General features: G+C 51.7%; 3 protein-coding genes across 4 annotated transcripts; 2 read left to right on the top strand and 1 right to left on the bottom strand.

Annotated features, from left to right (window-relative positions):
• Positions 1 to 8,521: 8,521 nt before the first annotated feature.
• Positions 8,522 to 43,978, top strand: PPP2R5A (protein phosphatase 2 regulatory subunit B'alpha). Its single transcript, XM_056110787.1, has 13 exons — positions 8,522 to 8,766; positions 25,669 to 25,865; positions 28,547 to 28,648; positions 30,957 to 31,049; positions 35,851 to 35,981; positions 36,807 to 36,866; positions 39,407 to 39,515; positions 39,940 to 39,993; positions 40,763 to 40,813; positions 40,939 to 41,058; positions 41,142 to 41,269; positions 41,906 to 42,007; positions 43,051 to 43,978. Exons 1-13 carry the CDS (start codon positions 8,595 to 8,597, stop codon positions 43,205 to 43,207), a joined length of 1,476 nt encoding a protein of 491 aa, XP_055966762.1. The 5' UTR covers positions 8,522 to 8,594; the 3' UTR covers positions 43,208 to 43,978.
• Positions 43,979 to 44,329: 351 nt separating this feature from the next.
• Positions 44,330 to 50,049, bottom strand: PACC1 (proton activated chloride channel 1). Of its 2 annotated transcripts, none has more exons than XM_056110790.1 (8): positions 49,884 to 50,049; positions 48,591 to 48,678; positions 47,851 to 48,060; positions 47,296 to 47,447; positions 46,511 to 46,653; positions 46,297 to 46,441; positions 45,341 to 45,448; positions 44,330 to 44,967 (listed from the first exon to the last, which is right to left on the bottom strand). In XM_056110790.1, the coding sequence occupies exons 1-8, from the start codon at positions 49,917 to 49,919 to the stop codon at positions 44,671 to 44,673; spliced, it is 1,179 nt and encodes a 392-aa protein (XP_055966765.1). In that variant the 5' UTR covers positions 49,920 to 50,049; the 3' UTR covers positions 44,330 to 44,670. The 2 variants fall into 2 exon arrangements, with proteins under 2 accessions (XP_055966765.1, XP_055966766.1); XM_056110791.1 differs by lacking the exon at positions 49,884 to 50,049 and adding an exon at positions 48,967 to 49,080 and having other exon boundaries at positions 44,332 to 44,967.
• A 2,188-nt stretch (positions 50,050 to 52,237) lies between these two features.
• Positions 52,238 to 56,321, top strand: NENF (neudesin neurotrophic factor). The gene is made up of 4 exons (XM_056110802.1): positions 52,238 to 52,412; positions 54,593 to 54,653; positions 55,677 to 55,780; positions 56,108 to 56,321. Exons 1-4 carry the CDS (start codon positions 52,245 to 52,247, stop codon positions 56,282 to 56,284), a joined length of 510 nt encoding a protein of 169 aa, XP_055966777.1. The 5' UTR covers positions 52,238 to 52,244; the 3' UTR covers positions 56,285 to 56,321.
• The last annotated feature ends 12,710 nt before the right edge of the window (positions 56,322 to 69,031 follow it).

Here is a 69,031-nt window from a genome sequence, read left to right as displayed (position 1 = left end):
CTGGAGGAAGCCCTGGAGGCCTAGGAAGCGAAAGCTCGAGCCTCTTGAGGTACCCAAAGGGCCTGCTGTGGTCAGGGCCTCTGACCGGCGGCACTGGGAAGTGGCCCCGACATCCCCAGGCTGGGCTTGGGGCCTCTGCAGTTCTTTGACTGGAGCATGGAAGATGGGGTCACTTCCCAGCAAGCAAACACAGAGCACGCACCTGTGGGGTACCGGCAACCGTCAAGAGGCTGACACAAGGGAAGGCACCGAGAGGCATTTCCAGCTGCCCGTCCCCAGGAGAGAGCCAAGGGCTGCACCTGGACAGGGAGGAGTCTGGGGGCGGCACAGAGCAGGGATGGGACGTCTCGCACACGGGGCAGGCACAGAGTCTCTGTTGCCATGGCAGCTGGCGCATGACTAGCCCAGAGCCGCATGGTGCAGGGCTCAGAGACTCCAGGAAGGCTGCGGCATAGTCTGAGCTCCGAGGACTTTGGCTCAGGGCAGTCACACAGGAAGCAAAGGGACGACTCGAGGTGCCTGCTGTGGACAGTGGTTCAAAAGGGGAAGCAAGGACGTGAGGGCCAGCACCCTGGGGTGAGAGAATGACAACAGAAAGTTGATGGTGGGGCCCTGAGGGGTCAGGAGTCACGGGCCTCGGGTGAGAAGGTGGACCCACTATCTGGAGACTCTAGGGCCCGCACCTCCTTGCTCTGAGGCCCACAGCACTCCCCTCCCATCCCCACAGACCACTTAGTACAGGTCTGCTTCCGATCTGGCCTGAACTTCTACAGTTCATTCCAGAATGTTCTCCAGACTGAGGAGCGAACTGCTAGGAAGATCTTTCTAGAACCTTATCCCATGGAAACAGCAGGACTCAGCAGTCAGAATATATGTCATTTCTGTATTAGCCCAGAATGACCTAAAAGTTGGTTGGGGAGATAGAAAGGTAGATAATAGGAATATAGGCAACAGATTGGCGGGTGATAGATGCCAGTAATAGAAATATAGGCGACAGGGGCCGGAGCAATTGTACAGCGGGGAGGGCTTTTTCCTTGCATGCAGTCAACCCAGGTTTGATACCAGGCATCCCAGGTGGTCCCCTGAGCACTGCCAGGACTAATTCCTGAGTGCAAGAACTGTGAGTAACCTCCAAGCATCGCCAGGTGTGACTTAAAAAAAAAAAGGAGGACAGATTGATAGATAATAGATGATGGCTGATAGGAGGATGGATGGGTGGATAGAGGTTGGGCAGATGAATGGATAGATGTGTGGGTGGAGGGTAGATAGATGGGTGGGTTGGGTGGATGGATGGACGGTCAAGACAGATGACCGTCTGGTAGAGATAATAGGAAGGTCATTACAGACGGACAGGTGGATGGATGAAGAGGAAGGCATATCAATAGAGATATGCCCAGTTTCTCCTTTTTTACCTCTATTTTCTCATGAGAGCCATTGCTTAGTTATGTCTCATTATTTTGCCACTAAAACTACTAAAGTGCCCATTTGATTTCAAAGATGCTGAAAGTAGGGGCTGGAGAGATAGCACAGTGGGTAGGGCGTTTGCCTTGCACGCGGCCAACCCAGTTTCGATTCCCAGCACCCCATATGGTCCCCTGAGCACCGCCAGGGGTCATTCTTGAGTGCAGAGCCAGGAATAACCCCTGTGCATCGCTGGGTGTGACCCCCCCCCCAAAAAAAACCAAAGATGCTGAAAGTAGAGGGGCATTGACTGGGACCCTTTCAGAACAGGAAGCAGCATTGGCCAACTTCCCCAAGTCAGTCCTGGAGAGCACTTGCCAAGCGTCCTGCGTGGCCTCCTCACAGACCCAGGACTCAGGCTAGCCTGGGTGAGAGGTGGGCGAGGTATGGTGGAGGGGGAGGACGGGCAGGCAGCCAAGTCTGGCCGCATGGAGACCAGTCCTCAGCAGCCCAGTGGTCAGCCCCTCTTCCTGGGGCGGGACAGGCTCTTCCATGCTCATTAGCATCTGCACCTCGTATCTAAAAGCAACTGTCCAACTCAGAGCAGTAGCCGGTGCGGCCAATCCAAATGAGTGTGCCCCATCTGTACCCACACCCATGCTGCACGGGGGCAGCTGGCATCCACAGCATCACCTTGCTTTCTCTGCCGGCTCGGCAGCACGGTGGAGTCACACAGGGAGGGGAGGCAGAGCAAATCTGAGCCTGGCACGGGAGCCATGGAGAAGCACAGCTTCTTTCTCTCCAAGTAACCCAAGTCTTTTCCTCCTCTGGGGCCCCAACAGGAATCAACAGCGGAGATGGAGAACCTGTTACAGCACAGGTGCCAGGTTTGAATTCTGCCGCCAGCCAGAGGGCAGTGCCAACTCTACCGAGCACACCAGCAGGAGGGTCACTGGACCCCGCTACCAGGCAGTTAGCCAGAACTGCAGCGTTCAGTGTTTTGGGCTCTGCGGCGTGGACGGGCTCCAGGGCAGAGCTCAGAACTCTGGAGGGAGCCACCAGGGCCTGGCCAGAGGGAGGCTGGGATGAGGCCTGTCTCACTTTCTAAAAGCGGATGAGCTATAAATAGCTGGTGGAGGCTGTTTTGGGGAGAGGGAGCTTGGCCTTGAACTCTAGCACCTTCGTGCCTGCTGGCTGTCCACTTGGTTCAGTGACCTCTGCTCTGGCTGGCTGCCTTATCCACAGAACGACTGTTTTCTCTTTTCTCAAATTTAGCAGTTTATTTATTGTTTACAATACCATTAATAATGGTTTTTCACATACATAATTTCTACACCACACCCATCACCTGTGTCCCTCTCTCCCTCCTTGAAGGACCACCCCCGACCCAGCAGCTCAGTTGCGTGAGGCAGTCTCCCGTTTTGCTGCCTTTGATCCTGTCTGCTCCCACACCATGCTGCTATCTCTTGATGGCCCCATACAGTCGTTTCAGGCGCGGCCTTTTCGGTTCTCCTTATCCTGCTTCTTTCTTCCCAGACCAAACTCAGCCTTCCCGGCACCCTGCGTGCGCAGCCCTGAGTGGCACCTGTGACTGTCCTTCCTTTCTGTACCCCTTACTGAGTGCTAAGGTCGGGCTCCACTGAACCTTTCACCTGGGCTCTGGCATGCCGCCAGGCATGCAGCAAACATCTGGGAAACTCCGTCAAGGCCAAGGCCGTGCTCGAGTGCCGTGAGTTCGCCAACAGTTCCCAGGAGCGGGGGCACGATCTTGCTCTCACCTCGACCTCATCTCAGCAGTGAAAGGGTTGGGCCCCCTTAGATGGAGCAGAGGACTTCAGGGCCCCAGACGGGCTCCGTGACCATCCTAAAGCAAGGCCAGCCAGCCTGTGTGAGGGCCCAGAGCCACACCCATCACTGTGAACCACACTCTGAGCCCTGTTCCACTCGGTCTGTCTCTGCCTATGCCCGAGAGCTCCGAACAGTTGCCCCCTCAAGATTTTGGACGAGCCCAGTGCAGACTGAAGCTTGGCAAACGTTACTAAAAGCAAATTGTTGTTTAAGAAGGCAAGTTCCTTCCCATAGGGGCCCCAGGGGTTTCTGAGGCAGCTCACATTGCCTTGTGTGTTGGAAGGGTCTGAACTGTCCCTGCGGCACTGCCAGTGGAGGCTCTCAACTCCCAAAATAAAATTAAATAAAAATGAAAGATTTGTGGAGTTGGAGTAATAGTGCAGCGGACAGGGCGTTTGCTTTGCATACTGCTGACCTGGGTTTGGTCCCCAGCATTCCATATGGTCCCCCTAGCACCTCTAGGAGTAATTCCTGAGTCAGGAGTAACTCCTGAGCATCATTTGGTGTGATCCAAAAGCAAAAAATGAACTTAGATTTTAAAAAAAAAGGTAACAATTAAGAACCATATCATGGGCTTGAAGAACTGGTATGGGTTGAAGATGCTGGTCCTGCATGTGGCGGACCTGGATTTGATACTCAGCACTGCAGATGGCCACCAAGCACTACCAGGAGTGATCCCTGAGCACAGAGCCAAAAGTAAGCCCTGAGCACTGCCAGATGTGGCTCCAAACCAACCAAGCTAACACTGCATTTTCAGCAGGTATGAGGGATGGTGGGACTGGTCTCGAAATATCAAAGGTAAATAGAGAAAGAGTATTGTGCAAATTGTCTGCCACACAGGCAGGGGGAGGTGTGGAGGGGGGGATACTTGGGATTTTGGTGGTGGAAAACGGGCACTGGTGAAGGGATGGGTGTTTGATGACTGTATGATCAAAGCTCAAGCATGAAATTTTTGTTACTTGTACCTCACGGTGAATCAATAAATAAAAGAAAAAATTTCATAGTTCTGAAAAACAACAACAAAAAAAACCAAGCTAACAAACAAACCCCCCTAACCCCTCACACTAGGGATAGGTCTGAGAGACGCTCATTGCTCAGGAGACCATATAGGGGGCCAGAAATCGAATCGAGTCAGACATGCAAGGGTAATGCCCTACCCCACTGCCCCACACACCTATCTCTCTGGTCCTGAAAACCAACTTTTTCTTTTTTTTGCTTTTTTGGGTCACACCTGGCGATGCTCAAGGGTTACTCCTGGCTTTGCACTCAGGAATCACTCCATATGGGATGCTGGGAATCGAACTCGGGTTGGCCGCGTGCAAGGCAAACACCCTACCCGCTGTCCTATCACTCCAGTCCCTGAAAACCAACTTTTATTCAAACTCAACACCCAGCATGGTAAATTATTATAGAGAAGAGCTCCCTATACACAGAAGCAAAAGGTGTGTCAGCTATGATAAATCAAGAACTTTCCAACAGCAAACAGCTTGAGGCCCATGAGAAGAAACATCTTACAACTCAGTCTCCAGGGATCAGACATCAACCTGGCCACAGCTGTCCCTACCTGCTACCTGCTAAGTTTCCCTCTGCGTTCAAAAGCCCTTGCTGTGATATGTGCGGCTGCGAACATCAGCTGCATGAGGGGATGAATGAGCGAGCAGGAATGAGAGTTCTGAATGCTTACGGGAGAGATATCCAAACTCTGTCTTCCAGAGATGAAACAAGCAGAAAGAACAGTTTCTGGGAGTGCTTCCAAGTGCTTTCATTTGAAAGTTCATAAAGCTCCTATTCCGTTGGAATTTGCTACATGTTCCATTTCTGGAAGTACTGGGGAGGGGACTTAGGTGTTAGGAGTCTGGGCTGGGTGTGAGTCTTTTACTTCCTTTGAACTGTACATGCTGTCTTCCAATAATAAGGCCTGAGGTATTTCACATAATAATTCTTGTTTGTTTTTTGGGCCACACCTGGAGGTGCTTAGGGGTTATTCTTAGCTCTGACCCCAGAAAGTCCTTGAGGATTCAGGGGACCATAGGAAATACCGATGGCCTACCTGCTGGACTATTTCCCTGGTCTCTGCATAAGCATTTTGTTTTAAATTACAAATCCAATTCTCTGCCTTGATTTAGATGCTAGTACAGTAAGGTGGGAGAACACATCCAATTTTTAAGATAGAAATGGAAAGCAGTTATCTTACTGGAAAGCACCACTTGTGTTTGATTCTGAAGATAAAGTGTGTTTGTCTATTGGTGCAGACTGGGGATCAGGGCTCTTAGGGAAAGAGACCGTCAACACTGCAACTTGTTTGGATAAGCCTGAGGGCAGCCGTTTCCTACAGCCAGTCTGCCCATTGCTGCCAGCCTGAAGTGCAAAGGTGGAAATCCAGTCTCAGAGACTTTCACGGTGGTTTGGAAAGCACCATTTCTGGGGCGCTCTCTCAAACCATGAAATGGTTCCTTTTTCCCTTTTCCTGCAGTCCAGCCATCACACGGGAAGGAAAGTGATCAGGAATGGACATCTGTTCTGTGAGGACTAAGAAAATCATGTTCTGTGAGGAAAACCAATCCAAAGAATGGACCAGAAATGCCAACTTTGGCTCTAGACTGTTTACACGGGCCATCAGGCCATCAGCTTCACTTAAGCAGAAGAGCTGGGCTCCCTGCCAGTCCAGGCCCTCCAGCCCCTCCAACGGGCACCAGCAGCTTCCTCTTGGAAGATTCTTGCAACTGAGCTAGCTTTAGACCCAGATACATATCTCACCAAGGCCAGTTCTGCAGAAGGAATGCACTTGAAACACACCGGCATATAAGATTAGCCTGTACAGTTCTGTTTTCTTAAAAACTTTTTCAGTCTTACTTTCTCACTTTTAGAACGCATGTCAACCCTCTAGAAACTGTTGACTGTTTTTGACGGATTCTTTTTCTGATGTACAAACCTAAGGCTCTATATCATGGGTGGGGAATGCCCAGTGTGTGAGATGCAGAAGGCCTGAGAAATGCCTGGTGCGCAAGGGGACAGATACAGAAGCTCCTCACTGCTGTCCCTATGGTGTGACTTGCAAATAATGTTAAAGACATCCACATGGTCCTGAGTGGAACGAAGGGTCCTCACCCCTGCTCTGGGTGTGATACGAGCATAGGACTGAGATGTCAGCATCAGCTTCGCTGGCTTGGTGCTTCCCATGGCCCCAAAAGATCCAGCCTAGGCCCCCCTGAACACCACCTGGTATAGCCCCCAAACCAAGGGGGGAAAAAAGGAGAGGTGAATTACGGTTTGAAGAAAAGACAGTAAGGTGTCAGTAAGATGAATGGAGGGTGTGGGGGAAAGTGAACGGTTATAATAATCAAGACTGGGGTTCAAGGGGCTGGAGATATAGCATGGAAGGTAGTCTTGCTTTACACGTGGCCAAGGAGGGTTCGATACCTGGCACCCCGTATCGTCCTGTACAGTGCCAAGAGTAACTCTTGAGTGCAGTCAGGAGTAACACCTGAGCATCACCGTGTGTGCACCCCCCACCTAAATTGGGGTTCAAGGAAGCACCACCATTGATTTTAGGGGATCAATACGCTGAACAATGTATCTGAAATGAGTATGTGTTGGTAAGCTGGCCAAAGGCAGCTGGTTCAGGCAGAGGACAGCAGGACAGCCTTGAATCCGGATTGTTGTGTAGATACTGTTTTTTGTTGTTGTTGTTTTTCCAAGCCAACTAGATGCGAACGGGATTTAAAAGAGACCGAAAACCAAGGACCATGGTGACGTTTGCCAAGCGTGTGGAAGACCGGGTCGCCTGAGGCCGGAAGCACCTAAAGGTGCTGCGCAGGGCAGGATATCTACTGGCCGCGTCCGAGGAAAGTCGGACTCTCCTCGGTCGGAATCACCGGGGAGCCACGATCAGCTCTGCCCAAAACCTCAGCGACCATTTCTTCCCTGTCGGAAAGAAAGGGGCCCGGAAGAGAAGGCAGATTTGGGCTCAACGCCGCAAACCCGTCCGGCCCCAGCGGCGCTGCGCTGTCGGCTCGCGGGCGCAGTGAGCAGCACCGAGAGGAGCGTCTAGGAAGCGCGGGCGTCGAGGCGGAAGGTCCCGGGCGCCGACGAGCAACTTTCGTCGCGTTCCGTCAGCGCGGCTGAAGGCCTCGGCAAGAAGACGCGGCGGCAGAAAGCCCCGCCGAGGAGACGCGCCGCGGCCACTGGGCGCGGGAGCCGCCCGCGGCCGCAGGCTGCCTCGGACGCGGCCGCCCCCGAGCTCGGCACCGCGCTCGGGTTGGACGCGCTCACTCCCTCGCGCCCGTCAATCACGTCGCCCGCTCCCGCCCCGCCCCCTCTGTGACGCCACACCTGGCGCTCCCCGTGAGCCCCGGGGCTTGCGCGCCTCGTCGGCCGGCAGGAAGGCGGGGTGGGGCGCCCCCGTTTTGCCACCGAAACGTTCCCCCTCAGTTCCCCGGTCCGCTCGCAGGCTCAGGAAAGCCACCGCAGGCTGGAGCTGCGTACGCCCCGCCCGCGCCCCCCGGCCCCGCCCGCGCCCCCCGGCCCCGCCGGGCGAACTCCTGCGAGCTGCTGACGCGAGCGGCGCGCCTCTCGTCGCCCTCACTTCCCATTCGCCGGGAGCTCAGTCCGTCACGCGGCCGCGCTCCACTCCCCGGCCTCGCAGCCGCGCGGGATCCGCCGTCGGGGAGGCCACGCCTCCCGCCCCACCCGCGGCCGCCGCTTCGCCCGCCGATTGGCTGAGGGCGCGGCACGCCCTCCCGCCCCCACGCCCTTCGGCACCTCCGAGAAGCCGGAGAGAAGCCGCGGGCGTTGTCAATCAACCCCGGCCCCCTCCCCGCGAGGCCCCGCCCCCGGCGGTGCGCCCCGCCGCGCGCCCGCGCCCGCGCCCGCGCGCGCCCGTAGCCCCCTCCCGGCGCGCGCCCGGCCCCGCGCGGCGGCTGCGGCGGCGGCGGCTTCTCCGCGCCTTCCGCCAAGTTGTAGCGCTCGCTCGGCCGCGGCGGCCCGCGCGCGGGCCGGAGTGTGCGCGCCTCGGCCCCGGCGCCCGGGGCCCCGCCATGGCCGCGCCCGAGGGGGCGGCTCCGGGCCGGGCGGGCGGCCCCGCCGGCGTCCCCTGAGGGGCGGGTCGCGGGCCGGGCTGACGGAGGCTCCGCTCGCGCCGGCGTCGGCACTTGTCGCCGTCGCCGCCCCGTCGCCGCCGTCGTCGGCGGCCGCGCTCGCGCCCCCCTCCGCGCTCGCGCCGCCGCGGGGCCCGGCCCCGGGCGCCGGGATGCGGCCGTGAGGAGGCGGCGGCGGCGCGGCGCTGTCCCCGCCTCCCGCCCGCTCCCGCCCGCCCCCGCCGCTGCCCGCCGAGCCGCCCGCGCGCGATGTCGGCGCCGCCGCCGCCCGCGGGCGCCGCCGTGTCCGCGGCCGAGAAGGTGGACGGCTTCACGCGCCGCTCGGTGCGCCGCGCGCAGCGGCAGAAGCGCTCGCAGAGCTCGTCGCAGTTCCGCGGCCAGGGCGGCGCGGCCGAGCTGCAGCCGCTGCCGCCGCTCAAAGGTGAGCGCCCGCCGGCCCGGGGAGCTCCGCGGGGCGGGGGCCGCGGCCTCCGGGCGCGGTTGCAGGCCCCGCCGCGCCGAAGGACGCCCGCGGCCGCCGCCGCCGCCCGGCCGGCCCCGAGGCCCGGACCCCCCCCACCCCCGCCCGCCCCGGCGCGGGCTGCGCGCGGCGGCGCCCCGCGAGGGCCTCGGCGTGAGCCCGGGCGGGTCGCGCTGCCCTGCCCGCTCGCCGCGGGGCGCCGCGGCGGCGCAGTCGGAAAGTTCGGCGCTAGTTTCCGATTCGCGGCCGGCGGCGCGGGGCCCGCCGCGTGGCCCGCGGGGTCCGGTCGCGGGTCGCGCGTCGCGGGTCGCGGTCGCCGGCCGAGAGCCGCGGCCGCCGGAGTCTCCGCGCGCTGCTCCGGGGCTCGGCGCTCTCGCCAGGGGGGTCCGTGCCGGGGAGGAGCCGGCGCGGAGGTAGCGGAGTCGGTGAGACCCTGCGCTTGCCTGCCGGCAGGAAGAGCCGCTTAGGTGCCGAAATGCGGAAAAGTTGTGTTTTCAGTTTTTAATGAAGGAGGTCCCTTCTGGTCCTTAGTGTTCGGGCAGCGTGCGCGATACCGCCCCGCCGCCGTGTGCGCTCTTAAACGCCGGCGCAAAGCCCTGAACTGTAGGGAAGGGTTTTTCTTCCTCCTGCTCCGAAATTCAATCGCACCGTGCAGTGATTCGGGTATCTCTGGGCATCCAGGACCTGTCAAGTGTCTGACGGGAAGCTTCCCCGGCTTGGCTCTCTGCGTCCACGTAGGAAGGAATTTGACCCACAACAGTCTTCCTTTCCGTGTGTCGTTTCTGCAGGATCACTTCCTTAGCGGGCAGCAGGGTTGTGAGGGTAAAAATGTGCAGAGTGGAATGTTTGGATCCGTAGAACTTAGTAAACAAGTCTTGTTAAAACATTGAAAAAAAAAAAACAAACCCACTGTTCTTTGTCTTAGAAATGAAATCGCCTGATACCCCATAGCATTGAACTTTTTCTCCCCCCAAAATTTTCCTCAGTTTTTGGGTTCATGCTACTGGTAGGAAAGAATTCCTCTTCTTGCTCTGAAATTCAATCGTACTGCACAGTGATTCAGATATCTCTGGGCATCCAAGACCTGTCAAGTGTTCGTGCCAACCTTTTTAAGCTCTTCTGAGAACTAGATCTTAGGACATCAAAGTTGAAGTTTACCAGTTATATTTCCTGTATCTAAATTTATGTTAATAAAGAACTTCATTTTTTTCTACTGTGAACTTTTCCTTCAGTAACCAACAGTAAGACACTTAAAAAGTAAAAATCTAGTAGGCACAGTGGAAGGCTTTTCTGCCTTTCCCCTATTCTGTGTCTGGAAAGGTCGGTTTGGTCAAATGTACTATATGTCTTACAAGTAATTTTGCATTTCCTTTTTGGTTATAAAATGCCATTTTGTGTTACCAGTGGGACGTGGAGTCCTCAGCCCTCATTTTTCTGCCTGGGTCCAGCCAGGGAACCTCTGCCTCCAGTTGGCTTTACGCCAACAGGCTTGTGCCTCATTGAGCAGCTTGGTCTCCTAATAAACAGAATATTTCACGGGCCACCCTGCCAACTCCATGCAAGAGCCATGTTTTTTTCCCATCTTTTTGAGTCCCACATACTGTTGGGGCGGCCACAGCCGGGTTTCAGGTCTGTGATGATGTTGTAACTGGTCCCAAGTCAGATGACTTCAGCTTTGTGTGTTGTGCGCTTACTTTACAAAACCTGAAGCAGTACGGCCGAAAAGAGTTGGACCATTGTGATTAATTCCCTGTTTTTTGGTGGGAGGGTTGGGGGTTGGGTCACACCTTGCTGTGCACAGGACTGACTTCTGCCTCAGGTCAGGAATGACTCCTGACAGTGCTCAGGGGGCCATATGGAGCGCCAGGGATGGGACTGGGTCAGCCACAGGCAAGGCAAACACCCTCAGCTCTCATTGTGGTTAATTCTGAGGGAAAGGTAACATTTTCATCTGTGAGTTGTCCTTATCTATAAAATGGGGATACAGCCTATAGCCTTCTCTCTCCCCAAGGTTGTAGAGATTGAGATAATGTAATGAAAATTTTTAATGTCTAAAAATGGAAAAATGGGCTACTGGAGAGATGGTACAGTGGGTAGGGAGCTTGCCTTGTATGTGGTCGACCTGGGCTTGATCCCCAGCACCCCATTTGGTTCCCTGAGCACCACCAGGAGTGATCCATGAGCCACAAGTAAACCCTGAGCATTGATGGGTATGCCCCACAAACCACAGAAGAAAATATTAGTTCTCAATCTCTTGATAAAATCCAAATTTAAAGTTTATTTAAAATGGAGAAATTACATTAAATAAAGTTTCCTAGTACTTAAAGTATCAACCATTTTTCAGATGATTTATTTACATGAGATAGGGTGAGCTGTAAGATTTTCTTCATAAGTGTGGAAATGGAAAGAGGGTAAGTCAGACTCAAAAATATAGGGGCCGGAGTGATATTATAGCTGGTAGCGTGTTTTCCTTGCACACAGCTGACCCAGGTTTAATCCATGGCATCCCATATGGTCCCCTAAGCACTGTCAGGAGTATTTCATGAGTAATTCAGCACCCTACCCACTGTATTATTGGTGCAACTGTTTTTTTTTTTCTCCCAGCAAATAAATTACTTTGAGTATTTCCGAACCAGAAGTAACTCCTGAGCATTGTTGGGTGTGACCCCCAAAACAAACAAAAAATTATAAACTGTTGTCAGATTCCCCCTCCCCTTACCCATTCCCACCCCCCAAGTGCTCAGGGTTTACTCCTGGTGCTCTGTAATCAGAGGCTTTGAGGTCCCTTCACAAACTGTATGGGACCATATGGTACTCAAGCACCAAACCTGGGTTGGCAGGTACAACCCAGCACCCTACCCACTGTATTATTGGTGCAACCATTTTTTTTTTCTCCCAGCAAATAAATTACTTTGCCAGAGAATTGCGTAGATTTCTTGTAAAAATAATAGCAAAGAGCAGAATGAAGCCGGATTTGCCGGTTAAGGCGCCTTCAGAAAAGCTGAAGAACTTCCAAGTAGTCTCAGGTTGTGTCTTGACGTCTTCCTCATGATCCCCACGGAGGGATCCATGCTGGAGCACAGGTGCTGATGTGAAGTGCTTTGCTCACCTTTAGGGATTCCCCTCACCCTCCCCTGCTTCTCCACCATGTGGTATTTTGGGAGCACTGACATCTGAAAGATGCCATCTCAGCAGCGTCAGTCAGAGGATTTCATCCAGCTCTCGGGGCTACAGAGTTTTATCTGACTCAGCCTATAGTCCCCTTTGTAATCAGGTGGCTCTTAACGACATGAATATGTGAAAGAAAATTTAGTTTACAAAGAATAACTAGTTACATTAGACTGTGTTCTGGAAGCAGCGTTGTATTCTGCTGCTTTATTTTTGAAAACCCTTTTTGGGGGCCATACCTCGTGATGCTCAGTGGTTATTCCTGGTTCTGCACTTAGAAGTCAATTCTGGCAGTGTCAGAGGACCATATGGGATGCTGGGGATTGAACCTCTGTCAGTTGCATGCAAGGCCAGTGCCCCTTTGATTGTTTTTTTTTTCTCTGGCCCAGACATGGCTGGAAGGGCCCCCAGACAGAAACGAAGCGTTCCAGTGCAATGCTTTTCGTGTCTTAAATGCTCAATCATTTCAATAAAATGGAATCTGTCCTTCCCCGTCACTCTTCCACCCTGGAACGCCAGATGCCTGCCTAGGGCAGTCTGGGCAGCCTCCCGCCCTTCACCCTCGCTTCTGATTCTTAACTCAGTGTTGGGTTGTTCTCTGAAGTATCTAAGAGTACAGTAAAATGGATTAGTATATGAGTCTGACCACCAGGATTAGAGTTTGCAGTTAGTAGGGTGAGGTGTTCCTGCATCTGCAATGACTCAGAGTTGTTTAGCCTTTGAATTTCAGTTTAATTTCTTTTTACTTGTAAAAATAAAATTTTCAAATCATAGTATCATAAAGATCTAATTCTTTTTTTTTCCCCAAAGATCTAGTTCTTAATGAGTCATTATACCTCTTTGGATTACAGAGACAGGCAATAAAATAATACCTCTAAGAATACATGTTTGGTTAATTTTTATTACCTATACATTATAAAAAATCTGGAGATGAAGACTAGCTTATTTTTATTTGCATGTGTTTAGCATTCTGGTTTTCAGCCTAAACTGTACATTTCTCAGTTCAGCTGAGAACTTGAAAAGTTCTCAGTGCTTGGGGCCCCACCCCAGAAAATTACCAATTAATGTCTCTATGGTTGGACCCAGGCGTTTGTGTTTCTAAACACCCCCGCCCCTCCAGTGAGTCTAACATGTAGCTAGGTGGAGAATTATTGGGTGAGCATTTTCTGTCTGTTGATTTAATTCGTTAATTGAGCCATTGTCCTTTTCTTTCTGCTCTCATGGCTCATTACCTAGTCTGTTAACGTGTCCTGCCCTCGCTTAACCTCCTGCCACTTATTTTCTTTCTCTGGCTTCACTTTGCTGCCCCCTGTGGCTGATCTGCTGCTTTCCAGAAGGCGGTGGTGCTGGGAGGATAGGGAAGTTTGGGTCTGAGGAAATGATGCTTTATGTTGGATTCGGCTCTGGTCATCATCAATAAAGTGACCAGTTTTTTCTCTGTAACTCGGAGCTGTGGCTGAGCTCTCAGGGAAGATGGAACGAGGGCTAGAGGTTTGCTTAGTTTTCAGGGAAACAGAACAGTCCCAGCTGCCTGGAATGTAAAATGTGCTTACAGCATGGTCATGCTTTCTGAGGCTGTGGAACTGGTATTACTACTGTCAGCTGCTGAACAGCGAACTCTCCTTGAACTTAACTGTTTTGATACCTGTATTTATGTAGGATCTAGAAATACTCTTGGGGCTGGAGCGATAGCACAGCAGGCAGGACATTTGCTTTGCACGCGGCCAACCCGGGTTCGATTCCCAGCATCCACATGGTCCCCTGAGCACTACCAGGAGTAACTCCTGAGTGCAGAGCCAGGAGTAACCCCTGTGCATCGTCAGGTGTGAGCCAAAAATATAAAAAAAAAACCCTTTTTGCTCATTTTGTCAACATCCACATTGAAATGGGAGCAAACAGATCCGCGTGGCCCACAGAGGGCCACGTTTCCTTCAGTGTTCTCACGTCATTTGTATCTTGAGCACAGCCTTAACTGAAGGTTTTTAGTGGAACAGAGGCCACCAGGGCCTCTGGGACCTCTTACACTATATGCCTATTTATCTTTGGCCTTTTTGCGTACCAGTGTGAACAGTCTTGGATTTGTTGATTTGTTTTGAGTTGCTGTTCAGTTGCTATGGCAGTGATATGTTTTCTGCATAAGGCAAGGGTAAAATTTGGATGAAAGCATGGGTCATCTGTTTTCCTATCTTTGGGTAGTACCATCCGTATACAGACTTCTGTGCCAGAGCCGGGATTGCTGGTTTTGTTTGTTTTTAGCTATTCCTAGCTCTGCTTGTGGGGTGCGCTCCCAGTGGTGCTGGGCATTCGACTGGGACTTCCTGCGTGCCAGGCATGCACTTGACCCTTTGAGTGCTCTATCCAGCCCAGAGTCACTGTTTGGACGAAGCAGTTCTCCTTCCCTTCACTCGCATACGCCACTTACTGATGCTGCTATCCATGAGATGGTCCACCAGCAAATCATTCTCTTCTGTTTTTAAAATCTGGTTTGAGGTTATAGTAAACAAAATCTGAGTGTTTAATACAGTGATGGCAAATGGCAAATACAGGTTTAAATCACTGGATCTTTTGGTCTTGTAGTTTGTGCTTTGTGGTGACTGGTATGACATGTCATATTCTGAATGATACATTACTAGGAAAGGGGTTATGAGGTCAGTTTGAAGAAGATGGCTAAGTCAGACCAGGACAGGTATAAATAAACATTGAATCCACTGAAGTAATTATCAGTAACTTTAAATTTGAGATGCAAAAGATGATAAGAACAGATGTTATTTTCCTAATACTTTAAGAGTACTCTGTGGCAGGGGACCAAAATGTTTTCCCGAAGTTTTACATAAAGGGTAGGTTTATGCAAAATATAATGCTGCTTATTTGAGCAGGATATTGACTAATAAACAGTTGCAAACCTGCTTTTCTGTTTTTGTTCTGGGCCAGAATTCCTGGTGGTTCTCAGGGGTTGCTTTTGGCTCTGCGCTCAGGAATCACTCTTGGCTGGACTTGGGACCATTCATGGTGCTGGGGATCAAACTTGGGTCAGCCATGTGCAAGAAAAATGCCCTCGCCACTGTACTGTGTACTGTCACTCCAAACCCACAAACCTACCTTCTGTGTTATCTTTTTTTTTGCTTTTTGGGTCACACCCAGCGATGCTCAGGGGTTATTCCTGGCTCTGCACTCAGGAATTACTCCTGGCGGTGCTTGGGGGGCCATATGGGATGCCGGGAATCGAACCCAGGTCGGCCGTGTGCAAGGCAAACGCCCTACCCGCTGTGCTATCGCTCCAGCCCGTGTTATCTTTTAACATCTTTTCTGAAGGAATTACTAGTAAACTTTATCTTATTTTATTTTATTTTGCTTTATGAGACACACCGGCGATGCTCAGGGGTACTCCTGGCTCTGCATTCAGGAATTACTCCTGGTGGTACTCGAGGAAGCGGAGGATTGAGCCTGGGTTGGCCGCATGCAAGGCAAACACCCTACGCTGCTGTCCTATCTCTCCGTCCCAGTAAACTTTATTTTTAGTTTTTGTTTTTGTTTGCCTTTTGGACCATACCCATTGATACTCAGGGATTGCTCCTGGCTCTGCACTCAGGAATTACTCCTGGCAGCAGTTCGGGGTCTTTATGGGATGCCTAAGATTGAACCTGGGTTGGCTGTGTGAAAAATCTGTGCTAGAGAAAATAGTCTTAGATAAAAGGTGGCAATTGAAGGGATGCAAGTAGAAGGAAAAAGCCCACTGGAAATACAAGAGTGAGAAGCAGCTGTGGAATATATTAAGATGAGTGATTAAAAGAGGAGCAGTCACAAGATGAGACGCCTGAGTGGGGCCCTAGAAAGATAGAAGAGTCTGGGGGAGACATTGGGCTGAAGATAGAAAGTGGGCGCTGGCTTTGCCTGTGGCCAACCCAGGTTTTATCCCCCAGCACCACATATTGTCCCCTTGAGCACTGCCAGAAGTCATACCTGTGCACCACAGGGTGCTCCTTCCCCCTGCCCCCTCAAAGAAAAAAAAAAACTGGATCAAGGAGCTTGTCACAGTGAACGGAGATATTGGCACATCACATGAGTAAGAACTGGAAAGTTTCTGTGGGTTTGACAGTCTTCAGGCCATGCTGGTGATTTGAAAGGCATTTCAGGGTTTCTAGAAGGTTAAGAATCAATAGAAACTGAAAACCCAGTCGGTAATTGTAGACATCTTTTTCAGGAAGTTTGACAGTGTAAAAATACTTAAGTTGCTATTACAGTCTTTTGGGGTAAAAAAAAAAGGGGGTCAGCTGTGGCTGTATTAGCAGAGCACTTTTTTTTTACTTGGTGTCATACCCGGCGATGCTCAGTGGTTGCTCTGCCTCAGGAACTACTCCTGGCGGTGCTCAGGGTACCGTATGGGATGCTGGGATTCGAACTCGGGTTGGCCGCGTGCAAGGCAAATGCCTTACCCGCTGTGCTATCACTCCAGCCCCTAGCAGAGCACTTTTTAGGTCATTATTTCCCAGTTTAAGGCACAGTAGCACTGTCCTCCCATTGTTCATTGATTTGCTCGAGCGGGCCCAGTAACATCTCCATTGTGAGACTTGTTGCTGTGTTTGACATATCGAATACGTGGGCGAGATACTCTCGGTAGCTTGCCGGGCTCTCCGAGAGGGGCAGAGGAATCGAACCCGGGTCAGCTGGGTCGGCTGCGTGCAAGGCAAATGCCCTACTGGCTGTGCTATCGCTCCAGCCCAGTTTAAGGAAGGAAAGTTAATTTGCAGATTATTTTAGCTCTAGAAGTCATTCATGCTAATCCATCTATCAGTTCTATTCTAGTGAAAAACTTCCAGAATGATGCTTTATGTGTTGTTGTTTTGGGGCCACACGCAGCAGTGTTCAGGGCTTACTCTTGGCTCTTTGCTTAGGGATCATTCCTGGCACGGCTCAGGGGACCTATTATGTGATGTTAGGTCAAACCTGGGTCAGAGGGGTGCAAGGGGTACCTGGGGTGCCTTACTTGCTGTATTATCTCTTTCCCCTGGTATGATGCTTTTAAGGTGCATTTAATTTTCACAAATCTGTCACTCAGGTAGGAAGAGTAAATAATCCAACTTTTACCTGTCTACCAGAGAGGCACTGGTTTGGGTACTGTGAGCTTAGATTATGGTTTTAATTTGCATACCCAGGATGACCTTTCTTACGCACAGTGTATTTTGAGGACTGCTTTTTTAAAAAAGATCTAGAAAAGCAGCTTCTCCCGTGGACTAGGAATGACTATTTTTGGATATAATACTTGCCGTGAGTCATGAGTGGGTCTCAGTTTTCATGGTTTTCTAAAATAAACTATTTAAAGTTCATGCACTGAAAAATTTCATAGCCTTAACTATCCTCTTTCTTCTATAATGGCTTTATTAATTTTGTTTAAAAAGTATAGATTCAATTAAAAACAAGTCTGAGAGAACCTTCCAAAGTAGAAAATAAAGATCCCCAACCAGAGGAAACTTCTTATAAAAATGTGAGCATATCCCTAAATTCTTCCATTGTGGAAGCATACAAGTGCATGCTGTTCTGCAACCCATAGTTATATCTTTTTTGTTTTTTTCTTTTTGGGTCACACCCGGTGATGCTTAGGGGTTACTCCTGGTTCTGCTCTCAGGAATTACTCCTGGTCATGCTTGGGGGACCATATGGGATGCTGGGGATTCAACCCAGTTTGGCTGAGTGCAAAGCAAACACCCTACCCGCTGTACTATCGCTCCGGTCTCGGAAGTGATTTCTAAGTACAGGGTATATCGATCTCATAAAATCCAGTTAGGGAATATGTCATCTTCTCAGAATGACAGTATTTGATACATAATTTCTGGGTTCCCGGGTACTCCCCAGACCCACCTTTAAGCCACTGGTCAGATAGAGGAAGAGAAGGTGTGTTTGTGAGACTGGCTATGGACCCTGCTAGTGGCACTGCCTCTTGCAAGGCAGCAGGTGCAGCTGCACGAGTGGCTGCAGGATGGAGCTTAATCGTGGCCTTCAGAACTGGAAGCAGTTGTGATTCTCTGAACCATCTCTGTGGAACTCTTTAATATTTCATGCCCCTCAATTCCCAAGTGAGAGCCAACAAGGCTAAAAACCTGCTTTACTTAATGAATAGGTTTTCTGTTCCAATTGAATTAAGCAGATGACACAAGTATTCTTTTCCTTTGGGAGACTTTGTTTTCTCAGTATTCTGCTTCCCCCCCCCCCCTTCTTTTGGGTTACACCCAGCAAAGCTCAGGGATTACTCTTGGCTCTGCTTTCAGGAATTACTCCTGGCGGTGCTGGAGGGACCATCTGGGATGCCCAGGATTAAACCCAGGTCACCCGTGTGCCAGGCAAACTCCCTACCCACTGTACTGTCACTCTGGCCTCTCTTTTAAAGTACAGGGTTTTATGTTCCAAGGAACCCATGGCATGTGCCTCTGTAGCTTGACTGTGTCCTTGATTCGTTCCTTCTTCTCTCCTACTTGCTAGCATTGGGTTTAGAATAAAAAATATAACACCTAAAAAGTTAAAATTGAGGGCCAGAGAGAGAGTGCAAAAGGCTGACTGAGTGCATGATTTGCATGTGGCGGACACAGGTTTCATTTTCAGCAGCACGTGATTTCCTGAGCACCACCTGGAACAGCCCATCACACAGCTGCTAGTGGCCCCCAAATCCAAAAAATATCAATAAACAGTAAATAAAATTGGACTGTTAACCCTTCCATTGTAATAGTTCATCTTCAAGTAGTAATTGCATAGAACATAGAAGTATTCATGCTTTTGACAATTTTAGATCATATATTCAGGGTTTTTGTTAAAACAATGTCTATTAAGAGTTCATTATCAAACGGATATAGGTTTATGTTTTCTTATTTCCTAAACTGTGTTAGCTGTATTTCCCCCATCATTTCCCCATTTAAAATGAAATCAAGACTCTTAACAAAGTCATTTTTAGTTACAATGGTGTGAGTCATTTGTTAATAAATGTTTCCATTGTTACTTTATAATAGCTTGATCTTCCAAAACTTCAAATAAAAGCTGATTTTAGACTCTTGGTTATTAATGTTCTAGGGGTATTGCCAAAAAAAGCTACATGTCCTATATTCTGTGCCAGTTTCTTGAATTAGAATCTTGGCTTTCATCCTCAATGTGTCACTGAGTGGCATTGCTGGGTTGCTATGATACCGTGCTCATTCTAGAATTTGTAGCATGACTCCTATATAGCATACTGTGGATTCCAAGTATGTGGGCAGCAGTCATTGATTTATTTTCCTTTAAGGGAAATTTTACCTATAAATCTTATTTCTGGTAGAAATTATGGTACTTATTAAGTATTAACAAAGGATAACCTGAAATAATTTGGGTTATCCCTAAGAAAACGGGCGAGAAGAGAAAGGCAAACTGTAATGAATATGTTAACAATTAAGAGTTATTTTGAGTTCCTAAGAGAAATTAATGTAGAATAGGTTTTCTGAAAAGATACATGTAAGACAGTATCAGCAAAACTATGTTATGAAGGAAAACTTCAAGTTACTGTAGCAATTGATTTTTTAAATTCAACTAAATGTTCTTAAAAAGCAGTTTATATATAATTTTTGAAAAAATCCAATAACTCTAAACCCCAGCCTATAGAGCCATTGTTACTAAATATGTATTACTGTTTACTGTTTCACTTTATGGTTTTGTTGTTGTTACACCCAGCAGTGCTCAGGGGTTACTCCTGGCTCTGCACTCAGGGAATTGGTCCTGATGTGCTTGAGGGGTCATATGGATTGCTGGGGATTTAACCTGGGTCAGTTATATGCAAGGCAAACACCCCACCCGCTGTGCTATTGCTCTGGTCCCTGTGTTGTGGTAATTGAGTTCTCATTTGCATGTTTTTATCAGTATGATTCAGTATGGGCACTTCAAGGCAGAAAGGGTGCTCTGGGCAGATATGGTAGCCAATTTGTGGTGGGATAAAGTTGATAGGATTCCTGGTGGTTGATCTTTAAACCACAACTTGATCTTTACACTTACACTGTCTTTCAGTAATGTCTTAGGTATTTGATGGGAAAGATTTTGGACACCAAACTGCACTAAACTTGTTTCAACAACTTGATTTGTATATCAAAATAATGTCATCTTGCTAAAGAGTAGAATGCAGTGATTACTCCTGTAGTTGCACGTGGATGCAGCAGTGCCACTGTCAGTGTCTGAACACTTGTCTCAGAAGGAAACATTACTTACTCTTGCCCCTGTCCTTGTGTCTACCCACCTCTCTGCCCTAAGCAACAAAGATCTGCCTGATCTGGACATTTTGTGTGAAAGAAGCTGAGATGTCCATTCTTGTGTGGCATTATCATATGGTTGATGTGGAGCACCAGCCTGTCCCTTAGCTCCTGAACCACACCCCCACCTCAGGCACAGTGTTATCAGGCCCCTCCACTCAGTGCTGTGTCAGTACATCATTCCTGTGAGACTGAATGAAAATATACCGTGTGGCTAGCAGTTTTGTCTGGCCACCACGTGAGAGAGGATTGTCTATTTTGCTTGATTTGTGTGCAAGTTCTTGGATGCACATCTCTTTTCATTTCTCTCAGGTATGTGCCTAGCGAGTGGGGTTCCTGGATTGTTCTCGCCACTGTGGGGACTTGCTTGTAGAGCTGCCACTTTCTCCCTCACAGCCACACCATTTTACAGCCCTAGATTCGTTTTAGTCCACGGCTGTGTGAGGGTTCGCATCTTCACATCCTCACCTGTGCTTGTTAATCCAATTCTTAGTTAACTGTTCTAATGGCTGAGTGGGATCGCTTCATTTCTATAATGACTGGTGATGCCAGTGACTTCTAATGTATATAGTCCATCCTCACATTAAATGACTGTCCAGATTCTTTGCATACCTTTACATAATTAATTTTTGGCTACACCGAAGTGTACTCAGGGCTTACTCCAGGTTTTGTGCTCAGAAATTACTCTCTTTGGGTCACACCCAGTAATGCTCTCCTGGCTCATGCACTGAGGAATTAGTGGCGGTGCTGGGGTACCATATGGGATGTTGGGAATCGAACCCGGGTTGGCCATGTGTAAGGCAAATGCCTTACCTGCTGTGCTATTGCTCCAGCCCCTGAGGAATCACTCTTGGGAGTGCTCAGGGGACCATATGGAGCACTGGGGATCAAATGCTGGCTGGCCGCCTGCATGGCAAGTGGACTACCCACTGTGATATCTCTTCAGTCATTTTTCATCTTAAAATTGAGCCATGCGAGTTTACTTTCTTGGTGGTGTCCTTTAAAGCATTGATTTTTATTTTTGACAGTCTTTTTTATTGCTCATGCTTTTGGTGTCTTTTCTCGAATCTAAGGTCATGAAGCTCTACCCCTTTACAGATTTAACATTTTTAAGGTCTTCAACACATTTTATGCGAATGTAAAGTGGGTAAGGGTTCATGAAGTCATTGGGTTGGCCCATCTCTATTGAAAGGCCACTTTCCCTCTTGAACAGTCTTGGTGACCTCTGGGAACTAGATGGCACAGTGCTTTGACAGCTGAATATTTCCTCCATCGCCACCATGCTGCCTTCAGCACTTTTGTAGTACTGTCCTCCCGTTGTTCATCGAGTTGCTCGAATGGGCCCAGTAATGTCTCCATGGTGAGACTTGTTACTGTGTTTGGCATATCGAATACGTCACGGGGAGCTTGCCAGGCTTTGCCGTGCGGGCGTGATACTCTCAGTAGCATGCCGGGCTCTCTGAGAGGGGCGGAGGAATCGAACCCAGCTCCGCTGAGTGGGCTGCATGCAAGGCAGCCTACTGCTGTGCTATAGTAAATTTTGAAATGGACAGATATGAGTCTTCTACGTTGTTCTTTTGGTTTTATTTTGGCTATTGTTCTTTTGGTTCTTCTGATTGTTTTGGCTATTCTGGGTCACTCACAGTTTTAAGCGTTTTCTAAGAGTTAGATTATTGATTTGAGATCTCTATTCTTTATTTCATCTTATTTTGTTTTTTGGGGGGCACACCTGTTAGTGACTGCTTCCTGGATCTCAGCTCAGGGGACATGCCAGGTATCAAACTAAGGTCTCTTCCTAGCATGCGTTCAAGCCCCAAGATGTTTGTTTTTTTATTTTGGTTTGGGGCCGCACCCACCAGTGCTCAGGGGTTTCCACTGGCTCTGAGCTGAGAAGTCACTCCTGGTGGTGCTCAGGGGACCATATGTGGTGCTGGGAATCAACTCTGGTCACCTACGTGCAAGGCAAGCACCTTACCTTATCTGCTATCTCTCCGGCCCTTGAGTTGCTAATATATATCTGTGTCTAGCTTATCTTTTGGAGATAGCAGATACTTGGGTTAATTTTTAAATAGTTTCACATTCTTGCCTTTGGACAGAATTGCTTGATCCACTCATATTTAATGTTATTGTTGGTTAATCCATTCATATTTAATGTTATTGTTGGCTTAGTTTGTTACTTTATACTGTTTTCTGTGTCTTGTGTCTTGTTTTATTAAAATCTTACACTGTTTTAAATCTTACACTGTATTACATCGCACAGTGTTCTTTAAGGGATAAGTAGGCAAGTAGAGGACAGTGTAGAAATCTTCTCTAAGTGAGTGAAAAAGCTAAGATACTTCCCGATGTTTTTTTCAGTGCTTACTCTTATCTTTAATCTGAGACTCCAACCTCTACAGCTATCACAAACGCAGCAAGCCCTCATCTGAATTCTTTAAATGTTGAACTGACAAAGGCAAAGGCACCAATGAATTTGCGTTTTGTTTTGAGCCATGGATCCTTGTCAAGAGCTTCTCCTGAATGATTCCCAGGGATGCCCCTTCTTCCTGCCATTGCTTCGAGTCTGGAGAGCCCATTTTACCAGGACCCCGTCCATGGACTATATCTGAGAGCAGTCTGACCTTGGGACGCTGAGCAGTCAGCCCTTCAGCTGAGCCAGCCGCCTCGCAACTCCTGCTTCATTTCCTTCCTGTGCTGCTTTGATTTCTTCTCTTTCCAGCCTTCACATTCATTTCATGTTTTTTTCTTCAGTACATTTTTTGAGTGTATTTTTAGTGGTTGCTCTTGAGTTTACTGTATGGACTCATTAGGATCAATTGTAGATTTCTGTTAATTCTAGGAGCTAAGAAAATGTTACACCGATAGCCCATTTGTGGTGTTGTTGTTATAGGACTGTATTATTACAATCTATCACAATCTAAAAGTACATTATTTGTTGTTACTGTGTCTGGCATATCGAATACTCTCGGTAGCTTGCCGGGCTCTCCGAGAGGGGCGGAGGAATCGAACTCGGGTCGGCCATGTTGGCCGCTTGTAAGGCGAACACCCTACCACTGTGCTATCGCAAAAGTACATTATTAGAGTTCTTTTTTTTTTTTTGCTCTTTGTGTCACACACGGCAATGTTCAGGGGTTACTTCTGGCTTTGCACTCAGGAATTACTCCTGGCGGTGCTCCAGGGAACCATATGGAAAGCTGGGAATCGAACCTGGGTTGGCCGCATGCAAGGCAAAAGCCCTACCCGCTGTGCTATCACTCCAGCCCCCGACATTATTAGAGTTATTCTTACCAATAAGTTATCACTTGATTTTGTGGGGTGCATGTGAGCCACCGCAGTGGTGCTCAGAGCCTTGCTCTGTGCTTGGGGGTCAGGCCTGGTGGGTCTCGCAATAGAAGATGGAACGTAGGTGACTCTCTGCAAGGTAAGAGCCAGTTTGCAGTCACTTTTCTGTTCATTTCATTTTCTTCTTTGCTACAGGCTTTTGAGTTTCCTGGTGATACTTTATTTTCTCCTTATATTTTGCTTCCAGTGTGTGGTCAAAGAACTAGAATGTAATCTTCTTTAAGATATTAGTTTCTTTAGGGAAGGGTCTTTGTGTCCTTTTGCTTGACCTTGTCTGTGGTCTCCTCTGCAGTCTCCTCTGCTGTCTGGGACGAGGCTGCCTGTTCTGGCTTTCCCACCCAGCCTTCTTCCTGGACTTTGGGCTTTCCATAAATTTGAGGTCTGTTGGTAAAGTTCTTCCATTCTCTTCAGGCTTGTTTGTAGCTATTTTGGGGGTGTGGGAGTTTCTACTCTTGTTTTATTTTTCCATTTCCTCCCTTTCCTGCCCTTCACTGTTGATGAAGAAGTTGTTGCGATCACCAGGGCTTTGCTGCGCACACGCGCACACACACACCTCTGTCTGTATTGTTACACACTTTTCACTGAGGTTGGTACTTGCTTGGTGTGGAGCTTATGCTTCTCTCTGTTGCTGTAATGCTGGACCTTATCGCCCTCTTGTGGTGTTACATGCACACACATGTGACTGCTGTGCCCCAGAGAGGGGATGGGCTGGGGAATGTGTCGAGAATTGCTTGCTTGGGGGAGCTGAGTCCCAGGCAGAACACCTGGGCTAGAACTCAGATTCTCCACTTGAAAGGCCAGGCGCTCAGCCACGGGACCACCTCCCCAGCCTGAAGACTAGGAAGTGCATTTGGGTAAGGATTAAGAATCCAGCTATGGAAGGGAATGGATGACATTTTAATGACACTAGTCTTTTACTCTCCTAACATTCTAGGTTATTTGGGATGTTTTAGATACAAAATACAAGGAAAAATATTTCATAATTTTTTAATGATGAAAACTGTGACCGTCTTCTATTCTTACGTGGTAACCGTGATAAAGATAGTTTTGGTCTCCATAAACAGGACATCCTAAGCCCCACAGTACGCCGCCTTCCTCTCCTCTCACTCACGTGCTGCAGTCTCTTCTCATTTTGCACAGCTCTTTCCAGCTGCACAGAAATTCAGCACCAAGAAAGGGCTTGTTAATATAGCATTAAATAATGCAGAGCCTGTAACTTCCTGTTTGTAATGAATTCTGATTTCTGCTGGTTTATATTTACTTTGTAAGCACTCTCAAGTTCTTCTTTATTGTACGATCCCCCAAGCACCACTGCATTTTGGCCCAGGATTTAAAAACTGAAGTATTGAGTCTGATCTTAAGGATTCTCTCTTTTTTTATTGTTGTTTTGGGTGTTTGGGGGTTTGTCACAACTGGTGACACTGAGGGATTACTCCTGGCTCTGCACTTGGAAATTCCTCTTGGCAATGCTTGAGGTGCTGGGATTTGAACCTGAGTCAGATTCATGCAAGGCAAACGCCGTCCCTGCTGTACTATCTCTCTCACCCAGAATGATCTTCATTTAAAAAAAGAAGGTTTTTGCTTTTGAGGTTTTGAGAGGATAGGGAGTTGACATGATCCTGGGATCAGACAAGAGGAGCAATTAGGATATTGTTGCCTCAAACTGGTGTGAATGAATGTGGGGGACTGTGGAAAATGTGGGTAAAAGATTTTTGCGTATGATGGCCAAAGCTTAATTGAGAATTAAAAAAACAAACAGAAAAGCACCTCCAAAAACCTCTTGCTCCTGTTGGCTTCCTTGGACAAAAGAGGTTGTGAGTGGGGAAGTGTAATCTGCCCGGTCTCTGGTGGTGAGGGGCCATAAATGAAAGGGCAGGGACAGATCTGTTAAGGCCACAGAACCAGAAACTGAGGAGCTGGCTCGGGGTGGTGTGGGGAGGAGTATGTGAGAGAGGAGGGTTCACTTGGATCCCTCCATACTTCCGGCATGAGCCACGGGGCAGACTCAGAGAAGAGTCCTACTTTATGTCATCAGATTCTGACGTTCCGCTGGCCGCAGGAGGTTCTCTCGGACTGTTGCTAGTCTCCCTCTCCTTTGCAGATGCCACTTCAAATGAGCAGCAGGAGCTCTTCTGTCAGAAGCTGCAGCAGTGCTGTGTACTGTTTGATTTCATGGACTCTGTATCAGACTTGAAGAGTAAAGAAATTAAAAGAGCGACATTGAACGAGCTCGTCGAGTATGTCTCTACTAACCGTGGTGTGATCGTTGAGTCAGCATATGCTGACATAGTGAAAATGGTAAGCCTCTAGACTATCCTCAGAGCAATAGGAAATCAAGTAAGGTGGGATATTTTTTCTTTTTCTTTTTGAGTCACACCCGGAGCTGCACAGGGATTAATTACTCCTGGCTCTGGACTCAGGAATTACCCCTGGCAGTTCTCAGGGGACCATATGGGATGCTGGGAATTGAACCAGGGTCGGCTGCGTGCAAGGCAAACACCCTACCCGCTGTGTTATTGCTCCAGCCCTGAGGTGGGATTTTGAATCTGACTTTTAATATACTTTTACTATTCAACAGTGTGCTCTTTATTTTTTGCTTCTACGAATTTTTTGTTGTTGTTTTAGTTTCGCGGCCACACCTAGCAATGCTCAGGGGTTCCTCCTGGCTCCGCATTCAGAAATTACTCCTCGCAGTGCCTGGGGATGCTGGGGATCAAAGTTGGGTCTGCTCTGCACAAGGCAATCTCCCTCCCTACTGACTGTACTATCACTCCATCCCCTTGAATTTTAATCAAAAAACAAGAGTTTTAGGAGTTAAGTAATAACAGGTGTTTGAAGTAGCTGGTGGAAAAAATGAATTACTGCTTCATTTATTGAATAAGAGATGGTTTAGGGTAGCACTGTACCGCTGTCCTTCGATTTGCTTGAGCGGACACCACTAACGTCTCCATTGTGAGACTTGTTGTTACTGTTTTTGGCATATCGAATATGTCACAGGTAGCTAGCCAGGCTTTGCCGTGTGGGCGGAATACTCTGTAGCTTGCCGGGCTCTCCGAGATGGACGGAGGAATCGAACCCTGGTCGGCCGCGTGCAAGGCAAATGCTCTACCTGCTAGGCTATTCCTCCGGCCCATGGTTTAGGGTAACATTTGCTAATTCTTCTCTACCAAACAGAAATTTGTTTGGAATTTGTCAGTTTTATATTTTGTTGTCTTGTAACAAATGATTTTTTTAAATGACAGTACAGCAGCAAGGGCGTTTGCCTTGCTCGTGGCTGACCTGGGTTTGATTCCCAGCGTCCCATATGGTCCCCCGAGCCCCGCCAGAAGTAATTCCTGAGTGCAGTCAGGAGTAACCCCTGAGCATCGCCGGGTGTGACCCAAAAAGCAAAAAAAAGACTGACAGTAATTAGTTAACTAAGTACACAATTTATTGTATTTATTGTATATGCCACCAGAGTACAGGGGTATAGCAAGGCTAACTAAACTGTTAAGTCTTCATTTTCTCCGCTGCCTAATATATTTGCCCCGGAGGGAGAGGGAATGTATAGGGAGAACTCAGCTTGACCACAACATTCTGATTGAGGTTTCTTTCATCACACTGTACTAGAAGAACTAGTTAAGGGACTTGAGAGATTATTTGTAAACTAATAATAAATTTGAGGTCCCAAGTTTGCTTTCTGGCCCTTCATTTCTTAGATACATACATGCACCTTCTTCCCCCACCCCGCAGTACTGCCAGGGGGTGGGGGGGGATGCTGGTGGTGCCCAGCACCGCTGGTCCACTAATCGAGCATTGCACCATTCCCAAAGTCCCTGAGCATTGTTGGGTGCTCCCTTCTCCAAACAAAAGGTGATGGAAACCAGAGAGCTTGTAAGCAGGTAGGCACTTGCCTTGCACATGACTAACCCAGGTTTGGCACTGGCACTGAATAGGGATCCCCAAGTCCCACCAGGAGGGATTCCTGAATACAGAGACAGGAATAAGCCCCGAGCACAGCATGGGGAGAGAAAAAAAATGATGCCAACTTATCCTTATCCTTAAAAACATTCTGTATTGAGTATTACTGGCTGCCTTCATTTGCCTTTTCCCTAATAATGACCTTACTTCAAAGACATTATTGACATATTGCCTTAAAAAATTGATATTCTGCTACTATTTGTGAAATTGATATTTATTTGCTGGCTTTCCCTCCTGTATCCGCTTTGAGTTCTAGCAGATCAGATTCTAGGTTATTCTTGTTTGAGTCTTACGGTTTAGTATTGGCTCTTAGCAGTTCTTTGGCCAACTGTATCCACCCATTGACCAAGAGTTGGAGGTTCCCTCTAGCATTAACAGGTGATTCTCCTTTAGTTCCTGGTGTGGGATCATCCTGCCTCAGTGTTCAGACGTTAGGAGACACACTGTCATTCTTCAGGTTGGGGTGGGACTATGATTTCAGAGACATGAATATATTTTCTTTTTTCTCTGTTGAATCTCAGAGGAGATGAGATATTAATTTAAAAACTAAAGACTGTAAAAAGATTCCAGCCTGCCATGTCTGTAGTATGTTATTATGGAGTGTTACTCAGATGAGGGTATTTGACCAAACTCCTCTGGGGTCTGAGGTAAGGAAATGGCTGGGCCAGAGTATGGCAGTGAGGAGAGTTGTAAAGGAACTAGGCTTACCCCAGAACTTTGCCTTCCTCGTTCACCCTTCTCTTTTTAAAAGGAAATAAGACTTGGGAAGAACAGCTTATAATTTAAGGAGAAATTCAGAGCTCATCTGTTATATTTAGTATCTTGGTGTCTGTGCAAGTCAGGGTTATCCAAGAGCAAAAGAGAGGAACTAACATCCGCCTTCAGGTGGGGTTTTAGACTAAGCTTTTGGCCATAACCTAACATCTTTTTTCTCCAAGTTACTGTTGAAACATTGTTTTATATTTTTTATTTCAGCTACATACCAGAGAACATAAATCTGAATTTGCTTTTCTTTTCAGATCAGTGCTAACATCTTCCGTACTCTTCCTCCAAGTGACAATCCAGATTTTGATCCAGAAGAGGATGAGCCCACGCTTGAGGCCTCTTGGCCTCACATACAGGTGTGAAACATAAGTATATGATTTCCACTGTCACAAATCTGCTGGGATCCCTGACTTTCAATGGTTTTTTTTTTTTTTTTTTTTTTTTTTTTTTTGCTTTTTGGGCCACACCCTGTGATGCACAAGGGTTACTCCTGGCTCTGCACTCAGGAATTACCCCTTGTGGTGCTCAGGGGACCAAATGGGATCCTGGGAATCAAACCCGGGTCGGCCTCATGCAAGGCAAATGCCCTACCCGCTGTGCTATTGCTCCAGCCCCAACTTTGAATGATTTCTTAAAATCCCCTACCCCCCTCAAAATACTGCTTCCCACTGACTTAGTGGTTAAGTGCACTAATATTTACCATTGATACTATTTTACTGTGCAGGTCACTGGCATTAAGTCCCTTCAGTGCTGTGCAAAATTACTGTTTCATTCAAGAACCTGTTTTTTGGGTGATTCTCAGGGGGCCCAGGGACCCTCCTGGCAGTTCCCATCCAGCCTGAGGATATGGTGCTGGAGCTGACTGGGCCGTCCTGGCAGTGCTCAGGGCATCTTGTGCCAGGGAACAAACCAGCCTCAACAGTATGCAAGGCATGTGTACCACCTCTGGTTGTTAAACTACTTTTTTTTTTTTTAATTTGGTTCATGGTGGGTACCTCACAGTGTAAGCCTGGTGGCTGGTGGTGCTCAAGGCTTACTTACTCTGCTCAAGGATTGCTCCTGGTGGGCTTGGGAGACTGAATGTGCTGGGGGGAACGAACCTGGGATCGACTGCATACTAGGCAAATATCCTACCCGCTGTCCTCGATCTCCAGCCTCCCCTAAACTGCTTCTTAAAAGATAACACAGGACATAGGTTCATCTGAGAGTTTATGCAGTAGTTGGTGCAAAATTGGTGATGCTATATTTAATAATGCAAAAGTTTTTAAAGCTTGAAATTTAATCTCATGCTGTTGGATAATCTGAGGAAGTATCAGTCTTTGAATTTTTTTCAGTTTCCCATTAAGTATTTTTGTTTGCCCATTGGAAGTAACTATATTTTTCCAGGTAATTTGCTTTCTGGTTTTCACTGATACAAAGTTCCATTTAAATTCCCTTAAGCTAGTGGTTTTTAATATTACAGGAAGTGGTACATTGCTTTCAAATATGACATTTTGTTTTTGTTTTGTTTTGTTTTTTTGGGGGGGCCACACCTGGGATGCTCAGGGTTTACTTCTAGCTTTACACTCAGGAATCACTCCTGGTGGTGCTCCCTATAGGATGCTGGGATCGAACCCAGGTTTGTAGTGTGCAGGGCAAGCGCCCTGCCTGCTGTGTTACCTCTCCAGCCTCCTCACATATGACACTTTGGAAGTGAGTTTTTGCCCAAGGTAAATTCTCAGAGACATTCAGGACCTGTGCAGGCATGGAATGGAGGTGCGGATCTGTGGGCGTCCCCCTCAGTGGAAGGTAGATCAGGGTCAGATGAGAGATTGCATGATCGTCTGTACTGCTTGCAGCCCCCAGAGTCCCTGTGCAGAATCTCCTCTATTTTTCCTTATGTATGTGCCTCAAAGCGAAATTATTTAGTTCACAAAAAGTCCTTTATAAGGTCTAGAGAGAGACAGCAGGAAGGGCACTTGCCTCATATGCTGCTGACCACCTTTGCTCCCCGGCACCCCATATGGTTCCCCAAATCTGCAAGGAGTGATTCCTGAGCCGGAAGGAAGTCATGATCACTGCCAGGTAGGGCCCCAAAACAAAACAAAAATTTCTTTATAAACAAAAACCTCATTGATACTCACTTTTTTCTCGGCTGTCAGTAGTGTAAGAGCCTGTCAGAGCATCTGTTCTTCGACATGATGGTCACAGACACACACTCAGTGGCTGAGCCCCATCAGCCTCACCTGGCAATGCTTTCGTAAGTGTGAGGGTCTGTGAATCTCGTGTCCTGTCCATTTTTATTCTTCCCTTCAGTGTGCTCTCTCTGGCTATCAAAATGTGTTTTATTTTTTGGGCCACATACCTGGTGATGCTTATGGGCTACACCTGGCTGTGCACTCAGAAATCACTTTTGGTGACTCTCCGGGGACTGTGTGGAGTCCCAGGAATTGAACCGGGGTCGACAAGTACATTACCTTCTGTGCTATCTCCAGCCCACATTTTGGTTGTTTCCCCCCCCCCCCCAAATTTTGCTGTTTAAAAACTGATTCCATTTGATCACACTTTTATAATGAGATCTGAAATCTCCTTAAGTTTGTAAGTTAGGAGTGAGGGTTCTTATGTGAAGTGACGTGGGGGAATTTTGATCGACATCATCTTAGCTTTCATTGATTTCTCTTATAGTTGGTGTATGAATTCTTCTTAAGATTTTTGGAAAGCCCTGATTTCCAGCCTAGTATTGCAAAGCGATACATTGATCAGAAGTTTGTACAACAGGTAAGGAACTCTATTGTAAAAGAGCTTATATTAATTTACAGTTAATCTATCAACTCATTTGCATCAACTCTATTGTAAATGTTCTTATATTCCCTTTGCAATAGTTTGTTAACTTGTGGTGAAAATAGTTTTTCTAAACTGTTTTGGTTTATTGTAATTTAATAGCACTAATATTCTGTCTTTTTTGGCGTTTTGGGTCACATCTGGAGATCCTCAGGGTTTACTCCTGGCTCTGCTCAGGAATCACTCCTGATAGGGCTTGGGGGACCATGTGGGATCTGGAGATCAAACCCAGGTTAGCTGCGTGTAACACAAACACCCGACTTACTTAATAGTATCGCTCCGGTCCCACAGTGCTAATGTTCTTGCCAGATAACTAGGGTGCAATGAAGTACATTTGAGACAGTATTTATAATCAGTGGAGGGCTTCGTACATAGTCAGATTTTCTACTCAGTCCTAAATTCTCAGGTATTTTATAAAGACCAGAAAAGAAGACTCTTTTTGGGGCTGGAGTGATAGCACAGTGGGTAGGACGTTTGCCTTGCATGCAGCTGACCCGGGTTCGATTCCCGGCATCCCATATGGTCCCCTGAGCACCGCCAGGAGTAATTCCTGAGTGCAGAGCTAGTAGTAACCCCTGTGCATCGCTGGGTGTGACCCAAAAAGAAAAGAGAAAAAAAAAAAGACTTTCGGATATCAGAGGAAGTTTCATATATATTTATGAGTAAACATTTTTAAAAGTCTTTAAATTTGAACTTGACCATACGTCTTAAGCATTTTCACTTAGAAATGACAGAAGAAGTGGAAATGGGATCATTGTGAGCAATTTGGTTCCCAGGATTCCTTCCACCATCACTGTCAGTCACAGTTCTCTCTCCTTCACCTCCGCACTGCAAACTGCCCAGCTGCTCAGCCCCACATTCCCAAATGAAATGGGATCTTTAAGAAGGAAAAAAGGTGAAAAAGGTGTAGCTGCACATGTGTAGTGACTTTTATCTTTTTGTAAATAGGTTATTAGCTTGTATTTTTGGGAGCCTGAATATTCAGTCTAAGATGTGTTCATTTTTCAAAATACTTTAAAAATGTAAAGAATTTTTTTTTTTCTTTTTGGGTCACACCCGGTGATGTACAGGGATTACTCCTGGCTTTGAACTCAGGAATTACTCCTGGCAGTGCTCAGGGGACCATATGGGATGCTGGGAATCGAACCCAGGTCGGCCGCGTGCAAGGCAAATGCCCTACCCTCTGTGCTATCACTCCAGCCCTAGATTCTTCTTGTCTATGTGAAATTGGCTGGCCCTGAAAAAATTTGTCAAGTAGACTAAACCTTTGTAGGTTCATTTTTCTTTCCTTTTTTGGAGAGGAGTGTTGCACACCCAGCTGTGTTCACTGACTGGCTCTGTGTTCAAGGTTCACTCCTGGCAGGGCTTGGGGAACCATATGCAGTGCTGGGGGAGGCAGAAGCCCAGTGAAAGGCAAGCTTGACTCTGTACAGTCAGTTACTGTGGGGTCCTTTCTGAAAGATTGCAAAGACAGGGAGAGTCCAGTTCTGTCATTTGTAACTGCCACCCAGAAGACCTCCTTCCTGGTCGCTGTGAAGGTCTTGACAAAGAACATTATGAAGACTATCCCTGTAACAGTTGGACCCCTCATAGACGGGGTAAGCAGGAGGTATGTGACAAATAACGGTGAACTCATGAAGCCATGCAGGTTTGGTAGTCAGAAATGAATGTGCACTGGTTTCCTGCCACAGTTAAGGGAGAAGAGGAACCATATCAAACAAGCTCAGATCAGAGCACCTTGGAGGGTGGCAGTACTTTCCGGCTTCCTCACTTTGGGGTATGAGAGGCTCAGGCTGCTGCTCGCTGGGCTGGTCTGGAGGCGGGTGGGGGAGCAAGAAACTCGATGGATGGGGCCATTTTCCACCTACTACTGCAGATGCCTGAGTTATCTGAGAAGCCAAATCCCAGTCATTGTTTTTATCCATTACATGACCCATCCCACTTACCACTTCTCAAGTTCCCTAGTGAGTAGCTTTGTTTCTTGTTCATTGATTTTTTTTTTACCCTTTGATTGATTTTTGCCATGGCAGTGCCTGGCTGACCCTGTTTCTGCTGGCTGTTCTAGTATACAGGTGTGTTATGGGCTCTGCTGCAGTGTGAGGCTTTGGTAGAGTTTGTGCAGGCATCTCTGCTTATGTTTTTTTTTTTTTCTTTTTGGGTCACACCAGGCGATGCTCAGGAGTTATTCCTGGCTCTGCACTCAGGAATTACTCCTGGCGGTGCTTGGGGGACCATACTGGGATGCCGGGGATCGAACCCAGGTCGGCCGCATGCAAGGCAAACACCCTACCCGCTGTCTGCTTATGTTTTGACATCACTTGACTCAGTGTTAAGTTTTAAGTCTTAGGAGATGAGAAAAACTTAGATTCCAGTTTGACAATTGTTCTTTCAGGAGAAAAAACATTGCATCATTTCATTGTATGACCGAGACTTAGACCCGAAAGCTTTGTAACTGCTCTCACGGTGATTCAATAAATAAAATTATAAAAAATGAAAAAAAAAGTAAGGTGGAGTTCATGCACAATTCAATCAACTAATCAGTGGCTGAATAAAAAAACTACAGTTGTTGGCCAACAGTTACTCTCTAGGATCCCTAATATGGTTTCTTGAATTAGAAATAACAATGAGGGTACGCTTTTATTCAAAAGCAAGCAAGTATCAGAAAACTTTGAGTGTCCTAAGTAGTTGAACCATTTTTAGTTAGAATGATCTGAACGGGATTGGGTGGGTGGATAAGCATCAGCTATCATCAGTATCATATTCCTGCATGTTGTGTAGCTGGAGTTTCATTTTGTACTTTTGGGCCACGCACCCAGCAGTACTCAGCACTTATTCCTGGCTCTGCTCTCAGGGATCACTCCTTGTAGGCTCCAGGGACCATTTGGGGTGCCAGGGATCAAACACAGCTTGGCAATGTGGGAGGCAAATACCTTACCTGCTGTATTATTGCTCTGGCCCCTCATTTGGTATTTAATGACCCAGAAGCAAAGAATGTAAATTTTACAAATACAGGACACTTGTATAGGGGTAGATAACAAAGGTATCGTACCTCAAAAAGTCCCCACCCACATAAGAGAGACCCATGTCAAGTACATGCAGAATCAGAGAATGGAAGGGCTCTGAGACCTTCAGTCTTTTTGTCCCCAGGTAGAAACTCCCATGACGATTTGATCGGTGATGCAAGTCTGTAAAGAGATCGTTTTGTTATAATTTGGCCATTACTGACTGAAACAGAAATCTTTGATCTCATCATTTGTCTTATTTTGTGACTGATTTTACTCTGTTCACGTGTTAGCCAGTGTTTTATACTGACCAGATAATTCTTGTTTTGTTTTGTTTTTGCTTTTTGAGTCACGCCTGACAATGCACAGGGGTTAGTCCTGACTCATGCACTCAGGAATTACTCCTGGCAGTGCTCAGGGGGACCATATCGTTTGCTGGGAATCTAACCTGGGTTGATTGTGTGCAAGGCAAACACCCTACCTGCTGTGCTATCACTCCAGCCCCCTGACCAGATAATTCTTAAAGTGTTGGAATGTTGAATTTTTTTAGTGTAAAATCACAAAGAAAAGGCCAGATTTATTGTATTAATCTAGTAAACTTCTGTTCCTACTTTTATTCTTTAAGCTTAAAATTTAGCACAGCGGTAGGGCGTTCGCCTTACAAGCGGCCAACATGGCCGACCCGAGTTCGATTCCTCCGCCCCTCTCGGAGAGCCCGGCAAGCTACCGAGAGTATTCGATATGCCAGACACAGTAACAACAAAGTCTCCAATGGAGACGTTACTGGGCCCGCTCGACTATCAAAAATAATACAAAATAATTCAGAGGGGTCAAAGAGACAGTACAGTGAGTAGGATGTTTGCTTTTACGTGCAGCTAACCTGCGTTCCATCCCTGGTACCCCATATCTCCCCCCGCATCCCCTCCAGGAGTGATCCCTGAGTATAAAGCCAGAAGTAAGCTGAGCACCACCGGTGTAGCCCACACACTAACAAAAGAAATATAAAATAGCTCAGCTTTCAACATACTAAAATTATGAGCCATGTTTAGTTGTCAAGAGTAGGATAGAATTCTTATTGACAAGACAAATATTCTACTTTGTATGTATTTTAATGTATGGCATTCCTTAAAATGAAACAAGGTACATAAATAACTAATTTCAGTTTTATCTTTGAAGCACGAATAATAGCAGCTTGGTAGGAGAAAATCTTCCTTTTTTTATTTTTTAAGATTTCACAAACTAAGATTCAAAGTTAATAATAAAGTGAGTTTTTTTTTTCTTTTTTTTTTTTTTTTGCTTTTTGGGTCACACCCGGCGATGCTCAGGGGTTACTCCTGGCTCATGCACTCAGGAATTGCCCCTGGCGGTGCTCAGGGGACCATATGGGGTGCTGGGAATTGAACCTGTGTCGGTCATGTTGGCTGCGTGCAAGGCAAACGCCCTACCCGCTGTGCTATTGCTCCAGCCCCTAAAGTGAGTTTTCAGCTCGATTATTTTTATTTATTTTTCATTATTTATTTATTTATTTTGCTCTTTGGGTCACACCCAGCGATGCTCAGGGTTTACTCCTGACTGTGCACTCAGGAATCACTCCCGACAGTGCTCTGGGGGAGCATATGGGATGCTGGGAATCGAACCCAGGTCAGCCACGTGCAAGGCAAACGCCCTACCTGCTGTGCTATCGCTCCAGCCCCTCAATTATTTTTAAAAAGTAATTTCTCAGATTTCTCTTAAAGCTCCTGGAGCTTTTTGATAGTGAAGACCCACGAGAGCGCGACTTCTTGAAGACAGTCCTGCACCGGGTCTACGGCAAGTTCCTGGGGTTGAGAGCATTCATCCGGAAGCAGATCAACAATATCTTCCTCAGGTCAGTGCTCACATTCTTGGCAAGTGGCATTCCCCCACCACATGCAATGCTTTTACTCCAGTTGCTTTTGGTGAATTTTTAATATCAGCAACATTAAACTTTGACTGAGGGTATTTGAGTGTAAAATCTTAGGGTTTTTTTTGGACCTGAGAGAGCCCAGCAGTGAGGTGCCCTAACTCCTTTTGTGGGTGTCCACCCGTCCCAAGGTGGACTGGGGTTGCTCCTGGTTCTGCACTGAGGAATCACTGCTGGTGAGGCTTGGGGGCCTATATATGAAGCTGGTAAGCTGAGGATGGAATCCAGGTCAGTTGTGCACAAGGCAAACTCCCTCCCTGCTGTATTACCACTCAGGCCATTCCAGTCCCTAAATTTTTATTTATTTATTTATTTATTTATTTATTTTTGCTTTTTGGGTCACACCCGGTGATGCACGGAGGTTACTCCTGGCTCTGCGCTCAGGAATTATTCCTGGCGGTACTCAGGGGACCATATGGGATGCTGGGAATCGAACCCAGGTCGACCGCGTGCAAGGCGGCAAACGCCCTACTCCCCTACTCGCTGTGCTATCGCTCCAGCCCTCCAGTCCCTAAATTTTAAAGTAAAATGTTCGACTTGAAATGATAATATATAGCAAATTCCAGCCTACCGTGTTTTAAGAGGAAAAAACCCTTTTATGAGATTGCTGTAACTGACCAGTGACTGAGCAGCTCACAGTGCACTGACCCAGTATGTAGGGTGGTCGTGTGGTCGCTTTTGTCTTTCTGCTGCTGCTTTCTGTTGCTGGAGTTTCTGATGTGTCGCTGTGTGTCTCTCTCTTCAATTCAGGTTTATATATGAAACAGAGCACTTCAATGGTGTTGCTGAACTCCTTGAAATATTGGGAAGGTGGGTATTAGTTTTATTGTTTTTTTTTTTGGGGGGGGGGTGCCATACCTGTCTGCTCAGGGTTTATTCCTGGCTCTGCCCTCAAGAATCACTCCCGGTGGTGCTCTAGGGACTGCAGGGTGGATGTGGGGATTGAATCCAGGTTGGCCATAGGTGAGGCAAGGCAAGCATCCTTTCTGCTTTATTGTCTCTGGCCCCAGCTGGTTTTTGTTGTTTTTAAGATGAACTTTATGTATCTTAGCTGGAGTTGGAGAAAACATTTCATATTTTAAGGTTTTAATATAAAGCACAAGACATAGTTTCTCAGCCTTTTATTTTTGGGGGGGCCACACCGAGTGATGCTCAGTACTTATAGGAGCTAGGGGACCATATACAGTGCCGAAGATTGAACCAGGTGGGCTTTGTGCAAGGCAGACACCTTAACCCCTGCACTACCTCTCTGGCTCCAGTTTCAAATTTCTTTTATTTGGGTGAGGGGCACTACAACCAGTGGTATTCAGGCTTACTCCTGGCTCTGTGCTTCAAGATCTGTGGAGATCATGCAGTGTTGGGGATCAAACTGGGGTCAGCCGCATGGAAGGCAAGAAACTTATCCCCTGTACGATCTCTCTGGCCCCAAATAATGAATATTCTACCAATATTGTGATCATGGTCACGGTCCTCCCGTTGTTCATCGATTTGCTCGAGCAGACCCAGTAATGTCTCCATCATGAGACTTGTTGTTACTGTGTTTGGCATATCAAATACGTCACGGGTAGCTTGCCAGGCTCTGCCATGCGAGCGAGATACTCTCGCCAAACAATATTGTGATACTAATTTTTTTTGTTTTTTCCTCACATTTTATTTTCAGCCTCCTCTGTGAACATTTAATGATTAATAAATGCCACAAGACAGCATAGATTTTACTTACTATAGATTTAGTTTTAGAGTATAACTTTTATCAAGGAAGGACAGCTGACGTCATCAGGGACAATTTGGTTGCAAATGAAACTTTGTTCTTTTTTGTAATCCAGTACCTAAGTCTTTCCTTCCTGAAGACTTCCTCAGTTTATAGGAGGTTTCGGGGGCAACTGTGTTATGCGTTCCTCCTTGTTTGCCTTGGAAGAGAGTTTTTTTTTTAATTTAGTCACTGTGAGATACAGTGACAAAGCTTTCATGTTTGAGTTTCCGTCATACAGTGATCAAACACCCATCCTTTCACCAATGCACATTTTCCACCACCAAAGTCCCCAGTATCTACCCCCGTCCCAACCCTTCCCCTGCCTGTGTGGTAAAAAATTTCCACAATACTCCTTCTCTACTTTGATTACATTCAATATTTCAGTACCAGTCTCACCATTATTATTTGGAACTTTCTTGTCGTCACTCAAACCTGCCGAAAGGGCAGTGCTAGACAATTTGTATTGCTTGTTATAAATTGCATATGATGTCATGCAGCTGCTTGATTCAAAGAGGAATCGAAAGAGCTTTGCTTGGAATATCACGATTCGCTCAAATGAGAGATAGAATCCGGAGTTCTGATCTTCGTCAACGCTCAAGAATCAGGGACGCTGTCTCATTTGCCAAGACATCAAAAATCAAATGGGCTGGACACGTAATGAGGTTTACAGACAACCGCTGGACTAGAGCCATTACTGATTGGATTCCATGGGACATCAAAAGATCACATGGACGCCCACCTACAAGATGGTCAGACTTCTTCGTCAAGACCCTGAATAATCAGTTTGAGGCTCTGCATGTTCCTAGAACAAACAGATACCACTGGGCTACGCTAGCACGCAACCGGGATGAATGGAGACGTTACTGGCACCCGCTCGAGTAAATCGATGAATAGCGGGGATTAAGTGATTAAGTGATAAGTCATACAGCTGCTTCTGAAATACCAAAATTTTAATAATTAGGGTCTGGAGAGCTCTCTGCAGTGAGCTGCTCAGTTCTGAGGTTCTTTGTGTGTCTCTGGATCACGGCCATTTAAGGAGCTTTAGTAGCTGGAAGCAGTTGGTGGGTGTCATCTTAGGGTCCCATGGGGCGGGGTACAAGAGGGAGTGGCTCCACCCATCCCGTGAGGCCTGGTGTTTGCATTACTGCTCCCATGTACCTGGGTTCTGGAAGATGGAGGCCGCCAGGATTGCTAGGGGGCAGGCGGAGGGACAGCACCTGCCCCTGTTTGGAGTAGCCCAGTGAAATTGACCAATTGCAAAGTCCGGAAGCATCTCTTCTGCAAGCTACTTGGTTCCAAGATTCTTTTGTGTCAATACTCATGGTTTTAGGAAGGGAAAATAAAGACCGCACTGTGAAACTAGCACAGTGGGCTTTACTGAACACACACAGAGATTACTGTGCCCTCACTGGCCACCGTGGTGTCCTCATGGGGCCATGGAATGATGTGGACAGACTGCATAGGAATGGCTGGCAGGAAGCTGGCAGAGTCATTCCACACAGGGCTGAAGCAGGACCACGCTCCTAATGGCCCCGTAATGGAGCCTCTACAGACGTAAAGCGGTATCCACCTAACGCTGGCCTTGCCTCTTTCCTTGCAGTATTATCAATGGCTTTGCATTGCCGCTGAAGGCAGAACACAAGCAGTTTCTAATGAAGGTTCTCATTCCCATGCACACCGCCAAAGGACTGGCTCTATTCCACGCGCAGGTGAGTGCTGTTGGCAGGACTGAGGCAGGGAGAGGCACAGGGCAGCGGTGACTGAGGTGTGGTGGACTTGGTGTTGGTGAACGAGTTCAGTGCACTGTAGCACTTCAAGGCAAGGCCCTGACTGTGCTAGTTTAATGTCCCTGATCGTTTACTGTTGATCTTACTATTCAGAGAATGATGGAAATCTAGGGTGTGTACAGAAACATGTTGAAATAGTTCGCTCTGGCCTTGATTTACTGATCAGAATTGCTATTTTAAAAGTTTAGAAGTACTTTAAAAGTTACACAGTTGTGAATATATTCCTTTGTATAGATTGAGATAAACTACATTAAAATCTGCCAAAGTTCTTTCTTAACCAGATATTAAAATCCCACATCACTGAATTATCTCCCCAGTAATATCGATGTTTTCCTTGTTGTTCTAGCTAGCCTACTGTGTGGTGCAGTTCCTGGAGAAAGACACAACACTGACAGAACCTGTAAGGACTGTTCTTGATTTTCTTACAACATGGCCTCTGTGTCACTTTAATACCTTTAACATCATCAAACAGTAGTGGTCCTGCAAAGGCATCTATTAGCAACTTCCCCTTCATCTATTCCTGTTTTCCTAGGGGCACATGGCACCATTAAAAGGTTTTCTGAGGGGCTGGAGCAATAGCACAGCGGGTAGGGCGTTTGCCTTGCACGCAGCCGACCTAGTTTCGAGTCCCAGCATCCCATATGGTCCCCCGAGCCCCGCCAGGAGTAATTCCTAAGTGCATGAACCAGGTGTAACTCCTGTGAATTGCCAGGTATAACCCAAAAAGCAAAAAAAAAAAAAGGTTTTCTGAGTAACCCATGTGGGTTTCCTGCATTCCCTGGAAGTTCCTTGAGGCTCAGTGTCCCTAGGATCTAGAACAGTGCTCTGTATACAAAACACTCTGCAAGAAGATCCACATGAAGATGAGCAGGGATGGAGGGGGCTGGTTCAAGTAGGCATTGTGTTCACTTCAGAATGAAGAGCACTCAGAAATAATTTCCTGGAATTTACCAGCTTCATCGACTATTTCTTTTTGTTTTTGTCTTGGGCCACACCTGGCAGTGCTCAGGGCTATGTCCTGGCTCTGTCCTCAGGAATCACACCTGGCGTGGCTCGGGGAGACCAGATGTAGTGCTGGGGATTGAACCCGGGTCAGCTGTATGCGAGTGAGCACTCTCCCCACTTACTGTGTGTCCAGCAACTTTAATATATGTTAAACTTGTATGCAGGTGATCAGAGGATTGCTGAAATTCTGGCCAAAAACGTGCAGTCAAAAAGAGGTATGTCTGCTCAGTTAAGCCTTGACTTTTACCAGACTTCCTTCCCATGTGGGCGGGTGGTGGGGCAGGAGAGCCCACCCCAGACTCTTGCCGCATCAACACTGCCTCTCAATTCTTCTGACCAGGTGATGTTCTTAGGAGAGATTGAAGAGATCTTAGATGTCATTGAACCGACACAGTTCAAAAAAATCGAAGAGCCCCTCTTTAAGCAGATGTCCAGGTGTGTGTCCAGTTCTCACTTCCAGGTATGGCCTTTCAGAGGAGCTGGGGTCAGGCTGTCCTGTTCCTTCCTGTCGACATTTCCCACATGTTTTCATGTCTTTTCCAGGTTGCAGAGAGGGCTTTGTACTTTTGGAATAATGAATATATCCTTAGTTTGATTGAGGAGAATATTGATAAAATTCTACCTATCATGTTCGGCAGTTTATATAAAATCTCCAAAGAACACTGGAATCAGTAAGTGTCTATCATTTTTGTTTAGTCATTTGATCTGACCCATATATGAAACCTGTATAGATTCAGAAGTTAGATACATTTCAACTCAAGCCATTTGTCTAGATTCCATGTCTGTGTCGACCCTGGTGTACACAGGGTTCCTTCACAGCCCTCTGCCATGAGCTTCTTCCCAGTCTGGGTCTCTCTGTGTTGTTTTCAAGGAACAGCTGTGAATCTCCGCCAAGTAAGGCTGTCTTCTGGGCAAACTCCACTGTATGTGGTATCAGCCTCTGTGGGAAGCCTGAGGGGATGGCATGGCTGTGCCCACATGGCATATTCTCATCTCCTCCTAAGGCTGTTTTGTTCCATGTTTGACAGAATACATTCAGCTACAGAAAAGACAGGACTGGCGAGCTAGTACAGCAGGCAGGGCACTTGGCTTTGCATGCGGTCAATGCAGGTTCAGTCCCTGGTACCACATATGGTTCCCTGAGGCCGCCAGGAACGATTCCTAAGCATAGAGCTAGGAGTAAGCCCTGAGCATAGCCAGGTGTGGCACAGAAAGAAACCAAAAGGCAGCTAGAGACGGAAGCCTGTGCAGGGACGACTTGGTCCACTCTCCCGCATATCACCCACCCAGGCTCGCTCTCGTTCCAGGACCATTGTAGCGCTGGTGTACAATGTGCTGAAAACACTGATGGAGATGAATGGCAAGCTCTTCGACGACCTCACCAGCTCCTATAAAGCCGAGAGACAAAGGTGAGGTCCCGCGGCAGAGCTGAGTGGAGCCTCTTGCCTGAGTGAAAAGAGCACTTCAGCCAGGCACCCAGGATCATGTCTTTCCAGCTCTGGTGTCTGCACCACAGACACCATCTGTGAACTGTCCGTGTCGCTACCTGGGTGCACACTACAAGCTTACTTTCCCACTGGTCTTGTATTTAAGATACGCTTTTAATTTTTTACCTTTTTGGTTTTGAGGCGACACGTGGTGATGCTCAGGCGTTACCCCTGGCTTTAGTCATGAATTACTCCTAGTGGTGCCCAGGGGACCTTATGGGATGCCAGGGCTTGAACCCGGGTTGGCTGTGTGCAAGGCAAACACTGTATCTGCTGTGTAACACCTACTCTTACCCCAAGACCACATTTTAGTAAGATGGCTTGCTTCAGCGTGCCAGGATTGAATCTGGGCTTGTATCTGCTCAGCCTGAGCCACCTCTCCAAGCCTTGAGTACGGATAGGTCCAGATAAGCGAGGAAAGCCAGCATTGAGGAACGGGCTTATGGATCACCATTTCCCCCATTCCCTGCCAGCCTCCATGCTTCTGACTGGTGGGCTGCACCTCCCCCACTCCCCACCCCCGCTCTGATCTGCCAGAATGGATCTTGGCACTCACACCCACTCGGAAAGCTTTGTCACAGGAAAGAGTGGGCACTCCTCTCATCAGGGCTGAGTGCTTCAGAGGTCTCCTCTGAGCCAAGGATCTAGGGGTGGTTTCTTAGGCTGTGAGGTCAAGGCCCTAGGAAACAGAAGGGCTTTCCAGCAGGAGTAAAAGGGGCTGTGGCTTGAGCAATGCCCTGCAAGCTCACGCAGTCTGGGGCAAAGGAGTGTTGGGGTACGCGGGCTGAGAGGAGCACTGGTTCAGAGCTAGCTCATCTGAGGCCCACTACTGCCTAGTGGCGGAACGTGCCCCTGAGGAGGCATCAGCATGATGGAGCCTGTGCACTCCCTCCAAGGGCATCCCCAGGGCAGCGCAGTGAGGCTCAGTGAGCTGGTTTCTGATCACAAGTCTGATTTGTCTGCAGAGAGAAGAAGAAGGAGTTGGAACGTGAAGAATTATGGAGGAAACTAGAGGATTTAAAGCTAAAGAAAGCGCTCGAGATGCACAACAGTACCTACCATCTGGACGACAGCAGTTCTTTAGCAACACACAGCAGTCCCAGCAGCACAGGGTCCAAGTAACGGGCCTTGCCGCCAGGGCGACCTCTACACTTTTTTGAAATATGTAAAAATTATGAAACCTCATCAGTATAATTAAAAAGCCAATTTTTTCTCTGGCAACTGTCACTGAGCTGTGTCACAGCCACAGTATACTGTGCCCTCTGTCCAATCATTGATTCTGTCACCTCTGAAGTCCACAGAAATGAATTTCTCACCGACACGAGTGAGGTGATCACGGGAGTGGTAAGGACGCTTAACTCGGTTGTGTTCATGTCAGGCCCGGGAGTGTCTGCGCCACTCCGTGTGCTTCCCTCGTAGTCTTCCTCTCACTGCTGCAGCCTTACTCACAGCCAAGGACAAGGGGGTCTCCTGGAGTGGAACTAAGGGGGAGCCTGGGCCTCCCTCCCTTTACTGGTGATATTACCTACTCTGGGATTTGAGCAGAAGACTTAAATCTCCAGGCTTTTTAAAGCACAAAATAGAAAAGCTGGGAAAGTAAACCAAATTCTGCACTGTTCTCTCTTCCTCTGCGGCTCCTGAAGGGGGCTTGCAGTCTCCCTCACCCCTGACGGCTCCCTCACTGTCTGGCTTTGCGTTCAGGAGCACAGTCACTTCCTCTCTGGCCACGGCGAGGGCTTGTCTGCCCTTCACTGGCCGAGGATCTCCCCTCCGTTACCTGAGTACCATTCCAGTCTCTTCAGTTGCAGTTACGTGGAAACTGTTTTGTAATGAAAGATCTTCATTGCGGGATTGTGCAGCATTTAATAAAGTCTATGTTTGTATTTTGCCTTATTTCACGTTTGCTTTTTACATTCTCAGCATCAGGCACCCGCCCCCTCAACCACCACCCCGTTACACGGCAACACGGACATGAGAAACCTCCAGAGAAACTGACTGTGCTGGGCGTCCTAGGACCCCTCGCCCAGCACCCAGCCCTGCTCAGGGCGTCCCTGTGGTGTTCAGGGCAGGCCTCACTGCCCGCAGTTACCTGACCCAGGAGGCAAGCAGGATGAGAGGTCCAGTCACGAGGCCCCACCAGGCAGAGGTACAGACACGCACTGGCAACATGCGCTCCCGCTGGACCAACTGGACTTTTTATTCACCCTTCGTGAGATCATCCACATACACCAACTCGACCCCAGAGACAGGCCAGGCCCCGCCAGCTTGTCCCTCTGTTTTAGCTCAGTGTTTACAACATGCCACGCAAGTCAGGCATCGGCCTGCCCACAGGCAAGACTTGCAGGACGCCTCCACCCTGTCCTAAGTGCTTAAACCAAGAGTGCTGGCCAGAGGTGTGCAGGTGAAGATGGCCGTGTGGGGCAGCTCTGGGTCCACTTCCTTCTGTCCACTTTGAGACTCCACGGTGAATAGCACAAGCAAAGCCTGGCTACAAAGAAAAGTCAGGCCACAAATTCGGGAAACTCACTCTCCCACCCATCATCCACAACCCTTATGCATGTCTGCACAAACTCTGACTTGACCACTCAGATGATGTCTACGCTGCCTTCAGATGAAACAGCTGATCGTCCCGGAAGCCCAGCTTCCTCACGGGAGTATGGCGTGGCCAGTGGCTCAGGGAGCCAGGGCAGGTGGGGCGCATAGGGGACACCCCCGGGTGACCTGAGTTTGTGTGGTTTGCTGTCCAGCCGCTTTCTCAGGTAGCGTCTCCGGACCTTGATCATCCACTTGACACTGAGCTTGGCGAACTCTGCAGCCTTGAAGAGCGCCAGGAAGGCCCCACAGAGGAGCGCGATGGTGTTCCAGGGGTTGGCTGTGACGATCTGAGAGATAACGGTCCCGCTAGCGAGGGACCCTGGAAACCCTCCTTACTCTTTCCCCCCTACTGTCAGAGCTTGGTCTGGGGAAATGCCTGCAACAATGACCCAGTGGCCCACAGGCTGGCAGCAAGCGAATCCCCCAGCCTTGCCGCCACTTCAGGTGGCCCCGGGAACCCAGCACCATATGGAGTGTTAGAGATGCAGCTGGTTGTGAGCTGCAGGATGCTGGGGACTGAGCCTCATGGGCCAAAACAGGAGCTGTCCCTGAAGTGGGCGACAGGCCCATCAGTCACCCATGCCAGGAGGCCTGTCGACCCTGGGCCTAAGGGCCTGGCAGTGACGTTTCCCTGATGGCCACACCACTGCCCCTACTCACGTCCTGGACCTGCTGGATGAAAGGGTCCTTCCACTCAAATACCACGAAGAACAGCTGTGTGTGCTTCTCTGCCTCTGGCCGCCGGTCAATATAGTTAACCACACTGGTCTGTGCAGGAGAGTGGCATCGGGTGGGCTGCTGCCTGCTGCCTGTGTCAGCCCTCAAGGGCGGAGGTAATCCCCAAACTCTTGGGGTTTTTTTTTTGTTTTGTTTCGTTTTTGCTTTTTTGGGTCACACCTGGCGATGCACAGGGGTTACTCCTGGCTCTGCACTCAGGAATTACCCCTGGTGGTGCTCAGGGGACCATATGGGATATGGGATGCTGGGAATAGAACCCAGGCTAGCCGCATGCAAGGCAAACGCCCCACCCTCTGTACTATTGCTCCAGCCCCAGTTCCCAAGCTCTTGCCCCCCAGGCAGCCCCGGGGCCAGTGCATCCCCAGGTCAGCCCTGGGCACCACCAGGAAGGGCCAGAAAACTCAGATCTGCCTGGAGGTTCCTGTTCCCAGAGCTGCTCTGTGCTGGCATGAAGCTGTGGGGTTGCACAGCAGCCAAGACGGGATGGGGGGGGGGGGGTGTCCCCGGGGTCAGAGCCTGGCTGGAGGGCTCTCTAGATGGTCAGTCTTGCAGAAGGACGCAAGAAGCATGTCCCAGGCTGTGCCCCGAGGGGAAGTGGCCAGAACACCCTTTCCCAAAGGCGTCCAGACAGCAGCCCCGGTGGCCATCACTCGAGCCCTAGGTAGGCGGGAAAGCAGAGCCAGGCTCCTTGGGTGCTCCCCCAGCCCACTTCTCACCCTCCTGTCTGCCCTGTTCCTGCACTGTGCTCAGGCCCATGTCTTGGGGCACTAGACAGATAAATGAGGGGAACCAGTCACCTGCTGCTGCTTCCCAGGGCTGCTGTCCCCCCTCAGAGGACAGTAAGACAGGCATGTGCTCTGCACCCGGGTCCAGCCTACCTCCTGCCGGAATTCCACAGCCTCCCGTCCGTCCTCCTCCTGCGTCTTCACCAGCGACATCTTAACCCAGGTGCGGAAGCCGCCCGAGAAGCGCCAGCTGGAGTAGGCGCTCTCGCAGGCCTGCATAAAGCCCGCCCTGTCGGGGCTGTGGACAGGGCTGGTCAGCAGGGTACCAGGAGGCCCCGGTTAGAGCCCTGCCCCGCAGCCCCCGCACCTCTGCAGAAAGTCCTGGAAGGAGGAGAAGAGCAGGTAGCTGATGGCGCTGAAGTCCTCACTGCTGCCGTTGAGACGCAGCTGCAGGAAGACCAGCTCGCGCTTCTTCACCTCTCGGGGCCCCCGCACCACCAGGGCCGACTTCTGTAGGGCAACAACTGGTGAGCTGGGGGCGCCACCTGGACCTTCTGCCCGAGGCCTCAGGTCTCATGGTCGCTGACCAATCTGCCAGAGGCAACCGTCTCCCTCTGACTGTGTCTTCCTACCACTGTCTTTACAGCTCCGAGCATGGGTTTGGTACCTTCCACCTTCTGCTTCGAGCTCTTGGGTCCTTCCCGCTAAGACAGGCCACAAGCACTGACGGCACCTCTGCCTTCCACACCACCAGAGCGCTCCTTCTGGACCCACTCTTCTTCCCCACCGAGGAGTCCCCAGGGGGCCCTCTGGCCTGGCAACCCTCCCCCTCTCCGTCCCTAGACTCTCCCATATGTGGGAGCAGACGTGGTGCGGGAGGTGCAGGTGAGGTCTGGGGGGAGAGGGGGTCCTTCCTGAGCAACCCCCGGGGGCCTTGATGCAGCTCAGTGCCCATGGGCTGCCAGGGTGCAGGCTGGGGTCCCCAGACCCTTCCTGCCCACCTGGGGCCGGGCTTTCTCATTCATGCATCAGCAGACCCAACATGCTGCCTGTGTTTCCCACCCCCCCCAACAATTGCTCAGATCCAGGGATCCCCTGCAGCACAGAAAGAAGGCGGGGCAGGGGCGGGGGCGCCGCAGGAGTGGCGGTCACCAGGGTCTGGTTGGAGAAAGGGTCCGTGTAGTTGACTGTGCGCGTGTCACACTCCATAAGCCCGTGTTCTCCTGGACTCCGCAGACGGGGGATGGTCTCGTAGTGGTGCTGACAGCTCAGCAGTTGTGCCTGCCCAGGGTACAGCGCGATGCCTGGGGGACAGACAAGGTTCAGGGTCACCGCCCACCCAACGCCTGGAGGCCCAAGTCCAGGTCCCATGCATGAGACTCCAACTGGGCACTCCCCTTCCTGGTCCCACAGGGAGTCCCCGGGGGGGTCCTCTGGCCTGGCAGCCCTGCCCCTCTCCGTCCCTGGACTCCTGAGAAGATGCTCAGGGAACAGGAGAGAGAAGTCAGGCTGGGCGCCTCTGAACTCCACCACTGCTAAGCCTAACCCTAGCCAGACACCCCGGGTGGCAGCCAGGCTGGGCTCTGAGTGGCAGGACCCTCTTCCCGTGGCCCAACCTCCCGCCCCTCACTCCCACTTCTCTGCTTGGCTTCGGTGCCAGCTGGATGCCCTGGCGAAGTCCCTGTCCCCGGCACTGTCGGGCCCCACCTGGGGCCTTGTACTGCTGCACCTCCTGGTAGGACACGGACATGACAGGGTGCTTGAGCTTCTCGCGGAAGTCGGTGATGGTTTGGTAGACCAGGAAGACGGCCACAGCCATGAGAAGCAGGTAGATGAGGATCAGCAGCACAGACGCCACATTCTTGAGACAGGCCTTGCTCACGCGGCGGCCATGGCCGGGGGGCTCGCTGGCCAGGGCTGGGGACAACACCCTGTCACTGCTTCTGGGCCTGCTCTCCCGGTAGCCCCCACCCAGCCAGACCACTGTCGGCAGCAAACAGGACCTCGAGAGGCCACTGCTTCCCTCTCACTGGCAGGAGGCCCCGCAGGCCAGCGTAGCCGGCACGGCAGGGGTCAACCTTCGAGCGGCCGGTGGCAGCTGGCACAGGACAGAGGCCCTGTCTGGGGGCCTGGGCCCACGCATGCGCAAGACGCAGGGTTCAAGTCCCACTGCCACTAAACGAAGCCTAACAAAAACCAAAAGAAAACTGAAAAGGTGAAAGAGGCCACGTGTTGCTTCTCTAGAGGTCAAAGCCGCGGCCTGAGCCAGGGCTCTGGGCTCACAGGGAGCCTGAGGCCCGGATAGGATACGGCCCCGGAGCAGAGGGGCTGGTGGGGCACGGCACGAGGCCATGCCCTGGAGCCGCGTGCGGGAAGGCGAAGCTGGTAAAATATTTAGGGCAACGAGGTAGTGGAGAGACCCGACACCAGGCGCCGCCGCACCTCACCTGGGAAGACGCCAGGACCAGGGGCTCTGACTGTGGGCGCCTGGTCCTGCTCCAAGTTCTCCACCACCTGCTCCAAGTCCTCACTCAGCTGCAGGGGGAGAGGCGGTCAGCAGTGAGACCAGGACAAAGGGAGATGGGACCAGCTGCTCAGCCAGCAACCGGGGGCACTGGGCCTTACGGCAACCCTGGGAACAAGACCCTTTTGTCCAGGGAAGCCCATCTCAGGTGCTGGTCAGGGACAGAAGTCAACACAACACAGTCCTCGCCCAGGGCACCTGGGGTCACAGGCAAGCTGGACTAGGTCCCCAGCCATGCCTGGCGGTGGGCAGACTTCAGTCTGAGCCCTCCTTGGCACCTGTGGCCAGGAGCTCCTCACCTGGTGCCTAGCCCCAGAGCCACAGAACCCAGGGGGGCGTCAGGAGGGGCCACGGCTGGCAGGTGGGAGACTTCGAGGGTGACTCTGGGGACAGGCTGAGGGGCAGCCGAGCCCAGCCTGGGCAGAAGGGTCAGCACTTCTGTCCACATCTGGGAGTGCTGACTATGTGGCCCCCAACACCGGGCAACACCCCACATGAGCCCACACAGTACCAGGCAGCCCCACAGGGCACCGCCTGTCCTGGAAGTTGGAGGCCACCTAAAGGGAGAGCAAAGTGGGACACGCACCCTCCTCGCTCGGCTCTCTGGGGCGCACTGGAACTCACTGACTTTCCGCTCGGGCAGACCATCCCCCCAGCACGAGCGGAAAGTCCACGAGCTTCTTGAGACGGGAGGCGGAAGAGAAGCAGCCACGGGTCCCCAGATCCTGCACCAACTACCGCACACCTCCCACTCTGCTGGCCAGCCCGGGAGGCTAGAGAAACGGGAGGGCACAAGGGCCAGGGCGAGAGCGGAAGCATCTTTCTAAGGGTCCGTGCGCAGGGCGTTCGCGGGGAGATGAGCCGCAGCCTCGCGCGTCCTGGAGCGTCCCGAGGGAGAGCCGGGCACCCCGGGCCACACTGCGGGCCTGGAGGGGACAGGCTCCCAATCCGCCAGAGCCGGAGTCTGGGGGTGGGCTGGGCAGTGCCGGGGCGAGGGCGCAGGGAGGCTGGGGCCGGGCGGGCCGGGAGGGCGGGAGGCGGGTCCGTCCGGGCGGAGACAAAGCAGCGGTGAGCGAGCGCGCGGGGCGCCGCGGCCGCCGGCACCCACGTGCCCGCGCGGGCTTCGCTTCCCCCGCCGCCCCCCGTGCGGCCCGCCCGCCCGCCCGCCCACCGCGCGGCCCGGCCCGCTCCCGGCCGCCCTCCCCGCCCGCCGCACCTCCTGGTAGGACGTGGAGCGCTCCTGCCGCGGCATGGCCTGCGCGGGCGACGCACACCTGGGCGCAGGTGGGCCCGGGACGCGCAGCGAGGCGAACGCGCGGCCGCAGCCCGTGCCCCGCCGCGACCCGGTTCCGAGCGGCCGCCGGGTCAGCGCCGGCCGGGCCGTGCCAGGCGGGCGGGGCTCGCGCAGGCGCCGCGCGAGGCTTCGCGGGGCCTGCTGGGAAATGTAGTCCCGGACCCAGCCCCGGTGCGCCCGAGCGCCGGCGGTGCGGGACCTAGTGGGGGACCTAGTGGGGAGGACCCCGAGTGCCAGGGAGGGAGGTGGGAGAAGGGGTGCATGGTGGGTGTGTTTTGAGGGGGAGCCCGAGAGTTGCAGGGCTCCGGCGAGGGGAGAAGGTCCGAGGCAGCTTCCCCTACCCCGAACCCGGACTGCAGGAAGATCCACTCTCGTCCACCTTAGAGCAGGTGCAGAAACCCGGACGGCAGGTCCGGGCACCTCGTCCCAGACCCCAGACTGTAGCAGCTGCCCTGCAGCCGCCAGAGGCACCTTCCCCAGGCCGCTCCCCCCGCAGGGAGGGCGCGACTTTTTCGTGTCGGCTTCCCCCCCACCCCGCCCCAGCCCTTCCACTCCCCGCCCCTGTCCTTTGTGCGGTCCCTGGACCCTCTGAACCACGTTTCTGCTTGAGTGACACGCACACTGCGCCCTGGACAGCACAGATTGCTGTGGGAATTAGCAATGCACACGGGGCCGAGGCCGAGAGGCCCCTCGCAGGCGGCCTCCTGTGTCCTTCCTGCACACACTGTTTTTCCGAGTCGCACCGGAGTCCAAGAGGACAGCCCTCTGGGCCCTCTCAGGACCCGCTCACGGCTTCTCGGATCTGCTTGGCTTCCTCTTCCGACACTCCATGCCTGCAGCTCGCTTCTCCCTGCACCCCAGGCAGCCCTCTGCTTGCGCCCACATTCTTCTCCTAGGCCAGTAGTAACTGACACCTCTTAAACAGCAGATCTGGGGGGACCTGGGGAAGAGGCGGACAAGTTGCGGCTGCCTGGGGTGGGTAGGGAGGGGGTGCCGAGTTCGGGGCTCAGGGCAGTCAGCTGGAGCTGGAGCACTGAACACCTTTGTCTGCGGGAGGGTGAGTGCCTTGAGAGGAAGCTGGGAAGTGGGAAACCTGCCTCCTCCCGTCTGTTTCCCACTTTGTGCTTCGGCCCCTAGAAGCCCCTCAATCAGCTCTGAGTACCCCTGTGCCCGCCAGTGGGTGCGAAGGCAGACAGCCCAGGGCCAGCACCCTACCTCCACCCCACCAGCCCAGACCCCTGGTCTGTCATGTGCCCCGCCATGGGCCTGCCAGTCCCCTGCGTCGTGTGGGTTCCTGCCTGGGCATGATCTGGCCCACATCCACACCTGGGGTGCCCACTGTACCCTGCTGGGCCATTTCCTCATCGCCCAAGTCTCGGGAGACCACTTATCCCCCAGATCAAGCTGCATCCTCCTCTGCTCCGCTACCCTGTTCCCTGCTCCCACACTCTGACTCCTTCCACCTCCTATCGCCGGCTGGGGTTGCTTCTCTTCATTGCCCAGCCCTTGGGTGGCAGAGAGTTGGGTGCCAGGGAGGAGAAGGGGGTGGGGAGGCTGCCGCAGTGGGGTCCTGTTCTGAAGACTTGGAAAAAGGCGGGGAGGTGCGGAAGTGAGTCACGAGATCAGTGGGATAAGCGGGGACCAGCTTCTGCCCAGGCTGTCCAGAGTGGGGATGGGGCACAGGAGGGCTACCGATTGGGCAGGGCTGCGGGGGCCAGGAGGGCCACCGGGAGGGCCCGAGGGAGAGAGGCCAGTAGAGAAGTTGATGGGAAAGACCACCAAGACAGCTAGAGAGAATGGAGGAAGTGAAACTGGTCAGATCTCGGATTCCGGAGCAGGGGAAGATTGTGCAAGCGAGGCAGCGTCGCGCGGTCTGGGCAGAGCTCCTGCGGGGCAGCGCGGGGCTTCTAATCCCTGAACTAATCTAAGGAATATTCTTTAGCTCCGCCTTCAGTCCGCAGTTTGTAGTCGGGCCTCGGGACGCATCCCACTTTCACATTTCGCGGCGGCGCCGGCGAACAGCCGGGCCGGAGGAGCCCGGGCAGCGTTTGGAGCTGCGGTCGCGGGAGGGCGGGCCCGCGCGGCGGGCGGGGCCCAGCGGCCCGGAGAGGGCGGGGCTTCTGGAAGGGGCGGGGCTCCAGGGAGAGTGGGCGGGCTCCGCGGGCAGGGGCGGGGCCGGGGCGGTGGGCGGCGGGGCCGGCGCCACGGCGGGGCCGGATTGGCTGGCATTCCCGGAGGGCGGGCGCGCGGGCCCAGCCCGGACCCGGCCGGCTCGCGCGCTCGATGGCGGCCGCTGCGGCGGGGCGGAGGCCGTGGCCGCTGGCCGCGCTGGCCCTGGCCCTGGTCCTGGTGTCGCCCGCCGCCCGCGGCCAGGTTCCGAGCACGAGAGAGCCGGCGAGCCCGGTGCGGCTCTTCACGGAGGAGGAGCTGGCGCGCTACAACGGCGTCGAGGTAGGCGAGGCCGGGCGGGCCGTGGGGGGCTCCGGGCTCCGGGTCTCGGCGCCCCGCCGGGTTCGGGTCGGGCAGCCCCTCCCCAAGCGCCCCGGAGTAGGGTCCTGGCTCAGTGTGTGTGTGTGTGTGTGTGTGTGTGTGTGTAGGGTCCTGCAGGGGAGAGGACGCCCTTCCTGGGCTGATCCCACAGCCTGTGTGTGTGTGTGTGTGTGTGTGTGTGTGTGTGTGTGTGTGATGCCACAGCCTGTGTGTGTGTGTGTGTGTGTGTGTGTGTGTGTGTGTGTGTGTGTGATAGGGTCCTGGCTCAGTGTGTGTGTGTGTGTGTGTGTGTGTGTGTGTGTGTGTGTGTGTGTAGGGTCCTGCAGGGGAGAGGACGCCCTTCCTGGGCTGATCCCACAGCCTGTGTGTGTGTGTGTGTGTGTGTGATGCCACAGCCTGTGTGTGTGTGTGTGTGTGTGTGTGATGCCACAGCCTCTGTGTGTGTGTGTGTGTGTGTGTGTGTGTGTGTGTGTGTGTGTGTGTGTAGGGTCCTGCAGGGGAGAGGCCCAGAGAGCCTGATCCTGGAAGGCGGCCTCGTGGGCATCCCGGCCTTCCAGAGCGTTCCTCCGCCCTCACACCGGGTCTGTGTGCAGCACGGATCCCAGTCACCTGTCCAGGCTTCCCAGCCCCTTGGGGACCCCCTTCGTAGCTGGAGGGCGCTGCCTGGTGCGCCCTGGGTGCTTGAAGAGCTGTGCGGAGCCACAGAGGAGGGTGCCCTGTCTCCGGTGGCTGCTTCACAGATCTGCTTTCGATTGATCTTTTTTTTTTTTCCTTGGGGTGAGGAGGTGTCTGCAGAGTCACATCATGAGGAAAAGGCCACGTGAAAGGAAAAAATTGTTTTGCTTAGGCACACCCTCAAGCTGTAGGTATGGAAGTGGGGTCCAGTCAGGAATGGCCCCCAGAACACGGGACCATGCCCGATGGTCAGTGAGCTCAGTCCCAGTGACACGCGCTACCTGTCACCTTCTTCCCAGCACTGGACAGATTTCCCCAGTTTCCTCTCTGAGTAAGGCTAGATTCAACCTAAAGTTTGTGAGCTAAGGTACCACTTTCTGCTGGCTATTGGGACAGAAACATTAAGGATAAGACTTGGTCAGAACTGTGCTTGTATTTCTTCTGCTCCAGATGGCTTTTCAAAGGACCAACTGGGAAAACACCACATGTGAGTCGCTTCTGCACTCTGACCGTGGGATTCATGTATTGAAATAGGTCTCCAAGAAACAGTTCCCAGGTCCAAAAGAAAATATTTGAATGCCACGTTCGTAGTTCTGAGAAGTTGAAAGCAACCCAGATGCCCCAAACAGGAGAGTTAGAGAACAACTGAGTTGCTGGTGGCGCGGCGGTGATGGTTCCTCCTGTCTGGAAGCTTCCCTGTGACTGTTCCCTACAGAAGCAACAGTAGGGGCCGAGCAGCAGGACAGCAGGGAGGGTGCTTGCCTTTGTGGCCAAACCTGGTTCGCTCTTCAGCACCCCATATGGTGTCCAGGAGTGATTCCGGAGTGCGGGGTGTGGACCCAAAACACAAACAGAAATCAGTGCTCTCTGTATCCGTGTGCCCGCTCTGTGCACAGGGGCTGTACCTGCCACTGCTAAGGATCAAACCAGGGTTGCTGCATGCTAGGCAAGTGTCTTAACCTTTCTTTAGTTATTTTCTACTATTTTTCCAGCCTGTCCTTTCAGTTTGTATCTGGGTAAAACCATTGTAGTGTAGGTTTTCTTTTTTTTTTTTTTCCGCTTTTTGGGTCACACCCGGGGATGCACAGAGGTTACTCCTGGCTCATGCATTCAGGAATTACTCCTGGCAATGCTTGGGGGACCATGTGGGATGCCGGGAATCGAACCCCGGTCAGCCGTGTGCAACGCAAGTGCCCTACCCGCCGTGCTATGACTCCAGCCCCTGTTGTTGTTATTTTTGAGTCACACCTGGTGATGCTCAGGGCTTAGTCCTAGCTCTTGTGCTCAGGGATCACTCCTGGCGGTTCTTGGGGGACCATCTGGAGTGCTGGGGATGAAACCCGAGTCAGCTGCATCAAGGCAAGTGTTCTGCCCGCTGTGCTGTCTCTCCGACCCCTAGATTGTTGTTAAGGTACTGGCGTGCCTTGTCACGATCTGTGCCTTCCCCACAACCCTGTGCTTTCCAGGTGAACAAGCCCATCCTCATGGCTGTGAAGGGCGTGGTGTTCGACGTCTCTTCCGAGAAGCGTAAGTGTCTGGGTGGGGTCAGAGTCCTTCGGGGGGGCCTGGGTGCGCCTGGTCCAGGGATGCTTTCCCTTCACTGCAGTCAACACGGCAGCTCAGCGTGGCTCCCGGAGTCTCTCCCGTGATGCGGGCTCCTGCCCACGTTCTCTGTGGCCCTCATGCCCTGCAGAACCAGGCCCACACTGATGGTTCCCTCTCACTGCCGGGAGAGGAGGCACGTCTTAGCCAGGAGAAGGGTGACGCAACATTCCTGAACAGTTCAGTATCCCGTGGAAGTAGCTCTGGCCTGATGCTAACCTCTGCTGGAGGAACACTGGCCTGGTGCCAGGGTGTGGGCCTGACGGCTCGGAGTCTGGGCTGACCAGACAGCGCGGCTCGGCCGGGCTGTGCTTGGGGCCCTCCCAGTGTTTGGAGGGCTGTGTGAAGTGGGGACCAAACTCCAGGACCCTGCATGCGGAGCACGTGCCAGCCTTCGGAGCTGCGGCTGAGATACTTTTTTTTTTGCTTTTTGGGTCACACCCGGCAATGCTCAGGGGTTACTCCTGGCTCATGCACTCAGGAATTGCTCCTGGCGGTGCTCGGGGGACCATATGGGATGCTGAGAATCGAACCTGTGTTGGCCATGTTGGCTGCGTGCAAGGCAAACGCCCTACCCGCTGTGCTATCGCTCCAGCCCCTGAGATACTTTTAAGAGACTGTCTTCATGCTCTTATTACTTGGTTTTGTTTGGGGGGCACACCCAGCAGTGCTCGGGGGCTCTGGGGGGTGCTGGGAGTCAAAGCTGGGCCAGTCCATGCCAGGCTGGCGCCCTCCCCGCTGTGCTTCTTGCTCTGGCCCCGGATCACATTTTCCTTCGCCTCTTCTCCATATTCTGAATTCGGGAGATGCAGACAGATTGGGGGACCCTGAGAGGGCCCCCTCCTTCCTGCTGCTCTTCCTGAGGCCCAAAGCCTTGTGAGGCTGGCAGGGCCCGAGAGCTGTGTCTCCCGCTGGCCAGGTTCTCATACCTCTTCTCCCCCTTTGCAGAGTTTTATGGCCGTGGTGCCCCCTACAACGCTCTGACCGGGAAAGACTCCACGAGGGGGGTGGCCAAGATGTCCCTGGACCCTGCAGACCTCACCCATGATACTGTGAGCCTTGGGGGCACTGCACCCACCTGCCATCCCAGCTGAGCCCTCCCTCTCCCTGCACCACTACTGCGGCCTCCTGGGACCCCCATGGGGCAGGGTGGGTCACCTGCTCTGTCACAGTGAGACCCCCAGAGTCCTGTGGCGGCCGCAGCGGGGAGGAGAGTGGGTGTGGGGAGGCCACATGTCCTCCTGCACTGGGCTGGCTGTCCCCGAGAGCCTGCGCGGTGTCCACCCACGGCCCATGGCGGCTGTGCTGGACTGCCCCTGCCTGGACCGTGGGGGGCTCAGGCGGAGTGCCGCTCTCACCCGCCGCTGGGCTCCCTGCAGACAGGACTGACGGAGGAGGAGCTGCAGTCGCTGGAGACCGTCTTCACCGAAGTGTACAAGGCCAAGTACCCCATCGTGGGCTACACAGCCCGGCGCATCCTCAATCCTGATGGGAGCCCGAACGCCAACTTCATCCCCGAGGACCGGCCGCATTTTGACCTGCGTGAGGACCTCTGAGCCGCCGGCCGTGCAATAAAGCCACTATCAGACCGTGCCGCTGCCACTGTCCTGCCTGATGCCCAGGTGCGCCCCCCACCTGGAGCCCCCGGAGCCCTGGCTGCATGTGCCCAGCCACGGCCAGCCTTTCTAGGCATGGGGTGGGCATGACCGAGCGCACCCCACACCCCTCACTGCATTCTACATTGACCTCAGTTCCCCGTCTGCCCTCCCCGGGTCAGTGCCGCTCTCAGCCCCCCAAGTTTCTTTCCTTCCTGCCAGTCCCCATGCTCAGGTCAGGACCCTACCCCCTTGGGCACCGCCTGCCCAGCCTTAGTTTCCCACCCACTTCTGTGGCCACGTGACTGTCACCCTGGGCTTAGCAGTGCCCACAGCCTCCCAGGTGCCCTGCCTGCGTGTCTGTGCCGCCTCCTGGGGTGGCCTTCCATGGTGCCCTTTTGTCTTGTGGGCCCACTCAGACCCGTCACAGCCAAGGCTGGAGTGTCCTGGGAAATGCCAGGTCCCTGCCCGCCACACAGCTCTCCCAACTCCGCACTGCTCCTGGGGGCCACTGAGGCACCCAGAATTCAGCTCTGTACTCTGGGTCCTCCTCTTCCCCTTCCCTCTGAGCTGCAACTCCAAGTCCCTAGCCACTGGGAAGCCTCACTTCACAGAATCCCAGAGGCCTGGACAGTGCCTCTGTCCAGCTGACCCAGCCCACAGTCAGCTCATTCCGTGGCTCCTGTCTGCTGGGACCTGGGTTGACAGGGCACAAGTCAGGAGCTGCCTCTGCTTGCCAGGGTCTCCAAGGGTCCCCAGGACCAGGACTCCACAGAGATGTGAGTCGTTGGGGGTCAGGGTGTGTGGGAATCTGCCGGGGCTTCTGTCCTCCACCGGGTTGGCCAAAGTGCTCTGGTAGCTGGTGGGCAGAACATTCAACCCTGGCAGCTGCAGGGGACCCACACCCCACTCCTCAGGGCCCCTCTGCTCTGGCGGGCACACACACACACACACACACACACACACACACCCCACACACCCCACACCCAAAGGGCCTGGGGTGGAGGTGACCGACCAGCCCTGAGGGTCCCTGTGTGACAGCAAGTGCAGCTGCTCTGTTCCGCTCACCCTAGCCTGTCCCTGCTGCCTCCACGGGCCACGTACCATGGTGAGGTTCCCGCCTCCCAGGAGATGGGGCCCAGCACGGAGAGGCAGCCCGCTGCCCCTGGCACGCACGGTAGTGGAGAAAGATGGGTCAGGGTACTCCGGGGCCCTAAAGTATACACTGACAGTGCATAAGCAGCCCTACACATGCACACACACGCATGGTTGCATGCATGTGCACTCACACGCATGCACGTAGTCACACGCATACACCCGCATACATGCAGTCATATTCACGCTTTCCCCAGGGGAAAGCTACACACACACATACACATAGGCATATGTACCTATTTGCACACACACATACACATACTTGCACGTCTACACATACTCATGCACATGTGCTCGCACACATGCACTCACGGTCACTCGCACACATGTGCTCACACACTCACATGCATTCACACACACACATATACTCACATTGGCACACACAGTCACACACTTGTGTGGCACTCACAGCCCACTCCCGAGGAAAGACTCTGGGGACTGCGTCTTGACTCACCCTTCACCTCTGCCCCTGGGTCCCAGCTCCCCTCCCTCCCACCCTTGCCGCCAGCTGGAAGCTTATCCTGGACAGGGACCAGGCTTCTACCCGGATACTGCCCGGAGCAGAGAAACCAGCTCAGCTCCCCTGGACTCCAGGTGGACAAGCTCCCTGCCACCCCTGCTTTGGCCACCGGGGGGCAGCAGTGTGTAGCCGATGGCTCACCAGGGCTGCTCTGAGCGCCAAGTGTGTGTGGACTCGCCCCTGCTCCTGCACCGGACCAGGCCTGTACCCCGATACTCCCCGAGCATACTGGCATGTTCGCATCCTTCCCTCCCCAGGGCCCTCTCAGGAGCAGGGTCTGAGGTGTGCCCAAGGCCGCTGCATGCTGGGTCCTGGGAGCCGCCGTTTCTGCCTTTTCATTTCTCTGTGGGCTTTGGGCCATAGCAGCTGCCCTGAGGCTCAGGCCTGGCCCTGGTTGGGCATCGCCCAGCGGTGCTGGGGCGCCACCTTCAGTGCGAGCCTGGGCCCCCTGACTCGGCACTCGCCCAAGGGGGGCAGGCACCCGTGGCTCCTGTGGCCATGTCCTGCTCACGCCCCAGGGGGCTGCTCCCAGGACACAGTAGGGCCAGGGGACCGCGGCTGCCTGGAGCCCCCTTCCACAACTCGCTCCCCACTGCCCACACCCCTCCAGAACTTTCCACCTTACCCCACCGGGAACCGGCCTGTGCACACACGGAGGGGAACTATGGTGACGCGATGACCCGTGCCAGTGACTCAGAGGCTGAGAGACAGGCCCAGTCTCCATGGGGACCCAGGCAGGCCTGGGCAGTGTGGAGGGCAGCACCCCCAGCCTCACCCATGTGGGGCTGGCCTGCAACAGGGAGGGGTCTCTGAGGTGTGAGAGCCAGTGTTGGGGTGTTGGGTGCCCACGATGCAGCTCCCCTATGAGTCCGCACACTTGGGGAGCAGTGGGAAAGGGCTCATGCTCTGCCCAGAACGTTCCACACCAGCCTCCCCGGCCCCATGGGCTGTGCAGCAGAGACAGCAGCAGGGGCAGTCACGTGCCCAGGTGGGACCTGGCCACTGGGCTCTGAGTAGGACCCGCAGTGGCCCTGCCCCCAATGCCCGGCTTCTCGGGCTCATGGCGTCCTGGAGTCCACTTGGCGGCCTCCCCAGTGGATGGGGTCACCAGCGGCTCCAGCTGGGGGACCCCTGCACCATGAGTGCAGGGCACATGTTTCTGGGCTCCGGGCCACCCTCTCAGGCCGGGGCTGTGTCAGACTGCCACTCAGGATTGTCAGAGGTGACCCTACAGAGGTGGGCACAAAAGTACAGGACATCTGAGCCAGATGCTGCCCACATTGCCTGGCACCACGAGAAACAGCTTGAGGTGGGGTCAGGGAAAGCCCTGCCTGAGCCCAGGGGCACCAGCCCTGTGCTCTCCCTGCTCTGGGAAGGGGGAGCGTGGCCTCAGGGTGACAGCAGAAAAGGACAAGACCAAAGAACTGTGTGAGAAAGACACAGGGACAGACGCGAGACAGAGACAGACACGGACAGAGACAAATATGGGGACAGAGACAGACACGGAGAGAGACAAACATGGGGCAGAGACAGACACGAGCACGCAGACAGGGGCACGGGGGACAGAGTGAATCCCGGTCTTTCTAGCACATTCTAGTGCAGTCTCAGCCCATGCCCTGAGTGGCTACGGGGCAAGTGGGACATGGCTTCCAGGAGGCTGGCCAGAGGGTGAAGCAGCCTTCTCGGGCGTGGCGGGTTCTCAACAGCCCCGTGATGTCACTTCTGGCTGGAAGTCGTGAAGTCACATGACCTGGCCACGTGGGGGCTTCCCCACCGATAACACAAACAAACAGGCCCGTCACCAGGGATAGTCAGTCACGTGGGAGCTGCTCCCCAAGATTAGTCAGAGAGCAGAGGCCGGGAGGGGGCAGCCCCTCTGGGGCTGGGTTCAACGTGTCTGTCGGGCACCCACAGGGCCGCTCAGTGGCATGTCAGTCAGACTCAGGACTCGAGGGTAGCACTTGGGCTCCAGGTGGGGGACACCAGAGGCCTGGCCCCTCCCTGCCTCACACAGGCCCCGGCTGGCCTCTGCCTGCTCCCGTGCCGGCCCCCCTGGGGTGCGCCCTGTGGGAGCCTGCAAAAGGAAAGACAGCCGCGGGGACGAACGGGGCCTTTGTGTGGCCACAGCTGCCCTCTGCCCTCCAGCTGCCCCACCGCTGCCCCTCCTGTGGACCCCCGCAGGGCAGCAGGGCTCCCTCGGGGGCATCCCTCCAGGCCGGGCGCCAAGGGCTACCCAGCACGCGATGGCTCAGAGATCCTGACGATGACTGTGTGACTCAGCGAATATGAGTCCGTGCCAGGCCCTTGATCAAGGTCATGTCAACTCCCCGCCAGGGGAGGGACTGAGACCCCCCCACCCCCTCCTTGCTGCAGCCCATCTGCCGGCCCCCCTCATGGTGGATCTTGGCTCCTTCTGGAACCTTTCACCGACCACTGCAGAATTTTCAGGTAGGGTCGAGCAATAGGACAGCAGGGAGGGCATTGGCCTTGCACACAGCCAACACAAATTCTATCCCCCGTGTCCAGTTAGGGTTCCCTGAGCCCTGCCGGGAGTGACCCCTGAGCACAGAACTAGGAGTAAGTCTTGTGCACCACCAGGTGAGGCCCCCAAATAACACAGATTCTCAAGATCTCTGCAAACCTCTTCCCGCCTTCTGAACAGACATGAGGGGTGTAGAGTGGCAGGAGAGACCGACTGTGCTCCGACAAAGCAGGACCCCTGCTCAGGCAACATCCAGAGTCACCAATGATGGAGGAGGAGGGACTGGGGTCTGAGGGTCTGTGGAATGGATAGCGGGGCCTGCGGGAGTACGGGACCCCCAGGACTCCCTCCTTAGGGTCACCCTCACGAGTTTTCAGACCTCTCACCAGGAGGAATCTCGGAGCCACTAGGCCCAGCTGGTGCTGGCAGCCCACCCGCTGCGCCACTCTCCCACAAGCCTCAGCAGGGTGACAAACGGCCACCGTACTCCCTGGCACGCCCGACCTCTTCTCACTGTGCGCCGTGTCTCCAGGAACAAGCGATCCAGAGCTCGCCCAGGAAGACCTGTCCAGGGGTCTCGTGTCTTAGCATCCAGCAAACCCAGGTCGCCGATGAACCCTCCTAGAGGTCTTCTCTTCTGTTTCTCTTGGTCATTCTGACTTGTGAGTACAACTGGCTGTTGCACTCCAGACACTGAGCCTGCATTCCAGAAAGGAGGAGAAAGGACAGACAGAAGCTTCAGTGCTATCTCTGGCTGAGTGGGGGCTTTGTACATGGTGGCCCAACTTTAATCTCTGACACCGCATGATCCGTGAACACCGCTGGGAGTGACCCTCAAGTACAGAGCTAGAAGTAACCCTCAAGTACCACATAGTTTGGCCTCTACATTAGTAAAAGAATGGAGGGGGGGGGGAGAGAGAGAGAGAGCGCGCACAGTGCGAAGGGGGCTGGCTTTTCATGCAGGCCCCCTGGGCTTGCTTTCTGGCATCCCACATGGTCCCCGGTCCCCGGCACTGCCAGGAGTCCTCCCTCAGCCTCCCTCATCTTGGTCCTCCGCGCTCCCCTGCATCTGAAGGAACACCAGGATTTTCCAACACTCACTTATGGCTCTTGATTTGGAGAGTTGAGGGAGGGGATTCTGCTCTTGGCGAGCAGCGGGCTTTGCTCCCGCTGGTGCCAGCTTAGCAGGATTTCTGCAGAACCTTCAGCAGACCTGGGGAGATGCTCTCTGCCATCACTGTCTCTCCCCACTTCAAACCCTGCTGTCATGTGAAGGTGAACCCTGAAACCCCAGTTGAAGTCGCCCCGTCTCCAAACCAAAGCAGCCCTGGGCTGGAGAGAGCGGGAGGCACTTGGTGCCCTCCCCAGCACCACACAGTCCCGTGAGCACCACCAGGTGAGATCCCTGACACCCGCCAAATAAACGAGAACCCAGACCAGTGAAAATGAGAGATAATCAACCCAACCTGGAAATTAGTGACCAAAGTCAGTTCTGTTTTTCTCCGCATATGGTTTCTTTTTTACACACTTTCATTTGTCTTTGGGGAGCTTGGACACAGAAGCATCTGTGTTATGCGGCTGCTCTGGGCAGGGAGGCTCTGGCGGGAGGCACAGCCACGTGAGGCCCAGGGCTGGACCCTCAGCACTAGGAAAGAAACACTGGCGCCAAGAGAAAAGGGCTCCATACAGATATCAGCCACCAAAGACGGAAACCAAAAGCAATTTCAGGTTAGGAATCAGTCCTTCATTTCGCTTCAAGAATGTTTTCCCCAGCATCGAGGATGGGCTGGTGGAGGGGTGGGTACTTGATCATCGTATAACTGAAACCCAAGCACAAAAATTTGTAAGTCTACAACTGTACCTCATGGTGTTTCACTAATTAAAAAAAAGGGGGGGGGCTGGAGCAATAGCACAGCGGGTAGGGCATTTGCCTTGCATGTGGCTGACCCGGGTTCGATTCCCAGCATCCCATATGGTTCCCTGAGAACCGCCAGAGATAATTCTTGAGCGCAGAGCCAGGAGGAATCTCTGTGCATTGCTGGGTGTGACCTAAAAAGCAAAAAAAAAAAAAAATAAAAGAATGTTTTCCCCTTGATTTGAAAAGTGACTCTTCCTCCTCCTTTATCACCTTGTTTTAGTTCCATTTTCAAAGTAAATCCCAAACAGTGATGCACACGCTGGCCGGAAGGGCCTCATCCTGGGGACTGTCTGGGTTCTCATCAACATGCCTCAGTAGCTCCTGCGGGACAAGTGCTATTGATGGGCTCAGACCACAGTGCTCTCCGCCAGGACCTCTCGGATCTCCCCCATGGATCTTTCATCAGTTGAGTGTGCTCAGCTCCGCCCCATGTGACCGAGTGACACCGCCCAGGGCCGGTTTATTGGATCCGAGTGATTTGCTTTGCTGCAGATTGTCTGAGTCATATCCAATTTCGTTTTCAGGCGCTGTGCTTCTGCGCAATCACGTGCCTTCGGTGTGTGTGTGTCACGGTTCCCAGCAGGCCATGCTGAGGTCATCCCACTGCCTGCTCTGACTCTGAAACGGAGCGTCCTGCTCATCCCCAGGGCAGAGGTGATGGGGACGGGTGGGGATCGGCCAGGCCCTTTGCTCTGTGCTGCAACTTTGCACACGCCATAGGAGCGCTGGCCTCAGACCCACCGTCCGGGAGGTGGGCCCAGAGCACAGGCTGTGAATTTCCCGAGGGGACGTACAGGGGGTGGTGCAGGGGACTGCAGTGACCCCTGGTCACTGTTGTACGAAAGTAAGAAAACAAGTGTGTGCTGTCTACCCCGGGGCTTAAATCTCGATCTGCGGTCCGGAGAATTCTGTCCTGAGCTTGCCAGAGCTGACAGAGCTTGCTGCTTCATTTCCATTAGCGCTGTCTCCCAGGGGCAAAATTAAATTTCAAGCACAAAGGGGGAGAATGAGAACTGGTAACAGGGGTGAGGTTGTGGGACAGGAGAGGTTATGGGGATGTGTGCGTGCCTACGTGTGTGTGCGCGTGCACACATGTGCATGAGGGTACATGTGTGCACATATGTGTTCATGTGACGGTGCATGCACGCATACATGTGCGTATGTGTGTGCACATGTGTGTGAGTGTACGCATGCATACGTGTGTGTGGTGTGCATGTGCATGTGAGGTGCATGCATGCATGTGTTGGATTACAGTTCTAAGTATTTTATTTTATTTTTATTTATTTATTTATTTTTTGCTTTTGGGGTCACACCTGGCGATGCACAGGGGTCACTCCTGGCTCTGCACTCAGGAGTTACTCCTGGCGGTGCTCAGGGGACCATATGGGATGCTGGGAATTGAACCCGGGTCTGCCGCGGGCAAGGCAAACGCCCTACCCGCTGTGCTATGGCTCCAGCCCCAATGCTGTGCTTTTGTAACTTGGTAGTCAACTGAATAATATTGACTCCTGGGCACTGTAGCACTGTCCTCCGATTGTTCATCGATTTGCTTGAGCAGGCCCAGTAACATCTCCATCATGAGACTTGTTGTTACTGTGTTTGGCATATTGAATAAGTCACAGTTAGCTTGCCAGGCTTTGCTGTGTGGGCAAGATACTCTCAGTAGCTTGCCGGGCTCTCCGAGAGGGGCAGAGAAATCAAACCTGGGTCAGCTGGGCCAGTCGCATGCAAGGCAAACGCCCTACCGCTGTGCTATCGCTCCAGCCCCAAGTAGATTAGTAATATTAAAAAATACTAGGATTTTTTTTAAACGAAGGGCAATGAAGGCAATTTGAAAAAGAGTTATGGAATTTGTTCTGACTGTGTAGAGCAAGAACAATGCTTAGATCAGAGGTATCACATCAGTAAAAAGAGCATCAACTTAAGTAATTTTAAATTTGGATTAAATTTTTCCCCCTTCATTATTAGTATTATGGTTACTAGTTTACGTACTGATTAAGCCTGTAGTTGGCATTTGCTGGACCCACCTATGGCCTCCTAGGACAATGAGCATGGCAATTCTGGCAATGCACAAGGCAAGACTGGTGGGGTAAATCAGTCACCAATAGGGCCTGAGACCCTCAGTTGCTGGATTAAGGAGGAGAGGAAGAAGAAGGGTCTCAGTGAGGGCACTGGGACTTGGAAGAATAGTTATTTACTGATAGTTACAAATCATGTAATGTTTTAAAAACCCAAAAATACTAAATTGAAGTATACCAGGTGTCTAAAGGTAATGTAGCTGACTCATAAACTCATATGTCTCATAAGTGAAAGAGACAGACTTGAATCTCATCTCTTGACTTTAAATTCAGTACCAGCGCCCGCTCCTCTCTGGAAAGAAAGTTGGCGGCCGCACGGGAGCCTTGTGGACAGCAGGTTTGAGCCGGGCTCGGCGGGAGCGGTGGGGACCTCATGGGAAGGGGGGCTTTGTGGGCCGTCCCCCACGCCCCACCGAGGTCGCCAGCTGCCCCCCACGAGCGGCTCTCCGGCACGGCCACGACTCCAGGGCACAGAAACCAATCTCTTAACTATCTAACTTTTAATAGAAATTCTTCCAGGGTCAATAAGTAAAATAGCAGAAATTCAAAACCGCGTGGCCGCAATAGCGGCCGCGCGATATCATTTTATTCTTAAACCAAGTTGTAGAAAGCAAATCATTTCACAACGCTGTTTCAGCATATCTGATTGTGGGGGGTGGGTCGTAAACTCTAAACAATAATTGTTCATCTTCTATCGAAACAATCTATCTAGTCAAAGTAGATAGAGTATTAACTAGAACTCATCTGCCTCACAAGAATTGGGAGGGGTGGGAGGTGGGGGTCTATTGGGGTTCGGGGTTAAAAATAAGTATTGGTAAAGGGAAATGTGTTTGATATTTACATGACTGAGACCTAAACCCGAAAGCTCTGTAACTTTTCCCACAGTGATTCTATAAATAAATAAATTATAAAAAAAAAATTCAGTACCAGATTTGTTGCTGCATCTTCTCAGCAGAGGTGCTCAAACTAATTTACGTGAGCATGGAAGTTCTATGCATTTCTTACCAGTGAACTTTCACCAGGAATTAGAGAGTAGAAGAAAAAATAAAATGGGATTCATAAGAAAAATTTCACAATTTTACTCAGAATAGCCACAGAGAAAGTAATTGGTCAAAATTTCTGAAATAGGACCCATAAGGCAGAAATGATTTTTCACTTTCTAAAAATTTCTTCCTTCTAATTTCCATCACTTAATCACTTAACTTCCTGTTAGTCGTGGACTTGCTCGAGCGGGCGCCAATAACGTCTCCATTCGTCCCTGTTGCGTGCCAGTGTAGCCCAGTGGCATCTGTTCACTCTGGGAACATGAAGAGCCTCAAACCGATCATTCATGATCTTGATGAAGAAGTCTGACCATCTGGTAGGTGGGCGGCCACGCGGTCTTTTGTAACAGCTCTAGTACAGCGGTCGTCTTTAAATCTCATTACGTGACCAGCCCATCTGATTTTTGACACCTTGGCAAACGAGACAGCGTCCCTGATTCTTGATCGTCGACGGATGTCGGAACTCCAGATTCTTTCTCTCATTTGAGTGAAACGTGATATTCCAAGCATAGCTCTTTCAATTCCTAACCGACACTACCTCCACTGCACGGAAGAGCCTGGCAAACTATCCGTTGTGTATTCGATTTGCCAAAACCAGTAATTACAACTGGTCTCATTCACCTGACCCTGAAGGCTTCACTGACATGGCAGCACTGAGAAGGATGAGAAAGGAGAGGCCGATAAAATCTCAAGGCCGAACTAGGCTGCCACAACGAAGGAAGACAAAAATGATCGTCTGTACTTTCAATGCACGTACGCTAGATCAGATGCATCCATCGAGGACCTGATGGTACAAGCGCAAATGATCAAGTATGACATCATTAGTCTGACCGAGACAAGAAGGCACGAATCTCTCATTCTAATTTCCATAATATTTTATAAACTTCAAACCAGTTAATAATCTATGAGGGCCAAATATACTGAAAATTAATAAGCAAACTCCTGGGCATTCTCTCACTCCTGGGTATTCTTCATATTTACATGACTTAAGCCTCAGTTACCCTTAGTTCCTAACCCCAAAAGGAGGGTCCTGGCGAGGGATTGGATGGATCTAGGCAAGCTGTAAGCTCCCCTGGCATCGGAAAGGGACAGGCTACGACCACAAGAAGTATAAAAAGTTAAGAGCATGGTCACGGAACAAATTCTGTCATGACCTAAAAGAAGTAACTGAATAAGTACCCTGCTGGGGTTAGGAAGGACTAACCTGGCCTGAGGACTGTAGTTTGGAATATATAGCAAGATGTCCCCAGGAAGAGCCACCCTTTGAGCTTAATATATCTCTTACTGGGTCCACACAAAATGACTAGAAAAATTATTGAGAAGTAAATTTAAGATGATTATTTCAATGGATGGGTTGGAGCGATAGCACGGCGGTAGGGCGTTTGCCTTGCCTGCAGCCAGCCCGGCCAAGCCGGGTTTGATTCCTCCGCCCCTCTTGGAGAGCTTGGCAAGCTACCGAGAGTATCTCGCCCGCATGGCAAAGCCTGGCAAGCTCCCCGTGACGTATTCGATATGCCAGACACAGTAACAACAGTCTCCAATGGAGACATTACTGGGCCCGCTCGAGCAAATCGATGAACAACGGGAGGACCGTGACCGTGACGATTTCAATGGATACTGGCTAAGGGAAGGAGAAAGCAATACGCCCTTGGTGGAATTCCACCCTTGGGCAGATCTCCCAGTAGGAATCTAGAGTGTGAGCACTTAGATGAGATTTTGTCCTTGAGCATCTCCTAAAGGGTCTTCCCCTGAAGGAAAGGCTTTCCTTCTGTTCATTGTTTATGGTCATGTGTAATTGCTGCCCCAACCCTTCATAATCTCTCTGTAACGAATGGTGTAAGACTTGAATAGGTGGCCACTATTACTAACCCCTTTCCTTCATTCGTCCATCGCTGTCAGCCAGCCAGGGGAACAGTGATCAGCCGCGAAAGCATCAAGGGCACCCTTGGGTCACTGCAGGTGGGCCAGTGACCACCACCCAGAACAGCCACGAGTGCATGTGTGTGTGGCATGTGTGTATATGTGTGCCTGTGTATCAGCCATTTTCCCCTCACCGAGTTGTCCTAGCCCTGCTCCCCCCGTGAGGAGCAGGAGGACCTGAGAGGTGTCCATGTGTGAGAGCTAAGTGTGCCCCAAGAGTAGCCGGATGGGTGCCTGGACCCGGGAGAGGACGCACAGAGCAGACCAGTTGCTGCACTTGCTGGCGGTAGCTTTCCGTGTGTCAGGGAGCCGCCGGAAACGGGGAACAGCCCTCAGCAGGGCCGCCTGCCGGAGCCTGCACCTCTGTCTGTCCCTCCTGGGCTGAGCAGCAGGGGCCTTCCCCGGGCTGTGTGGGACTCCGCCTGGGTGGCAGGTGCTCTGCGCACTATTCCTGGACTGCCTCATGCCAGTGGGTCCCAGCCTCCAGAACTCTCTGGAAGCATGTGTTTTCAAGCAGACTTTTCATTCAAAGGAAGGGCTGAGTGTCTCCTGGAATGTGGCAGGGGGATGCAGCTCCATTCAGACCTGCCCACCACCCTGACCCAGATGTGGACAGGGGCATCCCACTGTGGCTATTCCCTATCCAGGGCTGGGCTGCGGGGTCAGAGGAGGCAGTCTCTGTTCTCAGAGAGCTTTCCTTAAGAGGGTGAACACTCTAGGGAGAGGGGTTTCTAGGTGACACAGTGCTATCAAGATAACAAAGTGAGGTAAGGGTGTGTGTGTATGTGTGTGTGTGTGTGTGTGTGTATGTGCTCGTGCGCATGCGCCTGTGTGTGCATGCATGTGTGTGTGTGTGCGTGTGTGTGTGCATGTGTGTGTGTGTGTGTGTGTGTGCCTGTGTGTGTGCGCGTGCATGCGTGGGTGTGTGCCTGTGTGTGCGTGCGTGCATGCGTGTGTGCATGCATGTGGGCGTGTGTTGATAGGATGGGTCCCTTCAGCCAGATGGCCAGGGAAGTTTTCTTCCTCTAGATGGCATTTGCACGGGGGTCTCAGAACGAGAAGCAGCCGCATGTGAAGGGGGCAGGTGGAGCCTGTCAGACAGGCAGCTTGGGTACAAAGGCCTGAGTAGAGGATCCGTTGTTCTGCGGGGCAGGGAGGGCTGAGGAAGACAATGGGAGAAAAAAGGAGGCATCCGGCCAGAAGACGGTGCGAAGTCGGGCTCCATGGACTCATGGGAGTCCTTTGTAAAGTATTACTACTCCATTTTCGTTTGTTTTTGAGACCCACCTGACAGTGCTCAGTACTTGCACCTGACTTGGTGCTTGGGGTCATCCCTGGTGGGACTTTGGGGGCTGGAGATCAAATTGGAGTCCATCCCCTGGTTCAAAGCAAGTGTGTCTCTGCATATCTCTCAGGCCCGAGGGATTGCAATAGTTTTACAGGACAAACACTTGTGAGATTTACCAGCAACTTCAAGGCACTCAGAAAATGAACACTTCCACATCAGGAAAACAAGCTCTCAGTTGTATTTAAAAGTTTCAAGGTAGCAAAGATCTTAGGCTTATACCATCATCCCTGGGAGAAGAATCTTT

Source organism: Sorex fumeus, unplaced genomic scaffold (genome assembly GCF_029834395.1).
Source record: "Sorex fumeus unplaced genomic scaffold, SorFum_2.1 ptg000010l, whole genome shotgun sequence".
Lineage (NCBI taxonomy): Eukaryota > Metazoa > Chordata > Mammalia > Eulipotyphla > Soricidae > Sorex > Sorex fumeus.
The sequence above is the reverse complement of the archived record's forward strand: the minus strand, read 5'-3'. Positions and strand labels throughout refer to the sequence as shown.

What these genes read in the sequence shown, in the direction of transcription:
- PPP2R5A (XM_056110787.1), top strand. Translation starts at nt 8,595, where the DNA reads ATGTCGGCGCCGCCGCCGCCCGCGGGCGCCGCCGTGTCCGCGGCCGAG. An exon ending in ATCAGAAGTTTGTACAACAG is followed by an intron (nt 31,050 to 35,850) that starts GTAAGGAACTCT and finishes TTTCTCTTAAAG; the next exon opens with CTCCTGGAGCTTTTTGATAG. An exon ending in TCCAAAGAACACTGGAATCA is followed by an intron (nt 41,270 to 41,905) that starts GTAAGTGTCTAT and finishes CTCTCGTTCCAG; the next exon opens with GACCATTGTAGCGCTGGTGT.
- NENF (XM_056110802.1), top strand. Translation starts at nt 52,245, where the DNA reads ATGGCGGCCGCTGCGGCGGGGCGGAGGCCGTGGCCGCTGGCCGCGCTG. An exon ending in CGCGCTACAACGGCGTCGAG is followed by an intron (nt 52,413 to 54,592) that starts GTAGGCGAGGCC and finishes TGTGCTTTCCAG; the next exon opens with GTGAACAAGCCCATCCTCAT. An exon ending in CGACGTCTCTTCCGAGAAGC is followed by an intron (nt 54,654 to 55,676) that starts GTAAGTGTCTGG and finishes CCCCCTTTGCAG; the next exon opens with AGTTTTATGGCCGTGGTGCC.
- PACC1 (XM_056110790.1), bottom strand. Translation starts at nt 49,919, where the DNA reads ATGCCGCGGCAGGAGCGCTCCACGTCCTACCAGGAG. An exon ending in GCTCCACGTCCTACCAGGAG is followed by an intron (nt 48,679 to 49,883) that starts GTGCGGCGGGCG and finishes CTCCCCCTGCAG; the next exon opens with CTGAGTGAGGACTTGGAGCA. An exon ending in TTCCAGGACTTTCTGCAGAG is followed by an intron (nt 46,442 to 46,510) that starts GTGCGGGGGCTG and finishes CCCTGTCCACAG; the next exon opens with CCCCGACAGGGCGGGCTTTA.